A 50,511-nucleotide genomic window follows, 5' to 3' on the forward strand; every position below is an offset into this window, starting at 1 on the left:
CTGAGGGTAATGCAATGTAAGCCCGAGTCAAGAGTCGCCGCGGCTAGATGGCGAGTGAACATGTGGCAGCGAAGAAATTACTCTTGAAAAATTCCGCCCAGGAAGACGCCCCACGTCCGCTTTGGGTGGTAAGTTGCACTTTACATTGTCTTAGATACTCTCCGGACTATTGTAGATAAGCCTCCGTGAAGTGAAATGAAGCAAAAACGTAGAATTTCGACAATAACTTGCGGTATCTGTTGTTGGAGTTCAATGTTGCACTTAGTCATTCAGCCGCTGGGGGCGCTGTTGTGTGGTCCAAAGAATTTGACCCCTGACCTGGAAACCTTCGTTTGAAAGTGTGTTGAAAAATATTCCCGTGTGTTTTGATGGAATTCGACGCGTTTTGCTTGAAAAAAATGATGTTCCAGACCAGCAACTGGTGACGGATACACAATCGTGTAGTTTTGAAGAAGATGACTTGAACAAGGTGATAGATATTAGCAGGAGAGGAGGGAGACCGTGGTAAGAAAGTTCGATAATTTTTTGGGGGAGGGGGGCGGTAACAGAGTTGTTACGCAGCAATAGTTCATATCCAGGCCATTCCAATGATACATACATTTCGTAGTGCTCAGAGATAATCTCCAAGCAGATCTTTTTGGTGGCTGCAAAGACAGTGTCAATTTGGCCAGGTATTGAGGTGACAAGGTGTATTTACTATTTAAGTACAGGGCTCGAAATACTGGGTGCATGTGCACCCAAATATTTTTGTAGGTATTTTTGTACATATCAAATGTATGATATTATGCAGGATATCCTTGGCATATAAGTGTAAAAAATAATTATAAAATCTAAAAATAAGATTTTGAAGTTAGCCCCCATTTCAGATTCAAGCTCAGAAGAGGAGCAGTAAGATCTGTAATTATGTTTTGTTTTATTTGGTGCACCCAATAAATTTTTTGTGCACCTAGGCCTAATTTTTTAGATTGGGTGCACCAGTGCACCTATTCCAAAAAATGAATTTCGAGCCCTGAAGTATCATGTCAAAGGTTTCTGTACAATGTCGAAGTTGTATTTCCAATTCTGTTCCAGGTTTTGCACTGAAATACGTGCGTGTATTTTTACAGTTAAAAAGGGAAGATGTAGTAGTCTTGCAAGGCACACAAAGGGTAAGACTAAAAGGTAGGTATTAAAACTTAAATATAATTATAAAGGGTCACTATTATATATAGTATAAAAGTGGGTCGATTCTTAGGTTTTAGCAAAGAGGTGTTGATTGAAGGTGTATTTCGAATGTGTGACTGATGTTGAAAAGAATTATAGTAAACATAATTGTTTTTGCTCAGTTTCTTCTTCTTCTCCAAACAGTGACCTCTGACCTGACCAATGACATGATTTGTTGATGTCTATCACCATGGTGACTGGTGTTGGGTTACATAATGTTGCAATTTCATGGTCTGCTCTGCTCCTGCCACCATATACTAGTAGTACATGCATGTGAATGTGTTTGACCTTGAGTAAGAATTAACAGAGCAGACCATGTCCGAAGGTAAACATTATGCATTTGCCTTGCAAATGTTACTTCTCTAGTTACAATGTATGTCTGTCTTCCACATCACTTTGCCTTGCTCTTTATTTTATTGATGAATCCAAAGTGCATTTTTGCATGGGTTGACTTAAGAACTCTATGTGTGTTCTTTGTAAGTTATGTGTTAGATGTAGTGCTTGAATGTTTCATTGTTGCCTGGCTGTGCATTGTTTAATCATGCGCTATATATGATATTTATTCACCCACAGTTAAACTACTAGTAATTACCTCCGGGGGAGGAGATATCCTTCCGCGGAAGGGTTTTGTGAGAGATTTAGATTTTCATGTTCGCAGCTGTTTCTCGCGTTTGGGTGGACAGATTCTTTTGAGATTCGGTGTGTTTTGCTATTGGGCTGCAGATGATGCACGTTCTTTTGTTTTTATTGTATATGTGTTTTCGGGCGTGAAAATGGTGCCTTTTGGTGGCCCCAAAACAACCATTTGAGCGTGAAAGTGGTCGCGACCGTTGACCTTTGGCGTGTTTAAGCTATTCTCGGTCTGGTCCACGTATATGACCCCACACACAGGGGTGTCCGGTCTCGATAAATTCTTTGTTTAAAACCCTATATAAAAATATACAATAAAACGCCCGGAGATATAAAACCTTAGATTTTACTTGTTCATTGTTGTGTTTTATATGAAATTAAATGAATGTTTCAAGTTTGAAGTGAATGCACCAATGGGTAAAGTCTGACAATTCTTACTTAGTGTTACTTGAACTTTTCTTATTTTATCTTCTCTTATGCATGATGTCTTATGCTTGTCTGTTCTCCAATCATGTGACAGTTGTACAGTGACAGTTTCTTTCCCCGTACGGCCAAGCTTTGGAATTCCCTCCCTGACAAGTGTTTTCCTACAATCTACAGGCTTTCAAATCAAACATTCACCGCCATCTCTTGACATAGCCATGTTTCTCTCATATTTCTAGTTCAATGCCGAGAAATGGTCGTATAGGCCTTGCATTGAACCACTCTGTTGTAAAAATGTATTGTGTGACTTTCAGAATCACATGTACAGCAGTGGTTTCATGTTTGTTGTAACATGACTGTTTTATTGAGTACCTCAGATATACTGTATCCATTGATATTATAATAACACAGCTGACACTGATCCATTTATATCATTTCCCATTCTGTTAATATGAGTGTGATACATGATATTGTGTTTCTGAATTCTTTTAACCAGTGTTTGAGACTACATTATATTTTTCCATGTGTCACTGGTTGTGGTATTTTCGTGCCAAACTTGTATCTTTATGAATGTTCTGTCCACATGAGTTGCATATTTATGTTTACCAAAGGAAAACATATTGTTTTTATTTAGTTTCTTCCTCTTCTGTTCCAAACACTTAATAAACCTCTGACCTGGCCAATGACATGATTTGTTGATGTCTGTCACCATGGTAACTGGTGTTGGGTTACATAATGTTGCAATTTCACGGTCTGCTCTGCTCCTGTCACCATATACTCATAGTACATGTATGTGAATGTGTTTGAGTAAAAATTAACACTGGGCAGACCATGTCCGAAGGTGAACATTATGCATTTGCTTTGTTACTTCTCTAGTATCTTGTCATTATGTAATTGTTTATCTGTGATACATAATGTGAGATGTATTCAAATGTGATTGTGATTGCTTGATACTTGTATGTTTGTTAATTCTTTTAAACAATGTTTGAATTGTATTAATTTTAATGTATCATTAGCTATATGGTATTTTTGTGCCAAGCTTGTATTTTCATGTGATATATTATCTGAGATGTATATATAATTTGTTATTGTTGTTGTTTGGTCTCTATGCTGTATGTTCACTTTTGGCTGTGCTCTTCTTTTTCCTCACTAACAAAGTTCATGTTCTCTTGCCCCCAACCAAAGCAGGTTTTAGAACTTGAGCAAATGTTGTGCTTTATGTGCTTTATTAAACTCCATTAGCGACACACAAGACATTGGTACAAAATCAAGTACATGTAGCTAATCTTCCTGGAGTCAAAGTAATTAACAATAGTACAAATACACTACAATAGTACAAATACACTACATTAAAATTACAACATTATAAATACATACAACATTTAACTTAACATTTAAAAGTAACATCACACGTGCCTATCAACATGTGCCTATGTACACATGTGCTCTAACAACTCCTGCCTAAACCTACTCAGTTGCTGCTTGTACCTTATGTGGCAAAGTATTCCAAACTGTTGTGTATATTATGATCATGATAATAATGGCAATTGTTCTGTGAATACTGTAGTTGCCGTATGTAAATTCGGCATGTGATTTTGACTTTGTATTTCTTTCACTCCCTTAGGTTATAGCCATGGAAAGCTGAGACTGTACCTGACCATGTTCCTGTGTGTGCTGTGGGACCTGTCTGCTATCCCGTGTACCTGTCCACATTCGAATTCCTGGAAGAGCTTTGTATATTCCAGGAGGATCTGTGTTCCAGTGAGTGTCTATATTCCAGGAGGATTCCTGTGTTCTGAGGGACCTGTCACTTATCTACGAGACAAGAGAACATCGGACCTTGACTGTGAGTTGGTTTTTATTACACTGATGAACACTTTCAGAAATGGGGGTTTGCATGCCGCAAAGCGTAATCAGCCGTTTTAGTTTTGCATAGTGCTAAGTCGCGTTGTTGCTTTGTAGAATTTTGCGCCTTGCGATTTGAATTTTGCATAATTTGGAATCAAACGAAGTCGCGTTGTTGCTCTGTAGAATTTTGCGCCTTGCGATTTGAATTTTGCATAATTTGGAATCAAACTAAGTCACGTTGTTGCTTTGCAGAATTTTGGGCCTTGCGATTTGAATTTTGCATAATTTGGAATCAAACTAAGTCGCGTTGTTTCTTCGCAGAATTTTACGCCTTGCGATTTGAATTTTGCATAATTTGGAATCAAACTAAGTCTAGATCTGTGTACTAAGCTTGTGCATGTCTGCACGAATGAAAAGTAAATCATGAACGCTGCATTCCGAAATTTAGCGCAAAGCGTGATCGGGAGCTCCCATCGCATGCAGACCCCTAAAAATGACTATGAGCAGACCTCAAAATGAACTTTTCTTCCTATTGTCCCAGCACTGTCCAAAAAATAAATTTCAATTGTCCCGAAGTGAGGATGAACTGTCCCAACCTGTTTTTATGTAAGTATTGTATAACTTCAACTTGAAGTCAGCTTTACTTTGCTTATGTTCACTCCCAAGCACACTATAATTGCAGAGTAGACAGGAAATTTGTGGGGACTTTTCTGGATCCAAAAGCTGGGATGTGTGCCTGATAAACAAAAGAAGGACTGACATTCTGATGTTATTTTTCAATTGTCCCAAAAATGTCCCAAAGTGTCTTTTTAGTTGTCCCAGCCTAAATTTTAGTGGTCAGTTGCCATTGGACCACCTTTAATTTCGAGCCCTGACAATGAGACATGTTGGGATGAGGTGTTTCTGCAAATTCCTCTGAAATTTTAGTCTGAAACACCACAATTGTTGAAACTGGCCCTCCCTGCTCCTTGTTGTCATTTCTGAAAGTGTTCACAGTTCTTATACTAATATATAGTTTAAAGTTGTGACTAACATTTTATTGCACATATGGTGGAGAACACAGTACATTTCCCTACTAGTATTAAGGAAAGCACTTGTAATATTGTCTCTTGTTTCATTCTGTATGGCAATGGGATATATTTTTAAATCAAAAGAATTTTGCAATCAAACTGTTTTTCCCTGATATCCTCTTCATTATGATCCACATCCTTTTCCTGTTTCTGAAATGAGAATTTTCCTGCAAAAAATCAAAACACCTGAACTAATTGTAATACACCCTGAAGTCAATTTGAGAAACCTGCATATCATTTATTATATATATTGTTATAATCATAAAGATTCAGCCAAACTATGGTGCCCCTTTGTTTTGTCAGGCCTCGAAATTCATTTTTGGGAATAAGTACACTGATGCGCCCAACCTAAAAAATTTAGGTGCACAGAAAATCTTTTGGGTGCACCATATAAAACAGAACTTAATTACAGATCTTACTGCTGGTCCTCTTTTGAGCTTGAATCTGAAATGGAAGCTAACTTCAAAATCTTAAACAAGTACTTCATCAAAGATTTTATTATTTTTCTGACACGTAGATGCCAAGAATATCCTGTATTACTGTATACATTTAATATGTCCAAAAACTTGGGTGCACCAGTGCACCCACAGAAAAAAATTGGGTGCACAGCTGCAAATTTGGGTGCACTAAGGTGCACATGCACCCAGTATTTCGAGCCCTCATCGTTTTGTTTATGTCACATCCTAATATGCCTACATACGGCCATGTTGATTTGATTATATGGATGACATCTTGGCATGCATGAAGTTTTGTCCGTTTCCAAAAAAATAAGTTTTTCACCATACTGTGAATCCTACAAAATGAGCGAATACATGTCGTATGTTGCAAGACAAAGTATTGGAAAATGATACTAATGCCATAGAATGCTGAAATCAATTCAGGAAAAGAAGAAAATATGAAAAAATGAAAATGAAGAGTCTATCATTATTCGGCATACATGTACCTCTGTGTGTTTAGTCATTTGTTCAACCTTTATGACCACATAGATTTCATAATGAAGGAAACTTTTTTTGGCCAAACTTTTTTTTTTATTCGCACGCTTGTGTCAGTTTTGGGGTTCCAAGAGGATGTCATCCATATAATCAAATCAACATGGCCTAAGGAATCTCTAAAACACAATCAAGACTGTTTATAATACAAAATCCCTTGAGGTATTGAATTGATGTTTCAGAAATGAAGTGGATTTCAGGGAAAATACTTCAGTAACATAATTAAGGTTGGAAATATATCCCATTTTCATACATAAAATAGAAAAGGCAAAGTTGTGCTTTCTTTCTGTAGAGTGAAATGTACTACAGGTAAGCTGTGTGTGGTAGGATATATGTAAAGAGAGGAATTGTGTTTTGTCATGCAGTGATACAAATTCTTAATCAAACTTTGTTGTGACTGTTTACGTACTTGTAACCATGCGAACCTCCAAAATCCAGCCCTATATATATATATAAGTTTCAAGCTCATCAAATAAAGTCTTTCTGCGTTAAACATCTTATAGTCAAACTCTACAAGGGCAGACACCACATTTGCATTGTGCAATAGAGGCCTGAAAATGGGAACACGATTGTAGTGCCTTAGTTAATGCCTTTGAAAATCCTTTTTTCTCTTGAAAGTTTTGGTCCATTTTGGAGATTTTTGGTCACAGGTAGGGTGAAAACTTTCCTACATTGGTCAAGTTTTGTTTATTTCACCAGTTTAGTGGGTGTAATGAGAGATGTGAGTGGTTAGGTCTTGTCTGGCCAGGCGGATGGATACCATGGAAAATTAGGTCAAAGTTGAGGTTTTGTTAATATCATCAGCTGTGGCGGGAATTTGAGCTGGTGGACCCCCGGCTTTCTTTCTATATTTGGGAATCGGCTTGTGGCTACCTGGTGCAGAAAAAATTTTGAGATTGAAGTATGGGAAAGTACTTTCATGAGGACTTCTAATAGTGTATTTAAGAATGTGTTCCTATATGGCCAGATCTAATAGTATTAGTATTAGTAATAGTACTGTCTGCTCTACTACATCAACATGAGATGGGGGTAAAAAATTGGCCTAACAATAATACTCCTTCACTTTCAACAAGGACTTGTTTATGATACACTCAGAAGTTCAACTGGAAATGTCAGCCAAGTAACAGATAATTTAGATACTTGGTAGTAGAAATAAAATGTACAGTGGACAGACAGAACTTTGCAGTGTGATTAGAACAAATGCAGTTGTAACACTCTTTAAGTTAGATCAATAATTTATCTAAAATAAAGTACAGTAGACAGACAGTTGCAGTGTGATATATTTTAGAACAAATGCAGTTGTAACACTCTTTAAGTTAGATCGATTCTTTTTCTAAAAAGTAACTGTAGACAGACAGACATGTACAGTGGCAGTGTGAGGTTGACACTTCTTACATGTCGAATTTCAATCAAATTTAAATTAGAGGGAATTCATTCCTCAGCTAACCTACATCTTGCACACATCTAGAAGTTTCATTCAGCCTGTCACATGACCGGTTTCGCCTGTGTGGCTTCTTCAAGTGTACAGAGAAATGACACAAGTAAGATGAAGTTCTCACTTATATACCTTTCCAGTGTATAGTGCCCTGATCAGTTACATGAGTTGAACTTCATAGTGCTCTGATCTATAGTCAGTACATGCAGTGCAGATTTAAAAAAATTCAATGCAATTGTTATACTGTTAAACAACTAGTTTAGATAGCTCAACTAAAAAGTTTCAGATATCATAATTTATCATAATATAAATTGACATTCTGAGTGAATAATATCTGAAGAAATAATATCTGAAGAAATAATATCTGAAAAAATAATATCTGAAGAAATAATGTCTGAAGAAATAATATCTGAAAAAATAATATCTGAAGAAATAATATCTGAAGAAATAACGGGTTTAGTTTTGTTTGGCTGATTTTTTTATGTCGTGTAGTTTATCAAAACTTTGTTGTCAGTGTATAATTATGTAGTTGTAGCTGCAATACAAACGTCCTGTTGCAAAATGTAGGGCTCTTCTCGTGTTGATCTAGTAGAGTTTGACTGTGATGTTTTACGCAGAGTTTAGGCCACACCGACTTAATTTTATGGATGACATCCACACGCGCATTGATTTTCGTCTGTATTAAATTTTAAAAAAAGGTCACGTTCACTGAGGCTCTGGCCTGGCTCTAGGCCTGGGTAGTCCATGGTAGTTAGCGACAATACAGAGCTGAGCACCCAGGCTACCGAATTCAAAGCTCCATGACTCAAGAATATATACGTACAGTACCGATTTATAAATTCTGCAAAAAGCCAGCATGTGCCGGCTTGTCGTATACGTTGCTAAGTACTGCTGCTAATTCACAATATTAGCTTTGTATTCCTGTGGTTTAGTAGCATTTTTATTTTTAGCCGGAATTTTTTTTTATTCGCCCGCGCGCACTAGTTTCGGGGTTTTTCAAAGGATGTCACCCATAAAATTAAATTGGTGTGGCCTTATTTGATGAGCTTGAAACTTTGCCAGGATTTTGGAGCTGGAGGTTCGCATTGTTACAAGTACGCAAACAGCCACAACAAAGTTTGATTAAGAATTTGTATCACTGCATGGCAAAACACAATTCCTCTCTTTCCGTATGTTCTATATTGCCACTAATTCTTGTCCTTGGGCTTAGCCTGGAGGAGGAACTTCTGTCCCAGGGTTCAAACTTACACATGCCTCGACTCTGCGTAGTAGACTTGTTGACGAACAACTTTGTCCGTCATCAGGCCTACTACGCTAACGGAGAGGGGCTGTATGTATTTTTGTTACCCTGGCCCAGAGGTTTTCTCCTCCAGGCTTTGATGCTAGGTTCACTCACACGCTATGTCACACTTTTCCAACACTTTTGACCCTTACACTTAAATTTCCCAACACTTTTGAATTCAGTTTTCTCAGGCACCAAAAAACTTCACCTACTAATTTTAATTGTTTAAAGCGTTGTCGGGAAATGTAATTGGCAGCTTTAATTCCACATAATTGAATGCCAAATTGCCCCCCAAAATTGTTACTTTGGACCTGCATACTTGGTTGATGAATTGTGTAAAAAATTTTGGCCGAAATCATGCCTGCCCAAAAACACTCAAGATAATTGGGACCCTCAAGTAGATAATTAATTGGATTAAAATTTTCCCGCCAAAAAACTTAGTATATGGGGATCCTGACCTTTGACCTCTACTCCCTCCCTTTCTCTGAACACTCAGCCACCACACTCTTACTAGCTACTTTGAACCAAGTCATACTGTTCCAATGCTTTGGATCTTTACACTTAACTTCTCCAAACACTTTGTGACACTCTCATGCTATGCTAGACCTACCTCCCGAAGCACTTAGTTACTTGAGTGAGACTTTTCTGTCAGAATGATTGTCACTCTACTGGTCAGTCAGTTGCACAAGAATGCTGGTGCTTCGAAACACCGTGTCTCCGCAAAGACATCCCCAGGGGAGCAAACTTCTGTGCATTGACTGACCAGTAGAGTGACAAATCATTCTGACAGAAAAGTCTCACTCAAGTAACTAAGTGCTTCGGGAGGTAGGTCTAGCATAGCATGAAAGTGTCACAAAGTGTTTGGAGAAGTTAAGTGTAAAGATCCAAAGCATTGGAACAGTATGACTTGGTTCAAAGTAGCTAGTAAAAGTGTGGTGGCTGAGTGTTCAGAGAAAGGGAGGGAGTTTTTTGGCGGGAAAATTTTAATCCAATTAATTATCTACTTGAGGGTCCCAATTATCTGAAGTGTTTTTGGGCAGGCAGAATTTTGGCAAAAGAAAATTTTACACAATTCATCAACCAAGTGTTCAGGTCTAAAGTGACAATTTTGGGGGGCAATTTGGCATTCAATTATGTGGAATTAAAGCTGAATTAACTAAGTGAACGTCTCAAGTTTTTTGGTCCCTTAGAAAATTGCAATCAAAAGTATTGGGAAATTTAAATGTAAGGGTCCAAAGTGTTGGAAAAGTGTGACAGAATGTGTGAGTGAACAACAGGCCTATATTTCCCCTAGCGTTAAAGCCTGAAGGAGAAAACCTCTGGGCCAGGGTAACAAAAGTCCACAAAGCCCCTCTCCGTTAGCGTAGTAGTCCTGATGACGGACAAAGTTGTTCGTCAACAAGTCTACTACGCAGAGTCAAGGCATGTGTAAGTTTGAACCCTGGGACAGAAGTTCCTCCTCCAGGCTAAGCCCAGGGACAAGAAGTGGAAATATAGAAAGAAAGGAATTGTGTTTTGTCATGCAGTGATATTAACTCAAACTCTGTTATCACTGTTAACATACATGCAACAATTCAAACTTCCCGTTCCAAAATCTAGGCCTAGTCTCAAGCTCATCAAATAAAGTCTGTCAGCGCAAATTATCACTGTCAAACTCTACTAGATCAACATGAGACGAGCCCTGAATTTTCCAACAGGAGGTTAGTATTGCTACAAGTCCATCAACAGTGAGAAAGTCTGGGGTCTACATGACTTAAAAGAAATCAGCGAAACAAAACTATATTTTATTATTCTATTTTCTCACTGACATGTTATTCAACTAAACCTTCTTTCCCTATATTTACAATGCACATTTTACATCTGCCCTTAAATGCTACCTGTGTCACATTAAAACTGTTTAAAGTACTTTTTAAACTATCTATGCTACATGTAGTTGCATTTGATCATTACGGTGCCCGTGGTAGTGCGTGGTAAAAAGTGCAGAAAGGGTTTTGAGGGTCCAAGTTTGAGGTGACATTTCTCATCAACTGCCACGAAAAATCATTCAACATTAACACGGCTAAAGAGTGCAAGAAATGGTGATTTTGGGGTGAAAATTTTTTTTGGCTCCGAACCTTACTTCCGGGTATCCTTGCGTGCCAAGTGTAATCCACCCGTTTAAACTAGATTTTGCTCTGCGCCTTCCTAGGAGTGAATTTGCAACCCCTCGCGCCGTGGACGGTTTAAAAATTTTAGTACTAGAATTGTCTTAAAAGTTTATAATTTACTCGGATATAGTGAAGGTTTGGGTCTTTCTGCCAGCATCAGTCATTTCTGCCGGAAAAAATTTTTCTATGGGATTATCCTACGCGAAAAATCCCAATATTGTGCATTAATTTTGGAGCAAAATTTATGTTTTTCTGTTGATTTTACCAAAATTTAAAGATGTTAAAAGAACCAAACTCAGTTGTTCTTGTAGCTAAAGAGATATCCTTTCATCTCATATACAGTTATTCTCCAAAATTCCGAATTATTCCATGTCAGAGACGGTCGCTAGACTTCAGGGTGTGCAGCTTCGAATAGAAATGCCAAATGTGCCCCCATAATGTGATTGAATTCAAAAGTTGACTGTCTACAGTACCATTTAGCTACACTGCCTAAGCTTCCTTGAAATGCTGGCTACATACTAAGTTTGAATCCTAATTGTGTGTCAACCTCTCTCATGGCTGTTTAGAAGTGTTAACAGACATCTCTCACTGTAACTCTACAGTTTAGTTCTACTCACTGTAACTCTACAGTTTAGTTCTACTCACTGTAACTCTACAGTTTAGTTCTACTCACTGTAACTCTACAGTTTAGTTCTACTCACTGTAACTCTACAGTTTAGTTCTACTCACTGTAACTCTACAGTTTAGTTCTACTCACTGTAACTCTACAGTTTAGTTCTACTATCTAGAAACTATCTATAAATTCTCATGAAATAATACATTTTTTGTTTCGCTGATTCCATAACTCAACAACAATTCCTCCCTTTCAAACATCACACACAGCTTACCTGTAGTACATTCACACTACAGAAAGAAAGCACAACATTGCCTTTTCCATCTTCTGCAAAGAAATAGGACATATTTCCAACAAACATTATGTGACCAAAGTATTTTCCCTGATATCCACTCCATTGAGGAACAAAAACTGTACTTAAGAATATATTATATAATTTATTGCTATAATTTCATATCACTCAGATGTTGCAAATTAAAGTTTTTTGGATCTATGCCTTGTTTTTTATTGCAAGTTATGTGCATGATAAAATATTATAAATAATCTTGATTGTGTTTGACCTACATTTTAGGTACATTCGACGGAATTTTAGGTAAATCAGGTTATGCTGTAATTGCAAACACATTACATTGAAAAAATATGGCAACTTAATTAGATATTATCTTTCATGCATTTAGAACTTAAAGGAATATTATTCTAGGCCATGGATGTTACAATTATTCAAAGAGTAACTTTTCAGGCTTGAATTTTTTTTCATTTGGCAAATTTGCATGATGTTAAACCAGACCAAAGCACAAAAACACATTCTTAAAAACAAGTTCTTACATGTACACACGCTGCATGTCGTGGACAAGAACTTCCGCCAATATGAACAACAGATTTCAACTGGTACAATCACCAAGCCTCAAAATTAATTTTTCTTCCTATTGTCCCAGCATTGTCCCAAAAATAAACTTCGATTGTCCCTGAAGTCAGAGTATGTACTGTCCTAACCTGTTTTTCAGGAAGTAGGACTTTTTTGCTTACATTCTGACTCCCAGGCACGTTATAATTGCAGAGAAGACAAATTTGGGGGGCTTTTTGGAGCCAAAAGCAGGGACACGTGCTTGATCAACGAAAGAAGGCCTAACATTCTGATGTTGATTATTATTCTATTGTCCCCAAAATGTCCCAAAGTGTCTTTTTAGTTGCCCCAGCCTAAATTTTAGTGGTCAGTGGCCATCGGGACACCCCCTGAATCACGGTTCTGTTGTGTTTAGAATGATAGTTTGTTGGATAAATCAAACGTGTGCACTCATAGAACTGTCAGGTCAACTGTTTCAATTGTCATCTGTGGGTCATTCTGTTATGTAATTTACCTTTTAGGCCACACCAATTTAATTTCTTGGTTAACAGATTCGCCCGCTGCATTTTTTTCTGATTTCAAAATAAAAATAAAAATTCAGAATCAACTGCAAAATGCTCATATTTTGCCCTGAACAGTTGAAAACAGTCCTTTTCTTCCTAGTTGTTACAGTTATTCCATCTTTCAATGCAATGGTATCATTAAATGTTCAAAATTCATTGTTTAAATTTTGAACCAGCCTGGTGTGTTGACTTCATGGCTCCTATCGTACCATTTTGGGCCATAATAGGATGCGTAGGCCTGTTTTTATTTTTTTTTTTTCGCCCGCCCGCTCCATTATTTTTCTAGAAAAATCCGTTAACCAAGAAATTGAATTGTTGTGGCCTTATGAAAAGGTAGGAGTGTAAAAATCTCTGTATCTTCACAATATTCAAGTTTGACATGTACAATCAACTGTTTTTGTTAGATGCTACCATTTATAATAGTGAGAAATTCCACTTCATTCCATCTTATTTACCATTTTTGAGCGCTACACAATCTTTGCACATCCCTACACGTTTAGTTGCTTTAATAATTCTTTCACCTGAATGTAGATTTTATTTCTTTTCACATTAAGGACAATTTTCTTTTCAGAAATTCTAAAAAGATTGTACAATGAAGATCATGATGAAGAGGATATCAGGGAAAACAGTTTGATCACAAATGCTTCATTTGAAAACATATCCCATTGCTATACAGAATAAAATAACAGACAATATTACAAGTGCTTTCCTCAATAGGAAAATGTACTGTATTCTCCGCCATAAATGCATAGAAATATTATTAGTCACAACCTTAAACTATATATTAGTATAAGAAATGTGAACTCTTTCCATCAAAAACGACAATGAAAAGTAGAGAGGGCCAGTTTGGATAATCTGGTGTTTGGAATTAAAAATTCAGAGGATCGCAGAGATGGCCCTATTCCAACATATTTCATTGTCATTTTTAGGGGTTTGCATGGGAGGTCCCGATCACGCTTTGCGCTGCATTCCGGAAGGCAGCGGCCACGATTTATTCTTCATTTGTGCAGACTGGATGCTTAACACATTGACTTACATCGAATTATGCAAAATTCACATGGCAAGGCGCAAAAGTATGCAAAGCAGCGACCCGGTATTACACTTCATTCATGCAAATGCAAAGATTATATAATGTTATATTCAACATTTAGTCATAACGACCTGACTTCGCATTACGCAAATCTAATACGAGTGCTTACGCATTGCGGCATGCAGACCCCATTTTTGAAAGAGTTCTAAAAATAAAAGACAACTCACGGTCAAGGTCCGATGTTCTCTTGTCTCATAGATAGGTGACAGGTCCCTCAGAAACACACACAGGAAAATCCTCCTGGAATTATCGGACAGGTACACAGGATAGCCGATAGATGGACAGGAACACAGATCCTCCGAGAATTTGGACAGGAACACAGACAGGTCCCACAGCACACACAGGAACATGGTCAGGTACAGTCTCAGCTTTCCATACCCTAGGGTGTAAAAGAAATGAACATTCAGAAAAATCTCATGCCAAATTTACCTACACCAAGGATACATCACATGCATGTTTACAAATACTAGTATTAACATATTACATCATATTCAAAATACTCACAACATTTGTTACAAAACCTGCTTTGGTTGGGGGAAGAGCACATGAAACTTTGTTAGTGAGGCAATTGTCTCACCTGTACAAACTCTTCACTGTCTTCAACTTCAAGTCAGATGAGCGCTCATCTGTGTCTTTAAATCACCCGATCTGGTCCAATCTTCTCTTGTCAGGTTCAGACAGGAGTCCTCACTACTGCATCAGTCAGCAGCCACCTAACTATACAGACATTACAAGTTACAAGACTTGTCTCAAATAACAAAGTAAATAGTAGATTAAATGCAGAAATTCAGATTTTTCTCACCTGATAGTCATCTGAGATCTTCAATTCATCTGGTCTGGTCCAATCTTCTCTTGTCAGGTTCAGACAGGAGTCATCACTACTGCATCAGTCAGCAGTCACCTAACTATACAGACATTACAAGTTAAACACTTGTCTTAAACACCAAGCGAATGGTAGGTAAAACGCAGAATTCAGATTTTTCTTACCTGATATCATTCCTTTTGGGTCTTCAAATCATCTGGTCTGGTCCAATCCAGTCTTGTCAGGTTCAGACAGGAGTCCCCACTACTGCATCAGTCAGCAGCCACCTAACTATACAGATAAGTTAAACACTTGTCTCAAATAACACCAAATAGTCGTAGGTAAAATGCAGAAATCAGATTTTTCCCACCTGATATTCCTCTGGAGTCTCCAAATCATCTGGTCTGGTCCAATCTTCTCTTGTCAGGTTCAGACAGGATTCTTCACTACAGCATCAGTCAGCAGCCACCTAACTATACAGACATTACAAGTTAAACACTTGTCTCAAATAACACCAAGTAAATGTACTAGGTAAAAGGCAGAATTCATGTTTTTTTCTCACCTGATATTCCTCTTGGGTCTTTAAATCATCTGGTCTGGTCCAATCTGTCTTGTCAGGTTCAGACAGGAATCATCACTACTGCATCAGTCAGCAGCCACCTAACTTAAGACAGTAGAAGTTACACACTTGTCTCAAATAACACCAAGTAAATGGTAGATAAAATGTAAACTTCAGATTTTTGTCACCTGATATTCCTCTGGGGTCTTCAATTCATCTGGTCTGGTCCAATCCAGTCTTGTCAGGTTCGGACAGGAGTCCTCACTACTGCATCAGTCAGCAGCCACCTAACTACACAGACATTACAAGTTACACACCTGTCTCAAATAACACCAAGTAAATGGTAGGTAAAATGCAGAATTGAGCTTTTTCTCACCTCATATTCATCTGGGGTCTTCAAATCATCTGGTCTGGTCCAATCTGTCTTGTCAGGTTCAGACAGGAGTCTTCACTACTGCATCAGTCAGCAGCCACCTAACTACTAAGTATACAGACAGTAGAGGTTACACACGTCTCAAATAACACCTGTAAATGGTAGGTAAAATGCAGAATTGAGCTTTTTCTCACCTAATATTCCTCTGGGGTCTTCAAATCATCTGGTCTGGTCCAATCTTCTCTTGTCAGGTTCAGACATGAGTCCTCACTACTGCATCAGTCAGCAGCCACCTAACTAAACAATATTAAAAGTTATACACTTGTCTCAAATAACACAAAGTAAGTGTCTACAAGGTAATTGCAAAATTCAGAATTTTCTCACCTCATATTCATCTGTGTTCTTCAAATCATCTGGTCTGGTCCAATCTGTCTTGTCAGGTTCAGACAGGAATCATCACTACTGCATCAGTCAGCAGTCACCTAACTATACAGACATTACAAGTTACACACTTGTCTCAAATATCACCAAATAGTTGTAGGTAAAATGCAGAATTCAGATTTTTCTCACCTGATATTCATCCGGGGTCTTCAAATCATCTGGTCTGATCCAATCTGTCTTGTCAGGTTCAGACAGGAGTCCACACTACTGCATCAGTCAGCAGCCACCTAACTAAACAATATCATAAGTTAAACCATTGTCTCAATTAAGACAAAGTAAATGGTAGGTAAAATGCAGAATTCAGGTTTTTCTCACCTGATATTCATCTGGGGTCTTCAATTCATCTGGTCTGGTCCAATCTGTCTTGTCAGGTTCAGACAGGAGTCCTCACTACTGCATCAGTCAGCAGCCACCTATATGTTACACACTTGTCTCAAATAACACCAAGTAAATGTACTAGGTAAAATGTAGAATTCAGATTTTTCTCACCTGATATTCCTCTTGGGTCTTCAAATCATCTGGTCTGGTCCAATCCAGTCTTGTCAGGTTCAGACAGGAGTCTTCACTACTGCATCAGTCAGCAGCCACCTAACTATACAACAATATAATTGTTACACACTTGTCTCAAATAATACCAAGTAAATGGTATGTAAAATGCATAACTCAGATTTTTCTCACCTGATATTCATCTTGGGTCTTCAATTCAACTGGTCTGGTCCAATACAGTCTTGTCAGGTTCAGACAGGAATCATCACTACTGCATCAGTCAGCAGCCACCTAACTATACAATATATATATGTTACACAATTGTCTGAAATAACACCAAATACTTGTAGGTAAAATGCAGAGTTCAGGTTTTTCTCACCTGATATTCAACTGGGGTCTTCAATTCATCTGGTTTGATCCAATCTTCTCTTGTCAGGTTCAGACAGGAATCCTCACTACAGCATCAGTCAGCAGCCACCTAACTAAACAATATTATAAGTTATACACTTGTCTCAAATAACACAAAGTAAATGTCTACAAGGTAGTTGCAAAGTTCAGAATTTTCTCACCTTAGATATTCATCATTCTGTGTTCTTCATATCATCTGGACTGGTCCAATCTTCTCTTGTCAGGTTCAGACAGGAATCCTCACTACTGCATCAGTCAGCAGCCACCTAACTATACAATGTCATAAGTTAACCTATTGTCTCAATTAACACAAAGTAAATAGTAGGTAAAATGCACAGTTCAGATTTTTCTCACCTGGCCTTATAGTCTGTATCCAATCACATAGTGCCTCTGTCATCACAAGTCTCATCTCATCAGGAAAGAAACACTTGCACATTTAGCTGGCCCTCAGGACACAGAAAACTACATGGTTCTATAAAAAGAAGAAATATTATATACAACGTGTTAAAAACAACAAATATGGTTACACACTCATGTTAACCATCACCTTTCTGATATAAGATTTTAATAAATCAATCATATTTGTATTGGTCGGGAAAATTTAAAACACAATCACTAAGTTTAAATACAGAACTAGGCACATAGATATAATCTCAGTGTTTAAAGTTGAATGCCCATTAAGAAATATGTGGAAATTTTTAATTACTGCATACTCGTCATAATGTTACAATACTTTGTATTTGAACACTTGTGTACTTATACTTTGTCATGTACTTAAACAATAAATTTGAATTAAAAAAATTGTTTAAAAAATAGTATAAACTCACAACGTTTTATAAGTGACAAATGCGAGACACACATACCACACATTGAAAATATTCAGGAAAACACGGCAAAATTGACTCTGTAAAAGCTCTAAATCAGGAATGGTCGGTAGAAAGCTCCATATAACAACACCATTTTTTACGTATTATAACTTGCACAATATGACATGTTCTTACTAGTTGCTAAGGGAATAATGTCTGTCAAATAATTTGCTCCTTACCTGTACCATGTGCTCGCCGGACCCCACAATTCTTCCCAACTGTCTCGTCTTTTCCAGGCCAGGAAATCCGTATTTTCTCCTCAAAAACACGACAAAAACAGCACCAAATCTACCGCAAACTTCTCATCATCATAGCGCACAGTTTATATAGATATTTTGCCGCCCGAAACTCGAAATAAGTACCCGAAAATGCACAACTCTGAACATTCGCCATTTTGAAGGAACCTAAGCCAAACGTGCTATTTCTTCCCAGGTGGTCAAAATAGTCTAATTACGAAGACAATCCAGTCACTAGCCTCCACCAGGCTTCGTGAGGAGGTTGGAAAGAGTAGAAATCGACAAATAAAGAGATAACATGTCGAGGGTCTGTTAGAAAGTAATGTGAGTTTGCGTGTGGCAAACTGTACTCTCCAGCGGACCAACTCCCTCGGCATGATATCTCTCTATTTGTCACTTTCTACTCTTTTCAGCCTCCTTCCGAAGCCTGGTAGAGGCTAAATCAGTTACCACAATCATCTAACGTGTCAGTGATGACCCCTAGCGGTTTTTTTGTCCCTGGTGGATGCGGGTTTTCCTGCATGCAATGTTAACTTTGGCCGTTTGGTGGAGCCTTTCTTGTCGAAATAATCAGGTCTGGAAATGTGTCTACGTGTATTCTACTATTATTACGCGCATTAATTTTCGCCTGATTTTGGAAAAAAAAAAAAGAAATTTTGTTGCCTTCTGACAGTGGTCAACATGCCGAAAATGCGCAAAGATGTCTGCTGCCATGCCGGAACGTGGATGGCAGATAACTATGAAGAGAGGAGACAAGAAAAGGCTCTGATTTAATGTTGTTGTTTTTTTACTTTGATGCAGTGATATGTGATGCTGACTGTGTATATGTGATGTTCTCCCTGAATCAAAACCATTTGTACAATGATGGAGTCAAAATTCTAAAATGTAGGAACCTTGTTTTTTTCGGCCCGCCTTGTTTTTTTTCGCCCGCTCGCGTTAGATTTGGAGTCTGCGGAGGATGTCATCCATAAAATTTACTTGCTGTGGCCTTATGTATCATGTATTGTTGCTATAGCGGTTACCCCCTGGTTGGCTAAAAGCAAACAAAGATCACATAATTATATATAGCTCAAATAACATAAGCTGATTGTTGCGACTTATTCATGCATACTTAAGTAAATGACATTTAAGTGTTTGTTACTAAGGGTAGCACATGGTGATTTCCCAAACAATTACCGGCAATTATAACTTTCAAGTGTTGTCTTTGGTCTAAAATAACTGTTATACCACTTACGTTTCTTATGCAAACACTCAAATTTGTTTATACCGCCCTGGTTAGGGCTACTCTATGGTGCTGAGTGACCGGCTGGGGAGAACTCCTATACTTGGAAAAGTACGCCTTTCTCCGGAGGTGGGTCAACTAGACTTTGTTTCCAAGCTGACTAGATTGATGTTAGGTCTGTCTTGTGTTGACTTAAGCCTCGGTCACAACCCGCCGTACGTGCTTCTGCGTGCAAAAACTTGGGCAAACGTAGGGAATCCGTGCGCGGTGAGTACCGCCTCCGTACGGAATCCTACGGATTTGGGAGCACGCAGACACGCCGTAAAACTTTAAGTGCATGTAAAACTTTTCTGCGTGCGGTCTACGGATTCACCACCCGTGCGTGCGAGTAAGGGCGACGCGCGTGCCCCGTACGTACCGTACGAAAGACGCACATGTTAGTACGGCCTCCTTACGGTAAAGTTGCAATCGCACAGAGATCGTACGTTGTAAGCACGTACAACTCACTTACCACTTGCGCAACGTACGATGCACGCAACCGCTCACGGCCAGACGTGGCGTGCAGACCACACTCTTATACCATGCGAAATCGTGCGAGTGACGTGCGAGTGACGTGCGTCGATGCCACTCCTTCCCCACGTTTTCAGAAAAAACGTAGCAGACGTAGCCTCCCAAAAAACGTACGGACAAAAAGCACGTACGACGGGTTGTGACCGCAGCTTAAGCGAACAGGGTCTAGAGTTCTGCACTACAGAAACGTACAAAACGCTGCTAAAATTCGAGCAAAACAAGCTGAAGATAATATCTACTTGGAGATAGAATTCGACATGCATAATATAGGCCAATTCCTATACATGGCAAAAGGGTGAAGGACGATTTAGGGCTAATAACTACTTTCTTGCTTGATTAATTGGTGAATTGCAGGCCATTAAAAGTATCTAGTTGTTTACTGACATTTCCGATGCAGTGCTTTAGATAGTCGATCACATTGTTTTCAGCCTCAAAATCCTATTCTAAATACTGATCCTTAACCGTTCCCGTAATTTCTAAGGTATTGTAGGTAAACATTAGCCTCCACCAGGCCTTTCTACGGGAATACGGATCGCAGAATTCGGCAAAAAAAAAGAGAGTAAAAGGGAGTCCGGCCGCGGGGAGGTAGTTTCTTTCCCTCCGAAGGCCTGTCAAACCTACAAGGCGGCCAAACTCCCCTGACAACTATTCTCCTATATATAGCCAGCGTAGCTAGTCTGGTAGAGACTAGGTAAACATTATACCATGTATATGGGTAACATGTAGAGTTTACGCAATACAATGATATGGCATGTATGATCATGTATCCTAAAAAACATATAGGTCAAACAAATTGTCTCTATTAGGCCACATCGTCTTAATTCTATGGATGACATCCACGCGCGCATTAATTTCGCCTATTAAAAAAGATCACTTCCTCCGAGGCTCTGGCCTGGCTCTAGGCCTGGGTAGTCCATGGTAGTTAGCGACAATACGTAGCCGGTGGTAGAGGATGGCACCCAGGCTGCCGAAGCTCCACGACTCAAGAACTCAGTACATTACGTACAGTGCCGATTCATAAATTCCGCAAAAAGCCAGAATGTACCGGCTTGTCGTATACGTTGCTAAGTACTGCCACAAATTCACAATACCAGCTTTGTATTCCTCTGGTTTAGTAGCATTTTTATTTTTGGCCGGATTTTTTTTTATTCGCCCGCGCGCACTAGTTTGGGGGTCTTCAGAGGATGTCATCCATAAAATTAAATCGGTGTGGCCTTACATCATCTGCACTCCACGTAACACGTGCTCAATTTCCCAAACAATGACAGGTAATTATGTTTTTGAAGTGTCATGTTTGTTCCAAAAGAATATTTATGGCATAATATCCTTAAATATTTTAGATAAGAATGGATATAAATTCTTGCCAAGCCCTCAGTCGGTATTTTGTCCGTACTGCTTCAGAAGAACTGACGCAAACCAGGAGAATGAAGTTCGGCTTGGCGTTTTTGGTTCTCGGGGTTTTGGCCCTGTCTGGTGCCGGTACAGCACTGAAAATCGGGGCTTTCAACATTCAGACCTTCGGCAGGAGTAAGATGTCCAAGCCTGAAGTCGTGGAAATCCTGCTACAGGTTAGTCTATAGCTACTTCTTTTCTTTCTTTTTTCTTTTCTGGGAATCTATGGTGGCTTAATTCCCTAGCCTCTACCAGGCTTGGGGAGGCAGCTGGAAAGAGTAATTGGGGTGCGGCGAATTGTTCTCTCAACGGACAAACTCCCTTGGCATGCTTATCCCTCTATTTGGCCGATTTCTACTCTTTCCAGCCGCCTCCCCAAGCCTGGTGTGTGTGTGTGTGTGTGTGTGTGTGTGTGTGTGTGTGTGTGTGTGTGTGTGTGTGTGTGTGTGTGTGTGTGTGTGTGTGTGAGACAGAGAGAGAAAAGGAAGACAAAGAAAGAAAGATAGGGGTAGTCAGACAACGGACAAAGAGATAGAGATAGAGACACATTTAGAAGACACTATATGTAATTTTTCTATGACTATGGTCTATGTGTATTCCTAACCCTTCTCACAGATTGCAGAGCGGTATGACATCTTACTGATCCAAGAGATTCGGGACAGCACGTTTACCGCCATCTACAGCTTTCTGGACCAGCTCAATGCGTAAGTTCCCCCTGTTTTATTTGGACACATCTGATTTTATTTCTTTGTACTGAATATTGTACACTTTTGTGTCATGACCTAAGGCCCAAGGAATTTTTTAAATTTTTATGGATGACATCAGCGCGCGCAATAATTTTCGCCTGGTTTCGGAAAAAAACAAGAAATTTTGTTGCCTTCTGACAGTGGTCACCATGCCGAAAATGGGCAAAGATGTTTGTTGCCATGCTGGAAGGTGGATGGCAGATAACTATGAAGAGAGAAGACAAAAAAGGCTCCGATTTAATGTGTTGTTTCTTACTTTGATGCAGTGATATGTGATGCTGGCTGTGTATACGTGATGTTCCCACTGAATCAAAACCATTTGTACAATGATTGAGTCAACATTTTAAAATGTAGGAACCTTGTTTTTTTTCGACCCGCCTTGTTTTTTTCGCCCGCTCGCATTAGATTTGGAGTCTGTGGAGGATGTCATCCATAAAATTTACTTGCTGTGGCCTAATGTAACTCTGGGCCCTCTTGTAAATCATTTTTACCAAGTAAATGAACAGGCCAGTCGTCTTGTGATGAAATAAAAAAATAAATAAGCCCAGAAGGTTTCAGAAGTTGTGAGTTTTGAAACCAAACATTCAAACAGGTATAGAATAAGAAAAACTGTCTATTGTACTTTGAACCACAGCCGCCGTGGGAACGATTACTCCATGTTGTTGAGTGACCGTCTGGGGAGGTCTTCCTACTACATGGAACAGTACGCCATTCTGTACAGGTGGGTACAGAGCATAGGACAGAGATTGAGCCATGTTGTGTGTGTGTGTGTGTGTGTGTGTATAGTATGTAGTTAAGCCTTGCCATGTTGTAATGTTAGTAGTATGTACTATCATGAAAGTTAATCTGTGTTGGTAGTTGCATGGTTAAAGTTAAAACTTTTGGTCCAACACAAAAAATTCTCTCGAGCTTTCGACCAGTCACTCTGGTCTTTCTCAGTAGACTGACCCAGTGAAGCTTGTCACGTGGCTTCTTTGAAGTGTGACGTCAACACTGGGTCAAAGGTATCTTGTAGACGATGTCGGCCCCCGTCGCGGTTCGTTAGTAGTATGTAGTTAAGCCTCATCACGTTGTAGTAGTATATGTGTATAACGACTCCAGGAAGATCAGTATGTATGGAAACTCAGTCTGTACAAACTAATGAAGATCGGTTTAAGGAAAAAATAATAAACAAAGATTGAGCAAGACCACACAGCGTGTTAGATAACTATCAAACCTTCTTGGAATGGGGCCGAAAAATCTTGAACCTGCGGCCGAAACGCCCTTGAATCGGGGCTGAAAAGGCATGACCGCAAAGCCCTGGGCTTGGGGTCGAAACGTCTGGGACCTGGGGACGAAACATCCCGGATCTAGGACCGAAACGTCCTAATCTGCAGGAGGACGAACTGTCCAGGTGTGGAAACTGTTCAGAGGCCAAGCTGTCCGACGTTCACTGCGTCAATTTGTACCAAATCAGATTGTAAAATTCGTTATTCAATCGTGTATGTGGAAGTTTGCCCAGGTCATTTAACTCTCTCTCTCTGTTGCCTAACACTGTAACCAATAGAGAATAGACTACTGGTAGCTAAACAGCTACTTCAGTGTGCCGATGTTACAACCGTGTGTATCAAGATCAACCGTAGAATGTTTTAACCAAATGTTTTTGCAAATCTTTATTGTTTCCCCTCTAAAGGAACGACCGTGAGCTGACTCCTGTGGGAGACTACCACTATGGAGACCCTGGAGACATCTTCCACAGGGAACCTTACGTCATCCGCTTCCTGTCAGGAACTACCTGTAAGTTTATCATCACTGTGTTTTCAGTTCGGTTGTAGGACCGTAAAAATCCGCTAGAGGGCTCAAAATTAAGCATGTTCTCTGTTGTGTTGACACTAAGCAACATACTAAATGTCACGAGGATCTGTTAACAATTTGTCAAGTTATGCTGTTAGCAAAATGTAAGGGACATAGAAAAATGTTGTTGTTTTTTATTGTCCAAACAGTACCCGTGCAGCCGCAGCCTTTATACGGCTGGATTGATGCAGGGTATCACATAATAATCAATTCAAATCACAACAATTACAACAATCAAATAATACACATGATACACATATTTGTTCCACAATTATTTTTTGTGGAACTGTCGCAAGGGTCTGTGCGGCTGACATTCGGCACCACTAGGTGACCTCAATACGACTTTCCCCAACCGAAGTTAGGTACCCATTCACACCTGGGTGGAGTGAGGGAAGTTGTGTTAAATGCCTTTCCCAAGTCGAACGCTCTACCACTACGTCATCCGACGCCACATCTAAGTAAGAGACATAGGGGACCCCCATTTCAACACCAAGGACATTGCCCGTGAACGCGCCGCCGCCGTACTCCGGCCGCAGTTGAGCGCTCTCGGCAGGCTCTGGCCGGCGCGAGTCGCGGTGCAAAGCACGGGCGTGAATTACGGATCCCCCATTTCAGCACCAAGGACATTGCCCGTGAATTCATCGCCACCGTACTCCGGCCACACTTGAACGCTCTCGGGGTGGCGTTGGGCGAGGTGCAAAGCACGGGCATGAATTACGGATCCCCCATTTCAGCACCAAGGACATCGCCTGCGGTCACAACGCCGTAACTTCGGCCGCAGCTGAGCGCTCTCCGGGCGGCGTGGGAACGCCTGCCAAGGTCCGTTAGGGATTAGGGACCCCCCATTTCAGCACCAAGGACATCGCCACCGCACGCCGCCGCCACCACAACCGCACTCCGTCTGCCCGCACTTGAGCGCTCTCGGCAGGCTCTGGCCGGTGCGAGTCGCGGTGCAAAGCACGGGCGTGAATTACGGATCCCCCATTTCAGCACCAAGGATATCGCCCGTGAACGGACCGCTACCGTACTCCTTCCGCACTTGAAGTTGAACGCTCTCGGGGTGGCGTTGGGCGAGGTGCAAAGCACGGGCGTGAATTACAGACCCCCATTTCAGCACCAAGGACATCGCCACCGCACTCCCTCGCCACCGCACGTCGCCGCCACCGCACTCCGTCCGCACTTGAGCGCTCTCGGCAGGCTCTGGCCGGCGCGAGTCGCGGTGCAAAGCACGGGCATGTATTACGGAATCCTCCGTTTCAGCACCAAGGACATCGCGTAGGGACTAGGGACATCGCCTGCGGATGCACCGCCACGGTACTCCGTCCGCAGCTGAGCGTAGGGACATCGAGCGTAGGGACTAGGGACATCGCCTGCGGACGCACCGCCACGGTACTCCGTCCGCAGCTCCGTCTCACCTTACCTGTGTTTTCTGTTTCTCTCTAGCCGTCCAAGACTTCGTGTTGGTCCCCCTACACGCCGACCCTGAGGACGCAGTGGTGGAAAACAATCAGCTGTACAACGTCTACCTGGACGCCGTGGACCGCTGGGGAGACCAGGACGTCCTGATCTTCGGAGACCTCAACGCCGACTGCAGCTACGTGGGCAGCGCTGATTGGTCGAGCATTCGAATCTGGACGGACAACCGATTCGAATGGCTGATCGGGAACGAGGCTGACACGACCGTCAAGGGCACACACTGTGCTTATGATCGGTACGCATGCGCTCGGGGTAGCAAGGGCAGCTTTTTTTAGCCGCTTCCTTCTCCAAATGTCCAAATAGAAAGTTTTTTTTCTTTCTAGCTGACCCCCTCAAGCAGGAAATGCTTTTGTAAAAACGATTAATTTAGCGTAAGTTCAATAAGCTTACGCAAAAATGATCATCTGATAAAAACTATTTTTTTAACGGAGTGGTTCAATGCAAGGCCTATATACGTCCACTTCTCGGCATCGAACTAGAAATATGAAAGAAACATGGCTATGTCAAGAAGTGGCGGTGAACGTTTGATTTGAAAGCCTGTAGATTGTAGGTTGGTGGGAAACACTTGTCAGGGAGGGAATTCCAAAGCTTGGCCGTACGGGGAAAGAAACTGTCACTGTAAAAAGATTTCGAACAAGGAATTTGGACGGTTACATATGCAGGAATAACGAATATAACTTGTGAATTTGTGTTATTTTTTTTTCAGACTGGTTGTCGCCGGTTCTCAGCTCCAGGCGTCAGTTGTGAGCTACAGCGTGTTTAACTACATGGAGGAGTACAATCTGTCTCAAACTGAAGTAAGAGCAGACAGTTTCAGAGAGTAACGTATCTTGTTTGTTTGTTTATTTGTTTGTTTGTTTGTTTGTTTGTTTGTTTAGGATCTCCATTTGTGTGATTTTCACACTACTCTTCCTGGAGTCCGTAGTGAATAATCAGATAAGTATTTGGACCATCCCACACCGGGGCATGCCCTACTCTTTTTCGAAAGGTGTGGTGGGTTCTTTAACGTGCGTGGGGTGTGGCTCTCCCCAAACACGGGACCTCCATTTAACGTCCTATCCGAGGGACGTCCCTAACCAAAGCTAGGTAGTACTCATTTACACCTGAGTGAAGTGAGGAAAGTCGTGTAAAGTGCCTTTCCCGGTGATCGGTGGCATGTCAGGACTCGAATCTGGGACCCCTGGGTTCCGAGTCGAGTACTCTGCCGCTACGCCACACGACCCCACAGAATTCTTCAAATATGAGGTCATTGACCATCAAGAACGAAATATAAAATGCATATTTTTCTATTTGCTGTCCGCCTTTAAAAAACTCTGCTTATAGACGAATAGCTGCCTTAAAAGGAAACTAAAACGACTTGACAAAATTGTAATAGAATGTATTGAAAAGGTGATATTTTATCATATGATCAATAAAGTACAGAAGAAAGTGTTTAAGGCATAAAATAACATACATATGTTTCCCACAGGCAGAGGCGGTGAGTGACCACTGGCCAGTGGAGATGGACATCGCCTAGTGCCCCCCCCCCCCGTACATCGGCAATGGAGGACGCACGGTAATGATGTAACTACAGGCTATTATCACCAGAATAGAGCATTTGATTCAAACCATCGATTAGAAACCATTTCTAATGTATGTTTATTGTTTATTTGTTTATTTCGATTTTTCACAAAGTGAAAGGGAGGGCAAAACAGGTGCATACGCACCTTTACAAGTTGCCCTCCCCCCACAAAAACACATATACAACATCATGAACAACATCAGAATTTACATGGTCAATAACAACAAGTGAAAATACATCAATATAGAAGGTTAAGAATAATTCATAATATTGTGGAGACATTCTGAGGTCCTAAATACTGTTCTTAATTGTGCTAACCCTAATCAAATTAGTCTAATCAAACTGTGTTTTCTTTTCACTTCAGGAACACCTTTATCTCTGCTGACCAGCCGATGTACATGTATGAGTGACAATGGACCAGATGATTCGCATTCTGCTTGTTGTGAATAAACTTGTAAAACTGCTACGCTCACTCGGTGGTTTAATTCTGTGGTTATAGCAACTGACCATATACACCTCAGGGTGGGTCATTAACCATTAGCAGGTGCTATGCCCCGTGTTTGGCAGAAAGCCATTGAAAGAGGTTGTTTACCGTCTTTCGTCTATGCAATGCTTTACATACGATGACCTTGTTTTCCTATATACCTCGTGTTTGGCAGAAAGCCATTAAATGCAGTTGTTTACCGTCATTTCGTCTGATACAATACCGGTACTTGACATACGATCGCCTTGTTTTCCTTCAGCCTCACAATCCTATCCTTAAGATTCTGAGCTGTTCCTGTACTTCCTAAGATATAGTAGGTAAGGATTGTAACATGGGCTACAAGTAGAGTTTACTCATTATAATGCCTAACTCCTAAAGGTTGGATAGTTTTGTCCAGCTTTTTAGAATAAACGTGGGACATAGGCAGCTGTTGCTGGTGTTGTGTCCGACACATATGGAAACAAATACAGGACAGGGCAATACCCATTTTCACTAGAGTTAAGTGAGAAAAGTCATGTTAAGTGCCAAGGCTCTAGATCGGTGGCATGTCAGGACCTGTTGGTTCCGGGTCAACCACTCTGCCGTTACGCCACACGACCATTTGGAACTTCATACAAGGCAAATACACGTGACGTCTATGAGCCATACAGGTTTGAAGTCACACACACCGACAACCTTTTCAGCCATTGCATAAAGAACGTCAGCCTCCCTTAATCTTCTATTCATGGCAAAAGATGAAGGAAGATTTTAGGGCTTTGTCCATTGTCAAATAACTACTTTATTCATGATGAGCGAAATACAAGCCATTAAAAGTAGTTGTTTAACGTCATTTCGTCATATGCAATGCCCAAGATACGATCGCCTTTCAGCCCCCAAATTCTTATCCGATCTCTTATTTCCTAAGGTATTGTAGGTATGGAATATAACATGGGTTACATATGGAGTTTACTCATTATAATATCTAACATCTGACGGTGGGATAGTTTTTTTTTCAATCTATTCTAGCAGACAGAACACTTGGCCATCTTTGAACTTAATACACGTAACTTCCATGAGCCATACAGGTTCGAAGTCACACACACCGACAGCTTTTCAGCCATTGCATAAAGAAAGGTCAGCGTCACTCATACCCCCTCACCCACCTATTCACGGAGGTCAAGGACGATTTTAGGGCTTTGTCCATTATCAAATAACTACTTTATGAGCGAAGTACAAGCCATTCTAGCAGTTGTTTACCATCATTTCGTCCTAATCAATGCTTTGTATACGATCGCCTTGGTTTCTTGTAGCCTCAACATCCTATCCTTAAGATTCTGATCTGTTCATCTACTTTCTAAGGTATTGTAGCATTTGGCCATCTTGGAACTTAATACAAGGCAAATACACGTGGCGTCCATGAGCCATACAGGTTCGAAGTCAAACACACCGACAACCTTTTCAGCCATTGCATAAAGAAAGGTCAACCTCACTCCGACCCCCTCAAGAAGGACCAATCAAACTGCCTCATAGCTAGATCAGATTGAGGGAGTTAGGTTTCACGAAGTATACCTCCCGCAGCCGATTGCGCACTTGAAAATACTCAGTCGTTATTTTGTCTGTACTATTCAAGAAGAACACAAGCAAACCAGGAGAATGAAGTTCAGTTCGGCTTTTTTGGCTCTCGGGGTTTTGGCCCTCTCTGGTGCCGGTACGGCGCTGAAAATCGGCGCCTTTAACATTCAGACCTTCGGTAGGAGTAAGATGTCCAAGCCTGAAGTCGTGGAAATCCTGCTTACGGTCAGTCTAATTCATATATCTATGAGAAACATACATTTACCGTGTATGTAGCATACAACAGGCTTTACTGAGTAACCACTGATGGTAAGATTCGGCAAACTTTGGGTCAGCAATTGGCCAGGAGAGAGAGCCATGGTAAAGGACTAACATGTACCACGAACAAGTGGAATTTATATATGTTCTGTACGTAGGATATTTTCGTTGTACCCATGTATATTTGTCTGTATATCTACATGTCTTTGACCTAAAAAAAAGTCGCTGTACTTTTTGTTGTGTCAATAAAGTTCTACATATATATTGTCGCCAAACTCTCCCGGCGACTTCTCCATCCTTTTTGACATAAATTTGACAACTTCAACCCAGGTTTTTAATCCTAGGTATGCGTGATTTTTTTTTTTGGTGTGTGTGTGTGTGTGTGTGTGTGTGTGTGTGTGTGTGTGTGAATGTGTGTGTGTGTGTGTGTGTGTGCGAGACAGAGAGGGGCAGACAGACATATAGACAACAGAACACAGAAACCTACTGACAAACAACGGACAAAGATACAAAGGCAGATTTGTATGGTACTATACGTACTTTTTCTAACCCTTCTCACAGATTGCAGAGCGGTATGACATCTTACTGATCCAAGGGATTCGGGACAGCACGGAAACCGCCATTTACGACTTTCTGAACCAGCTTAATGGGTAGGTTTCTCTTGCCAGTTAACTAGCGTATCAGTCGTGGGAAGGACTAGTGTATATATTCTTAGTCCTCAAGCTGGTTCTTCTCTTCAAATTTTGACCCTTTTTTTAGTTTGACCTTGGAACAGCTAAGGTTTTGAGTTAATATGGACAATGTTTTTGTTTTGACGTTTCGGATTTTATTTGTTTCTACTGAATACTCCCCCCTTTACTGCTGACGGAATGTAACAGGTCCTGTCCTCGGAAATCAACTTTTACAAGTTGAAGGGGCAACACAGCCGCCTTGTGCTGAATCAGAAAAAATAAGCCCAGAAGGTTTCAGACGTTGTAAGGTTTGAAATCAAGCAGTCATACAGGTATAGAATAAGAAATATTCATTATACTTTGACCCACAGCCGTGACGGAAACAACTACACCTTGCTGTTGAGCCCCCGTATGGGGAGGTCTTCCTACAAGGAGCAGTACGGCTATCTCTACAGGTGAGTGCAGAGGATAGGGCAGAGATCGCATCGAGCTATTTTAATGGTTTAAAAACCATCTTGGATTGGGGCCGAAAAGTCTTGAACCTGGGGCCGAATCGTCCTGGACTTGGGGCCAAAACGTAATGGACTTGGGGCCGAAACGACCGGGATGTGGGACCGAAACGTCCGGATCCTGATCCTGATGTTTTAACAATGTTTGTACAAAAAACAACGTTAAGACATGTAAGAACTTTATTGTTTCCCCTCTAAAGGAACGACAAGCCGAATGTCGTGGAAGACTACCACTATAGCGACCCTGGAGACATCTTCCACAGGGAACCCTTCGTCGTCCGGTTCCAGTCAGGAACTACCTGTACGTAAGAGTTTGTCATTAATATGTTTTGGTTCGGTTGTAGGGCCGTAGAAACCCGTTAGGGGACTCATAATAAAACCTGTCGTTTGTTTGGCTGACGCCTATCCACGTGCTAAATACCATGACGATCCGTTCACAACTTCTCGAGTTACGCTGTTTGCAAACAATTGTACACGGTCACAAACACACACACATACACACTCACATACACATGTACCACCATGGAAAACCCCTCTTTCCCATACGTCGAGGTGGCCCAGTGCATGCACTCTTCTCCGATATAGCTTTTGGCCCTTATGGCAGACATTAGGGACCCTCTATTTCAGCACCAAGGACATCGCCTGCGTAAATAGCAGATGACCGGCCGGGGTTTGAACTCACGACCTCCCGGTTGCAAATCGAACACTCCACCCAATTAAGCTATAATTGCAGCGGTACGACATACCAACTGTAATATCTCAGCTTACCTGACTATCGCGGCCAACTGTATTTGTTTGTCTCTATATATAGCCGTCCAAGACTTCGTGCTGATCCCCCTGCACGCCGACCCCCAGGACGCAGTGGCGGAAATAAATCGACTGTACAACGTGTACCTGGATGCCGTGGACCGCTGGGGTATCAATGACGTCATCATCTTGGGGGATCTCAACGCCGACTGCAGCTACGTGAAAAGCGCTGATTGGTCGAACATTCGAATCTGGACGGACAAACGGTTCGAATGGCTGATCGGGAACGAGGCTGACACAACCGTCAAAGACAGCTCCGACTGTGCTTATGACCGGTACGCATGCGCTTGGGGTAGCTTACTTCGTCATAGATTGGACTTAAGTGGCTTCTTATCCACTTCTCGTCGCCCGATGACCCAAATAGAAATAATATTTTCTAACTAACCCCCTTAAGCAAGAACCGCTTTTGTAAACACCAATTGATTTAGCACAAGCTCACTGCGCTCACGCAAAAGAGACCATATGACAAGAACATTTAAAATTAATGAATGTCATTCCATGCAGTAATGTAGAACACAACTTGTAAATTTGTGGTGCTTTTTTTCAGATTAGTCATTGCTGGTTCTCAGCTCCAGGCGTCTGTTGTGAACTACGGCGTGTTCAACTACAAGGAAGAGTACGACCTGTCTCAAGATGAGGTAAGACCAGTAAATCATCTTTTCTTCCGCCTTTAACATCAGAAATGGCTAAATATGAGATCATTGACCATCGAGAACGAAATATACAACATTTTTCTATTTGCTGCCCTTAATAGAATGTATTGAAATGGAGACTTTAATCACATGAACAATAAGATACAAAAGAAATTGTTTAAGGCATGGAATGACATGTATTCTCCACAGACGGAGGCAGTGAGTGACCACTATCCAGTGGAGATGACCATCGCCTAGTGCCCCCCCCGTGCATCGGCTAAGAAGGACGCACGGTAATGATGTTACCAAATTTTGTTATCACGAGAATAGAGCTATCTTTTTTTTTTTTAAATCCATGCACTGTTGGATTCAAACCATCTATTTGAAACCATTTCTAATGTATGATTATTGTGGAGAATTCCTGAGGCCCTAACTGTGTTTCTTTTTTACTTCAGGAACGCCTTAAGCTCTGCTTAAGTATTTGACCAGCCAACGAGTGACATGAACCAGATGATTTGCATTCTGCTTGGTGAATGAGTTTGTAAAACTGAAATTTGCGGTGTCTTGTTACACATTTGCAGTGTCAGTTGTCTATTTACACACACAAGACTTGAACGTATCTCAACGAAGAGATATAGATAGGACCCTGTCGGGACAGAGGATGACGCTCCACTAAAGAAACAGCACAGGGAAATTGGGTATGCGTCAACGACATAATGTCAGGCTTGGAAACCAGATTTTTCAAAGCCAATATTCTAGTCACTTATTTACATTTGAGTTGAAACCACACTGTTCCAATGTATATTAAATACTTATATATATATATTTCTTTTATTTTATTTTTTAGCATTGTATACCTTAGACATAATGTTAGCCTTTCTTTATTACTATTGTTGTAGTACTCTCTAGTACATTGTACTTTGTACATCCATGCATCTATCCCTCCGGGGAATGAACATGCAATAAAGTTTCATTTCATTTCATTAAACCTCATGGAGCAAAAAAATCCCAAAATTCTGACGAAAAACGGTCACTGGAAGGACCTGGGCTGATTTTTAGGGCACCACCAAGAAAATGAAGGACTAATCTTAGGCTTGTTTCTGCAGTTTTAAATGCCTTTAAGTATGAAATACTGATGTGCTATGTTTCAATATCATACAGATTGCCTTATTCATAATATTTTCCAGTTTTGTCACCCTAAAATTGCACTGGATGCCTTTAATGTCATTGCACCGAAAAACCTACTTATACCATGCGTAAATGTTCTGTTTCTGACTTGGGCGTACCTTTAAGTAAACTTTAAGGTGGGCTTGATAAAAAAAATAAAGGTTGAATTTCGTACAGGGTTTATTTCGAGTTCATTCTGTACCCTAAACTTCTCTAGGACTGTACACAAAACAGTTACTACTTTGCCGGATAATATGTATAATTATAACACAAGCAAAGCTTCGCAAAGATAATAAAAACTTCTCGCAATCCTCCTTTTTTACATTTTTCTGTTTCCTACTTATTTTGTCCCAGAAAAACCCCCGTTATGACAACCAAAGAGACGAAAAATGCGGCCAAAAGACATTTGTCTATCTTTTCAGCCAGGATTTTCCACTCTTTCTCTATCTTTTCTTTTTTTACATTTTTCTCTTTCCTACTTATTTTGTCCCAGAAAAACCCCCGTTATGACAACCAAAGAGACGAAAAATGCGACCAACAGACATTTGTCTATCTTTTCAGCCAGGATTTTCCACTCTTTCTCTATCTTTTCTTTCCTGGTCCTCCTGTCGTATTCCTCTCTGAGTTTACATTTTTCTCTTTTCTACTTATTTTGTCCAAGAAAAACTCCAGTTATGACAACCGAGGAGACGAAAAATGTGACCAACAGACATTTGTCTATCTTTTCAGCCAGGATTTTCCACTCTTTCTCAATTTTTTCTTTCCGGACTCTCCTGTCGTATTCCTCTCTGAGCTTACATTTTTCTCTTTTCTACTTATTTTGTCCAAGAAAAACTCCAGTTATGACAACCAGAGAGACGAAAAATGCGACCAACAGACATTTGTCTATCTTTTCAGCCAAGATTTTCCACTCTTTCTCTATCTTTTCTTTCCGGATCTTCCTGTCGTAGTCCTCTCTTAGCTGTTGCAGTATCCTTCTAGCTCTGCGGACAAGTTGCATTGTTGCCTTCACTCTGTCAGTCACAAACGATGCAGGCCTTTCCACACGCTCAATGTGTACGGGCGGGTTGAGTATCCTGACTTTCCTTCCCGTTCTCTCTACGTTTGGAGGCGGTGGGCCGAGACAGAAGATGCACCGCAGCCAACCGGGAACGGGCTGGGGGTCAAAGCCGGTCTTGAAATGTAGACTCAGAATGAAGATTGTCAGAGCAGACGATGCACTGACAAGAATAATGGTCGCTCCGAAAAATACGTCTGAAAAAAATAACGTTTGCTTTTAGTGTACACGGTTTGTGATAGTAGTAAAAACCTACGTTTTATGACAAGAAATTTTAATGCTAAACTATGGTTTAGTCTACATGTACTGCATGTGTATGATGTCTGTGTACTCTCTATGGACATACATATACGTACTGTGTGCGTATTGCTCACACCACTTATTCCTGACAGGAAAAGCTATCTGTCACCAAAAAGTCAAGACCATAGCATGTTCAGGACAAAAGATACAAAAACCGGAAGCCCTGCTGCAGTACCAAGGTCAGCCACCAGGAGGCCTATATTTGACCTTAACCTTTGTCTTCCTAAGGCCTACCAGCACACCAAATATCATCACAATCCATAAAGGCGTTATGAAGTTTGAAGTTATGCTGACTACAAATGTGCGGAAACACATGTACAAACACACACACAGACAGACACAGAAACACACGTGCACACACACACACACACACACACACACACACACACACACACACAGACAGAGAGAGATACCCCAAAAACAATACCTCAATTTTTCATGGAGGTAATAAAATAGTTTCTGTTATACTTACTCATCAGAGGGATGCTTGTACCAGAGTCTGGTAGATGCCCGTTCACCACTTGTAAAAACACGCTGAGAGTCAGCATTAGGGTGATACAAAGCGACAATCTACTACCCGCATGTGGGGGCAGCCAAAAGCCACACACAGCCATAAAGGCTAGGATCACGCTTGGGGACAGTATGTAGAATATGAAGTACGTTGACCGCCTTTTGAGGGTAATGGTGAAGGTTATGTCGTCCCATAGTACACCAGGACAGCAGGAGTATTCTACTTGATTGATTTTGTGGTCAAACGACAGGAGAGTCCATTCCCCGTTCTCAACGAACCGATTCGTGCGCCCCGTGTCCGAATAGTTGACTAGTTTCAGTGTGGTCTCGTCGTATTCCCAGGAGCCGAATTTCAAGAGGCATCTCTGCACGTCGAAGGGAAAGCGGGCGATGTCCAGGACACAGGTGCTGTGGATGGTGATCGGGTACGCCCAGTGCACTTCGCCGTTGCTTCGCACGATGGCGTTCGTGTCCGGTGTGTCGGACCAACCGTCTTCATGCTCTCTGCGTGAGCGACAAAACCGTTACCGATGATAGTGGGAACTAGAGTTCTAGGAACACATACCTTCGGCGAGTAAAAGCGTGCAGTATAATGCAAAGTGCTCCTGTACCATTCACACCATCTTAGGACGCGCGTGCCGCCTTGATACGGTTCAACGTAGTTATACGCAAAAGCGTTACTGATAATAGTGGAAAGATATAGAACTAGAAAGGTACAATTGCAAAGCAAATGCATAACGTTTACCTTCGCATATGGTCTGCTCTTTTAATTCTTACACAAACACATTCATATATATATATATATATATATATATATATATATGGTCAGACAGGAGTCTAAATCCCTCCTGCTATAAAATTGCAGCATGATGTAACCCAACACTAGTTGCACCCTATTTGTTTGGAGAAGAAGAAGAGGAAAAAGAAACAGAGCAAAAACAATGTTTTCCTTCGCAATATACAAAATACGTAGGCCATATAAAACTATATACGTTTCTGATGATAGTGGAAAGATATAAAAACATGCAACGAGCCGAAGCCATGCATACTTAGTACATAAATGCGTGCACAGAAGACACCCGGACCGATGTAGGAACAAGACCCTAGCATGCCAAGACCAGGGATATGAGAATACCAGTATAGTAGGACGTTGCGCTGCATTAACAAGGAAAGCCGCTAGGAGGTCCAAAATGGACCTCACCTTTTCATCAATAGCTTCTTACCGGAAACACGGACAACTAAACACACAGATACCTGTTGTAATTCACAAGGACTGGCCTCCATATTTCCTCACTCTTGAGGCTGATACTTGTAATGTTGCCGAAGTCAGCAGGGTTCCAAGTTAGGAAGTCGTCCCTCCACCTCTACAAAGAAAATGAAACAAGAACTCGAAAATTTCACAAATCTAAGTACTCAGAGTTGTGCATTTATTGTTTTATTCATTAGGCCACAGCAAGTAAATTGTATGGATGACATCCTCTGCAGACTCCAAATCTAATGCGAGCGGGCGAAAAAAAAAAGGCGGGCCGAAAAAAACAAGGTCCCTACATTTTTAAATTTTGACTCAATCATTGTACCAGTGGGAACATCACATATATACAGCCAACATCACATATCACTGCATCAAAGTAAGAAACAAAACATTAAATCAGAGCCTTTTCTTGTCTCCCCTCTTTATAGTTATCTGCCATCCACCTTCCGGCATGGCAACGGACATCTTTGCCCATTTTCGGCATGTTGACCACTGACAGAAGGCAACAAACTTTCTTTTTTTTCCAAAATCAGGCAAAAATTAATGCGCGCTGATGTCATCCATAAAAATTACTTTCTGTGGCCATATTGAGAATTTCTTGCTGTTTCTGTGCATATTCCACTGATACGTTCATTGACCATTTTGACCTCTAACTCTGTGTAGGACCTCTAAGGCTAACTTCCTGTCAGTCTGCGGTTACATCATCCCCCCACACCACTTCCCGTGTCTCTACTGTATTCAAATAAATACGGACACACAAACAAACAAACGGGAAACACACAGACTGTTATTCACGTTTTTGCATAACTTATAGGTTGACAGAAACGTCATGGTGAGACTGTTATTCACGTTTTGCATAACTTATAAGTTGACAGAAACGTCGTGGTGAGACTGTTATTCACGTTTTTGCATAACTTATACGTTGACAGAAACGTCGTGGTGAGACCGTAAACAACGTACCTGCCAAAGCCAGAAGTTGATGGTGATGACTTGCCTCTGAGCATCCTGCAAATTGCAATAACAACAAGTAAAATCTGAGATTTTATACCTCCGGGCTTTTTATTGTATATTTTTATATAGGGTTTTAAACAAAGAATTTGTCGAGACCGGACACCCCTCTGTGTGAGGGGTCATATACGTGGACCAGACCGAGAATAGCTTAAACACGCCAAAGGTCAACGGTCGCGACCACTTTCGCGCTCAAAGGGGTGTTCTGGGGCCACCAAAAGGCACCATTTTCACGCCCGAAAACACATATACAATAAAAACAAAAGAACGTGCATCATCTGCAGCCCAATAGCAAAACATATACCGAATCTCAAAAGAATCCGTCCACCCAAACGCGAGAAACAGCTGCGAACATGAAAATCTAAATCTCTCACAAAACCCTTCCGCGGAAGGGTGTCTCCTCCCCCGGAGGTAATGAGCTTTATTGCATATTATCATATGGCCAGAAGGCGTCGACCAATCAGGTCGACCATTGGTTATCAATGTCACGTGGTCACCGCAGATGATTGCTTAGATGATCTGTTTTTCTGTCCATGCCATCTTGTTTCACGTAATGTGAGAGATTTTTTCGGCAATGGTGGAATTTTATAAAGGAATTTTGTCAAATAATTGTGTCAGTTGGATAGGCTATATGATAATAACGTTAATGCCCCGCCTTATCCTCGGTGTATATGGTGAGATAATCCCTGGTCAGGTGTGATAACCACCTCATAAACCGCCTCGTTCGCTACGCTCGCTTGGTGGTTTATTCGGTGGTTATCACACCTGACCAGGGATTATCTCACCATATACACAGAGGATAAGGCGGGGCATTAACACTTTGTTTATGCCATACATGGGCAAAATACCCTACGTTTATAGATATCTGAAGTATAAGGGCAGGAGAAATAATTTTGAAGCATGCGTAGGCAAATTTAAGTATATTTTCAATAATGTCGTTGTTCCTAGATGTCAGACATACGTTTAACAGCCACACCTTGAAAAAAATGTCCTTCTAACGTCAATGTGGTGTGACCCAGATACATTCCTTTCGGAATTGGCGGAAAGGCGCGGCACAGTATGTGGTTCAACCGCATTGGTTTTGACTCACACTGTTACTAGATCTATATATAGCCATTCACTTACACTGTTGCTATACAAATACTGTTACTTATGAATGTGTAGCTAACGAAAGATGTGTATATACAATTTTTGGGTAGGGTGAGAGAGTAAAACGCACCCTTTGATGTGAATTTCACGGTGTAAAATTTAACACAGAGTCTAATGGTGGGCCTCTGTTTGCCAAGCATCAAACAAAAACAAAATAATATATGGTTCATGAAAAAAATTCAACTGTTCTCCAACTCAAAACGACATTAACTCACCAGAAATTTTCGACTGAATCGCTTTTTGACTTGGAGTACAGTTGAATTTTTTCCATGCATTTTACCAGCTCAGATGAACTTTCATGCTAATATATGGTTCCTACCACAAAATGTAGGCAGATCAAGACGATTGAAAGTAATTTTGTGTTGTACCAGTTTGATGATCTGTAACTGTGACACGTCCAATGATAATAAGACGGCTTGTGCTGGGTTCTGTAGAGGACGACCATCTTTCTGGTAGCCTGTCAGTATCCTGTCGGCCACTTCCTTCTCCGAAACACCAGTAACTGGGGATAGGGAACAGTAAACTGTCAGTAATCTGTCCGTTATTAGTCAGTAACATGTCTTGTAGTATCCTGTCGGCCACTTCCTTCTCCGAAACACCGGTAACTGGGCACAAGGAACAGTAAACTGTCAGTAATCTGTCAGTTATTAGTCAGTGACATGTCTGGTAGTATCCTGTTGGCTACTTCCTTCTCCGAAACACCGGTAACTGGGGATAGGGAACAGTAAACTGTCAGTAATCTGTCAGTTATTAGTCAGTAACATAGTAAACTGTCAGTAATCTCTCAGTTATTAGTCAGTAACATGTCTGGTAGTATCCTGTCAGCCACTTCCTTCTCCGAAACACCGGTAACTGGGGATAGGGAACAGTAAACTGTCAGTAATCTGTCAGTTATTAGTCAGTAACATGTCTTGTAGTATCCTGTCGGCCACTTCCTTCTCCGAAACACCGGTAACTGGGCACAAGGAACAGTAAACTGTCAGTAATCTGTCAGTTATTAGTCAGTGACATGTCTGGTAGTATCCTGTCGGCTACTTCCTTCTCCGAAACACCGGTAACTGGGGATAGGGAACAGTAAACTGTCAGTAATCTGTCAGTTATTAGTCAGTAACATAGTAAACTGTCAGTAATCTCTCAGTTATTAGTCAGTAACATGTCTGGTAGTATCCTGTCAGCCACTTCCTTCTCCGAAACACCGGTAACTGGGGATAGGGAACAGTAAACTGTCAGTAATCTGTCAGTTATTAGTCAGTAACATGTCTTGTAGTATCCTGTCGGCCACTTCCTTCTCCGAAACACCGGTAACTGGGCACAAGGAACAGTAAACTGTCAGTAATCTGTCAGTTATTAGTCAGTGACATGTCTGGTAGTATCCTGTTGGCTACTTCCTTCTCCGAAACACAGGTAACTGGGGATAGGGAACAGTAAACTGTCAGTAATCTGTCAGTTATTAGTCAGTAACATGTCTGGTAGTATCCTGTCAGCCACTTCCTTCTCCGAAACACCAGTAACTGGGTATAGGGAACAGTAAACTGTCAGTAATCTGTCAGTTATTAGTCAGTAACATGTCGGAAACATGTCAGTAACGTGTAAGTAACATCTCAGTAGCAATACTTGTGTGTAGAGAACAGTAAATTGTCAGTAAGCTGTCAGTTATTAGTCAGCAACACGTCTGTAACATGTCATTAACGTGTAAGTAACATCTCAGTAGCAATACTTGGGTGTCAATCTGTAGTTGCATATCTCTTTTATGAAGAGGAAGAAACTTTATTGCACGACAATTGTACAAGGTACGTCTACTGAGAAAGTACAAAAAAGAAAAGGGTATAGAATGAAAATTAACAACCTAATTGCTTAAAATCTAGAGATAATACTCTATACAATCAAGTATATGTGTTTGTATTTTTAAACGCGTCCTGAAAGATTAGTCACATAAATTGTCTGAAGGTTATCTTGAAGGCACCCAGTGCAGTTTTAGGGCTTGGAAACCCGATTTTTCAAAGCCAATTATTCTAGTTATTTATCTACTTACTGAGATGCAACTACACTATCCCAATGTATATTAACCCTCATGGAGCAAATTACCAAAATTCTGACGGAAAATGGTCACTAGAAGGGTCCTGGGATGACTTTTAGGGTACCACCCCGAAAATAAAAGACTGATCTTGGGGCTTGTTTCTGCAGTTTTAAAACCCCAAAGTATGAAATACTGATTCAAACGTGCTAATGTGAAGCAGTATGTCACAAAGATAACCTTATTCAGAATATTCCCAGTTTTGCTGCCCTGAAATCGCATTGGGTGCCTTTAATAAACATAAATTTAAAGTTAAAATGTCAGTTTGGAGGATCTTACCGGAGTAAGTGAGGGACGACAGAACAAACACGAAGACTGTAGAAGTAATTGATGTCATGATCAGTTTATAATCCTGAAAATATAAGGAACACAGATACCTGTATCTGTAAACGGAGAAACATAACATTGTGATTTGACCTGTATGTGGTAGGTACATTTTAGTGTGTATCCGAAGCTAGTATTGTACTAAGTACCTACTCCTTGGAGTCACCCAGGTGAAAAGTTAGACCAAAGTCGTTCAGATGAAAGCCTGGTATCCAGTCTTACGTGATTGGAGCTGTTGGGGTGTTCAGTCAGGCTGTGTCTTCGGGGGCTCTAATAGCTTCCCCCGCCCGGTGCAACAGGCCGTCTCGGTAGGAGTGTTACGCTAATAACAGATGGTATGCTTGGGGCTTTGGTTTGCCCCAACACGTTATCGTGGTAGGGCTATTCAATCTCCCATCGTGAAATACACACCGGGAAACCTAGCTGAGGCGGGCGGGACAGAGCTCCTTCAGCCCCGAGAAATACCCGACCCTACCACGTAAGACTGGATACCAGGTTGTTTAGATGGGTGTATAGTTCATCGTTGGAATACTGAGTACAGGGGTACAATATATCTCAAATATCTCTTAATGTTAGTTGAGTTTTCTCAGTGCAAGACAGGATTTAGGAGAGACCACTAATTCTAAGCACTTATTCTGGCTACCGCATTCCCTGTTCTGTGTTGGTAAATTTAGAGCCTCTTGTTGATTTATTATTATATTTCTTGATGTTTGTTGATTTTTCTCAGTGCAAGTAAGGATTTAGAAGAGACCACTAGTACTTCTAAGCACTTATTCTGGCTACTGTATTCCCTGTTCTGTGTTAGCAAATCTAGATCCCAATGTTTATTTAAGCGTTATTTTAATGATCGTTAGCGATTGTCTGTTTTCGTGGTTTATGACTGTTAGTACATTATGATCGATCAATATGAACGGTTTATCAATCAATCAATCAATCAATCAATCTTTATTCAATCAGCTAGCAGACGAGAGTCTGAATTGAGTTGTTTTTACAGTTCATAAAATCATACGTTAAACTATACTAATGATTTAAAAATTACATAATTTACACGATAATAACACAAACTCGCTAGAGAGCTATAATGCCTCTTTACGCAACAAGTAGAAGTAAAGGACAATGAGACAAGGCTACAAATTTGGCTATTGGCTTTGTTAAAGGTTTCATACAGTTAAATGATATGATACTTACCTGCTTTGACGTCTATGTATTTACTTAATTATGTATGTATATAAGTTGTACCATGTTATGATGAATATTTGTTTAGATTTATTAAGACTCTGAATCATGTATCCAAGTCTGATGTATACATTATGTGTTTTGTAGGAATTTGTTGACCCTTGAACCTCTCCCCTGCATGATGACCACAATGAAAAGCGGCCTGTTGGCCGAATTGTGTATTTTCATCAATAAATAAAGGCGCAAACAAACAAACTGCACTAATTAACTAACGTTTAACAGCTCAACAATGTAAGGAATGGGCGATTTTTTGTACCGTTCTGTACGGCAATATGGTGTGTCAAACTTATGTGCAAATTTCAACACTGTCGCACACATAGGGGCTGAATTGTGTTGTAACATGACAACATATTCAGTAAGAGACATATTCACATGTAAAAACACGTAGTGTAAGAACAGTCTATACAAAATTCTGCCGGTTTAACAGATACTGGTAAAAAGTAAAATTGATCGACAAGTTAAAAGACTTGTAAAAATATTCCATTTTGGTTATGATGTCGTTGTGTAGACGATATCTCCATTATTGTTATTGTTCAGATTCGAGTACACTACGTACACAGGCACCCGGCATTTTGACCTTCATACAAAGACATCCATTCATCCTACCTTGTTCAAGGTGACCTTGATCAAAGATCTCGCAAGCACAAGAATGGAACCACCAGAAAACCCTCCTTAAGATGGCACCAAACGCATCTCAAGAAACTGACGTCTACTTGTACGTAGTCGTAAAGATGTACAGCCATTTTTAAAAGTGGGTTCATGCCGTGAGACTGATTATAATATTCAGCGTGTGCCCCCAGACTTAACCCCCATGAGGCTAGGCCTTATTAGGCTTCAGCAAGTAAATTTTATGGATGACATCCTCCGCAGACTCCAAATCTAATGCAAGCGGGCAAAAAAATAAATTTCCTACATTTTGAAAATTTGACTCAATCATTGTACAAATGGTTTTGATTCAGTGGGAACATCACATATACACAGCCAGCATCACATATCACTGCATCAAAGTAAGAAACAAAACATTAAATCAGAGCATTTTCTTGTCTCCTCTCTTCATAGTTATCTGGCATCCACCTTCTGGCATGGCAACAGACATCTTTGCCCATTTTCGGCATGTTGACCACTGTCAGAAGGCAACAAAATTTCTTGGTTTTCTTCCCCCCAAATCAGGCGAAAATTAATGCTTGCGCTGATGTCATCCATAAAAATTACTTGCTGTGGCCTTATAAACAGATGCGCCTTCTTTTGAAATATCGTCAAACCTGTTTCCACGAATGTCTTGAGGCTATTGAAACCAACTCCCATTGCGCAAATTGTCACCCTATGACCTCTGATACAATCACTAGAGCGCAAAACTTTACAATCTGTCTGTGAACGTTTTCGTGAGGAAAAGTATTAGGGCGCAGCACATTCCAAAACGTTTGTATCAGTGCCTCACCTTACTGGCGATATTATTATAGCCTTTGGCGTTTGTCTCAAATCTAGTTTTCTTACAAAACAATAGAAGTAGTTAGAAAAGAGGGTAGGTGTGCCTGTACTGGGGGTAATCAGCTGGAAGAGTTGAGCTGAACATTTTGTCTGAGATTTTTTTCAACTCGGCGAAAGGTCGAGGTAAGTCTACTAATATTTTCACTGTTGTATCGTTGAATTATTCTTTTTTTCTACATGTGCGTATTTGTAGAAAAAGCAAGAAGTTGACCACTCTGTATTAGCTCAGTAACTAGAACACTTTGTATTAGCCTAGTATAGTACCCTTGTATGCTCCTTATGTAAGTATATCTAAGTCAAGTAGTGTATCTTTTGTCTCCACTTTTCTACATACGTTTGTTATGTGTCTGTTAAGTCTTGACCAATACCTAGTCCGTCGTGGCATGAATGTACAATAAAGGCATTTCATATTTCATATAACGTACGTTGCTCTAGTTTTCGAGACAGAAAAAAATCAGGGTCGCTTAGGGCGCAGGTAATATCAATTAGTGAGTGGGGCACATTAGCCAAGCAATTGGTGGTTTAGTATCAACATTGCTGTTTTAAAATCACCGTATCTGATCCATCCCTCTGTAATCGAATGGTCCCGGGTTCGAGTCCCCTTGGAAAAGGCACTTTACACGACTTTCCTCACTTAACCCAAGTGAAAATGAGTATTATCCTGTCATGTATTTGTACTCTGTGTTGGTGGCGGCATAAAATAACTCGAGTGTGTCGTCGCCATGTTTAATTATGAAATGTTGGAATAAAAAAATGATATATAACGTTTCAGATACATATACTTCACTTGTAATACGTAACTTGTATAATCAGGTATGTATACATACACGTAAAGCGTGTGTGTTCTTGCTGTAGATATTAATGGTGAAATTTCTGTTACAGATCTTTTCATTTCTGAGAGTCACAACAAAGAAAATACACCATGTTTTTCTGTATAACACTGGTGATGTTGCTGACTACGTTTAATAGTAAGTTGTCTATTTTAATAACTAGATCAGTTTCCTACGATTGTTGTTATGTAGTAGATGTCACTAATACGCTGTATCTTATGCAACTGTTGTGCAATAGAGTTTTATCATGGCCACCTACAACAGATCTAACACACATTACAGTCTTGACCTGCCATGTACTTGGACCACTTCTTGTGGGTGTAGTTCTAATGTATTGCTTCTAGACCGCATTAAGTCTTGTTTCAACACAATTCATACTACTTATTAGATATATTTGATAATTTTATTATTATGCTTGGCCTTCTATATTGATTGCCTATTCTGTGTATTTTTATACTTGTTGTCATTGACTATGTAAATTTTGATGTTGTATATGTGTTTTTGTATGGGGGAGGGCAACTTGTAAAGATGCGTATGCACCTGTTTTGCACTACCTTTCTCTTTGTGAAAAATCAAAATAAACTAGAAAAGTAACATTTGCAAAGCAAATGCATAATGTTTACCTTCGGACATGGTCTGCTCTGTTAATTCTTACCCAAACACATTCACGTATATGGTGACAGGAGTCTAAATCCCTCTTACTATGAAATTGCAACATTATGTAACCCAACACCAGTTACCATGGTGGCAGACGTTTACAAATCAGGTCATTGGCCAGGTCAGAGGTCACTGTTTGGAGAAGAAGAGGAAACTGAGCAAAAACAATATGTTTTCCTTCGGTAAACATAACAAATAAACAAATATTTACTCTTTTTCACAGTGACACAGGCAGTCACTGAATCCGAGCTGACACAGACTCTACTGAAAGATTACAGAAAGGACACCAGACCTGTTAAAGACCCGTCCACTGTTGTTAACGTCGTCATGAGTATCGTACTTGCACAGATCATAGAAGTGGTAAGAAATCACATTAATCACAATGCTTAATGTTTATTTGTGTTTACAATTAATAATTGTAAGAATAGTGCATGTTGCAAGCTTGTAGACACTTCAAACATGGTGTCAGCGGTGGGATTTTATAATTGTAAGAATAGTGCATTTTGCAAGCTTGTAGACACTTCAAACATGGTGTCAGCGGTGGGATTTTATAATTGTAAGAATAGTGCATTTTGCAAGCTTGTAGACACTTCAAAAATGGTGTCAGCGGTGGGATTTTATAATTGTAAGAATAGTGCATTTTGCAAGCTTGTAGACACTTCAAACATGGTGTCAGCGGTGGGATTTTATAATTGTAAGAATAGTGCATTTTGCAAGCTTGTAGACACTTCAAACATGGTGTCAGCGGTGGGATTTTATAATTGTAAGAATAGTGCATTTTGCAAGCTTGTAGACACTTCAAACTGGTGTCAGCGGTGGGATTGTATAATTGCAAGTGTTCTTTTTTTCTATCTGTCGTGTTGCAGGTTTGTTTGTTTTGTGTGTTGAGCACACGTAGTATTGTTTATGTTGCATTGCAGAGTATGATAATATTTGTAAATACTGTAACAATATAACCATGTGGTACCATGTTTAAGATCTCGGTTAAAAGCTCTAAGCTATAATTCTGTACACTATCACAAGCTACTTGTATATGTGAAGATGTACAATTATCTATTTCAGAATTCCAGAGAGCAAATTATGACTTCAAACTTGTGGATACGTTACGTGAGTCTACTACTTATACAACTTGTTAACATAGCAAATTTACCATCACTTTGCTTGTCATATGTAGTTACATGTGTTCTCAACGTGTTGCATAGCATATCCTGTACATTGTACACTGTTATAAAATCTATCAAAGCTATGTATGCTATAGATATATGGGTGTTACCCCAACTGTATGTTTATTATTATCATATTATATTACAATTATTATTATTATATTATATATTATTATTCTCTAAACACAGGCCTGGAGGGACGAGTATTTGACCTGGAACACCACACAATATGGCGGCATTGAGAGCATCCTCACGAACAGTGAGAACATATGGCGACCTGACATACTTGTCTATAACAGGTACATTGTAATATGTACATGTAGTGATGCGTACTAACGTGTTCTCTCTAATGTCAAAGGTTGTAGACAGTTGTCATTTTCCCATGTAAATAACTGATCTCCGCTGTTCTATTCCAGTACATTGTAGTGTAATGTATGCCGCCATGTTGGTGCCCCAATTACATTGCAATTAATCGTAGTTAAAGTGCTATTAAGCGTACACATAGTACATGTACTTGTGTATACTTTAGATATTCTCTTCTTTCAACTGTAGACATTCAATGTAGTTATCAGGGAATATTTAGATCCTCGACAACGTTTAAGCTAGCTGTGATTCTTGTAAAATGCAAATATGGACACCAAGATGGCGGCAGACACGGCTTTCAACTGTAGATATTCAATGTAGTTATTTCAGAGAATCTTTAGATCTTCGACAACGTTTATGGTAGCTGTGTTTTTTTTTCACTGAAATGCAAATATGGACACCAAGGTGGCGGCGACCACAGCGTCGATGTCATGTACTCTCAATCTCCAAGCAGATCATACGATGCATATGGCAAGGCAGAGGAGTGTCCATCAGCCAACGGAGGCTAATAGGGAGTCCTCCGACCAAAGGATACTGCCTTGCCACCGTATGATCTCCTTCGAGATTGAAAGAACATGACATCGACGCTGTGGCCGCCGCCATCTTGGTGTCCCTATTTGCATTTCAGTGCAAAAATCTATTTTCATTTACATTCTGTGCAGAATTCAGGACGAGGGCTGGTCAGCCACCCCCGATACGAACGCCATCTTGTTTTCCGACGGAAGAGTGAACTGGTACCACCCGGTCACTTTACGGTCCACCTGTCTGATGGACGTTGCACGCTTCCCTTACGACATCCAGAGATGCCCTCTAACTCTAGGTTTGTTTACTTGTTTGTTTGTTTTGGTTTAGTAGGATCCCAATTAAAGCACTCGTGCAATCTTCTACCAATATGATGATTTTAATACGATAAATCTCTTTTTCTCTTTTGGCTTGGCTTTCTGACGAAGATTCAAGGGCCTTATGAATTTATATGTAATAGGTATGTAATAACAATGGTAGCTGGTAAATATTACACTGTAATTCTTAAACACTTGATTTTTACATATTATACCGCCGTAATTTAGATATTACATAAAACTAACTAATGCTATATATTATGTTAATAGACGATAAAATTATAACTTGTTGCAGGCTCGTGGACGTACACCAATGATATGGTGGACATCGAAGCGAGAAATATCACCCAAGAAGACAGACAAGAATACATCGAGAATGGAGAATGGATCTTAGTATCCATCCGTGCCGGGAGAGGCGTGGCAGCCGGGTCCACAGGAAACTACACCACCTGGACCTGGACTATAGAAATCGCCAGAAGGGATCTGTACTACAACTACTACGTTGTGGCCACGAGTTTTATCCTGGTCATACTTGGACTGTTGACGTTCTGTGTGCCGGCGGATTCGGGGGAGAAACTGTCGCTCAGCATCGTCATGTTACTGTCACTGATAGTCTTCATGGAACTGGTCACAAATAGCCTGCCTGCGACGTCTACAAACATACCACTTATTGGTGAGTTGCGTTAAGAACATCATCTTTTCTTTACTCCTCATAAAAGAATAACATACTGCTTTCTACTATCGATAGAAACCTATTTCATTCCTGATTGCATTGTCAAGTTGAGGATTAACGAGCCAAACACCCTAAAGTAAAAAAAAAAGTTTGAAAATCTTGAATCAATGAATAAGAGATGAGATATGCATTATGCATTTTGCAAGCTTGTAGACGTAGGCACTTCAAACATGGTGTCAGTGGTGGGATTTTATAATTGTAAGAATAGTGCATTTTTCAAGCTTGTAGGCACTTCAAACATGGTGTCAGCGGTGGGATTTTATAATTGTAAGAATAGTGCATTTTGCAAGCTTGTAGGCACTTCAAACATGGTGTCAGTGGTAGGATTTTATAATTGTAAGAGTTTAAGTGTTTTCCTATCTGCCCTGCTGCAGGTCAGTTCTTTGGCGGAATGATCGTCCTAATCGCCTTGTCAGCCGCAATGACCATCTTCATCCTCGGCATCCACTACCGCGGTCCCCAGATCCGACCTGTCCCCAACTGGCTCCGGAAGCTATGTCGGCTGGACAGGATTAGCCAAGACAAGCCCTGGGTCCTTCTGGTATGTATCTGTATCTATATCTGTATAGACGGCACAACTGTCCTTTGGCGTAACACATCAGCTTTGCAGGCACGCGGCGCGGCGGCAGCTGGCTACATTACACCGAACGACTTGTTACACCTAACCCTTGAGCATCTAACTCTAAACATTGCTTAAATCTATCTAATGATATTTTTTAGAAACTTAAGATACTGTACTTGGTGACAGCGAGTTCCACTCTGCGATAGTTCTAAGAAAGAATGAGTTTTTGAACACCTTAATCCTTGATTGATAACTCTGGTACTTGAAGGCATGACTATTTCTTGTTCTTTTCTGAGCTGGTATGAGGTACTTAGAAGTTGGTACGTCCACCAGTTTATTAGTCATTTTGTACATCATGCGTAGTCTCGACATTTTTTGTCTGTTTTCCAGTGACACTCACTGTAGGTTTCTTTTTTTTACTGTAGGTCCTACAGAACCCCCATAACGGGCCCAGGTCCACCATAACGTCCGTCACCGACGAGGAGATTGAAGCTCTCCACAACGAGAACGAACATCTGGAGGGCATCGCGGACACCATGGACTACTTCCTGGCCAAATACGAGAAGAAAGACAGGAAGAGGGAGATGGAAGACGAGTGGCAGCTGCTGGCTATCATTTTTGACAGGTTCCTGCTCGTTGTGTTCTTCCTTATGTTGATCGCCGTGTCGCTCGCGCTGCTGGCTCCCGGAGGAAGGCCTCGCCCAGAAACGTGACCTGTGTGAATTGACGCCGAGTGTCGTGAGGAACCTCACGCCGTGCATTTACTCGTTTAAGATACCCCGTATATATCAAGTGGAATGCAATTTCAGGGCGGCAAAACTGGTAAATATTCTGAATGTAGCAATCTATATGGTATGAACACATACTGCCCCACATTAGCACATTTGAATTAGTATTTCGTACTACACTGGATGCCTTTAACATCATTAAATTTTCCCTACATTGTGCCGTAGATATTTGATTAAAAAAGAACCTCTTTGATTGTACTCAATGACAGCAAATAGCAAGTGGCATTTTGTTTGTTTGTTTGTTTGTTTGTTTGTTTGTTTGATTGATTGATTATTTAGTTTAGGATCTCCATATTTTGTATTTTGAATGTAAAGATTATAAAAGAAAGATGTTTCTAACTCCAAGTCTGTTGGGTGCGAAAGTAATTTGCTTTGCGTGAATATCATATCAATCAATTTAACTTTGTCTAATACGTATAGTCTGTTAGTTGAATATTGTATACGTATTTAATTAGAATATGTTGCTAGATTTTTGGCTGGGTCACGTTTTCTTATACTATTTACACCAAATGTCAGAGAAAGTTTGTTAGATTTTATTTTCAGCTAAGGAAATACAGGGTATAGCGGGGCAATGCTTTTCAACGGGGCAGTATATAGTGTACATGTGTCATAAAGCCTGGCTGAATAAGGAATAAACGATGTCTACTGAAACTTTGTGTTTGGTTCTCTTTTCTATATTCTTCCGTGAAATCTTTAGCTTTGTAATACAATCCTACAACAAGATGCAAGGGGTCCCAAACTAATGTCACTTCTTCCCTAGCCCAAGAGATACCTACCATCCAAATTTCGTGACCCTAGCACGTCCAGATCGCGAGATATCAAAACCGGAAATTCTGCCCTACCCAGGAAAGCCGCCAGGGGGCCCAAAATTTAATCATTTCTAGGTCTCATTAACAACTATCCACCTACCAAGTTTCATGATAATCCATCTAAAGCTTCTGGTGTTATCTTGCTAAACCACATACATACATACATACCCCCCCCCCACCCA

The 50,511-nt window shown here is 40.5% G+C and overlaps 4 protein-coding genes across 4 annotated transcripts; 3 read left to right on the forward strand and 1 right to left on the reverse strand.

Moving 5' to 3' along the window:
• Positions 1-21,491: 21,491 nt before the first annotated feature.
• On the forward strand, positions 21,492-27,103 carry LOC109468741 (deoxyribonuclease-1-like). Its single transcript, XM_019767068.1, has 7 exons — positions 21,492-21,668; positions 22,108-22,196; positions 22,873-22,959; positions 23,911-24,014; positions 25,515-25,782; positions 26,254-26,344; positions 27,016-27,103. Exons 1-7 carry the CDS (start codon positions 21,525-21,527, stop codon positions 27,061-27,063), a joined length of 831 nt encoding a protein of 276 aa, XP_019622627.1. The 5' UTR covers positions 21,492-21,524; the 3' UTR covers positions 27,064-27,103.
• Positions 27,104-29,187: 2,084 nt separating this feature from the next.
• On the forward strand, positions 29,188-32,278 carry LOC109468340 (deoxyribonuclease-1-like). The gene is made up of 7 exons (XM_019766589.1): positions 29,188-29,368; positions 29,963-30,051; positions 30,444-30,527; positions 30,782-30,882; positions 31,393-31,663; positions 31,936-32,026; positions 32,231-32,278. The coding sequence occupies exons 1-7, from the start codon at positions 29,225-29,227 to the stop codon at positions 32,276-32,278; spliced, it is 828 nt and encodes a 275-aa protein (XP_019622148.1). The 5' UTR covers positions 29,188-29,224.
• Positions 32,279-33,523: 1,245 nt separating this feature from the next.
• LOC109468342 (neuronal acetylcholine receptor subunit alpha-9-II-like) lies at positions 33,524-40,874 on the reverse strand. Its single transcript, XM_019766590.1, has 6 exons — positions 40,817-40,874; positions 38,832-38,965; positions 36,309-36,418; positions 35,017-35,558; positions 34,023-34,441; positions 33,524-33,634 (listed from the first exon to the last, which is right to left on the reverse strand). Exons 1-6 carry the CDS (start codon positions 40,872-40,874, stop codon positions 33,524-33,526), a joined length of 1,374 nt encoding a protein of 457 aa, XP_019622149.1.
• A 4,069-nt stretch (positions 40,875-44,943) lies between these two features.
• LOC109468343 (neuronal acetylcholine receptor subunit alpha-10-like) lies at positions 44,944-49,608 on the forward strand. Its single transcript, XM_019766591.1, has 8 exons — positions 44,944-44,947; positions 45,296-45,432; positions 46,135-46,179; positions 46,425-46,534; positions 47,261-47,418; positions 47,733-48,110; positions 48,545-48,711; positions 49,158-49,608. The coding sequence occupies exons 1-8, from the start codon at positions 44,944-44,946 to the stop codon at positions 49,443-49,445; spliced, it is 1,287 nt and encodes a 428-aa protein (XP_019622150.1). The 3' UTR covers positions 49,446-49,608.
• Positions 49,609-50,511: the final 903 nt, after the last annotated feature.

Source organism: Branchiostoma belcheri, unplaced genomic scaffold (assembly GCF_001625305.1).
Source record: "Branchiostoma belcheri isolate BF01 breed outbred unplaced genomic scaffold, Haploidv18h27 scaffold2, whole genome shotgun sequence".
Classification (NCBI taxonomy): Eukaryota; Metazoa; Chordata; class Leptocardii; order Amphioxiformes; family Branchiostomatidae; genus Branchiostoma; species Branchiostoma belcheri.

Coding starts and splice junctions, on each gene's coding strand:
- LOC109468741 (XM_019767068.1), top strand. CDS start 21,525: ATGAAGTTCGGCTTGGCGTTTTTGGTTCTCGGGGTTTTGGCCCTGTCT. Junction 24,015..25,514: donor CTTCCTGTCAGGAACTACCT/GTAAGTTTATCA, acceptor GTTTCTCTCTAG/CCGTCCAAGACTTCGTGTTG. Junction 25,783..26,253: donor ACACACTGTGCTTATGATCG/GTACGCATGCGC, acceptor TTTTTTTTTCAG/ACTGGTTGTCGCCGGTTCTC.
- LOC109468343 (XM_019766591.1), top strand. Junction 47,419..47,732: donor GAGATGCCCTCTAACTCTAG/GTTTGTTTACTT, acceptor AACTTGTTGCAG/GCTCGTGGACGTACACCAAT. Junction 48,111..48,544: donor TACAAACATACCACTTATTG/GTGAGTTGCGTT, acceptor GCCCTGCTGCAG/GTCAGTTCTTTGGCGGAATG.
- LOC109468342 (XM_019766590.1), bottom strand. CDS start 40,874: ATGACATCAATTACTTCTACAGTCTTCGTGTTTGTTCTGTCGTCCCTC. Junction 38,966..40,816: donor GTCGTCCCTCACTTACTCCG/GTAAGATCCTCC, acceptor CCCTATCCCCAG/TTACTGGTGTTTCGGAGAAG. Junction 33,635..34,022: donor CTCTGGTTGTCATAACTGGA/GTTTTTCTTGGA, acceptor AAAAAAGAAAAG/ATAGAGAAAGAGTGGAAAAT.
- LOC109468340 (XM_019766589.1), top strand. CDS start 29,225: ATGAAGTTCAGTTCGGCTTTTTTGGCTCTCGGGGTTTTGGCCCTCTCT. Junction 30,883..31,392: donor GTTCCAGTCAGGAACTACCT/GTACGTAAGAGT, acceptor CTCTATATATAG/CCGTCCAAGACTTCGTGCTG. Junction 31,664..31,935: donor TCCGACTGTGCTTATGACCG/GTACGCATGCGC, acceptor GCTTTTTTTCAG/ATTAGTCATTGCTGGTTCTC.